General features: G+C 39.7%; 1 protein-coding gene, 1 long non-coding RNA gene and 1 pseudogene across 2 annotated transcripts; all 3 read right to left on the bottom strand.

Moving 5' to 3' along the window:
• Positions 1–34,895: 34,895 nt before the first annotated feature.
• Positions 34,896–36,004, bottom strand: LOC133831055 (uncharacterized). The gene is made up of 3 exons (XR_009892367.1): positions 35,747–36,004; positions 35,223–35,362; positions 34,896–35,143 (listed from the first exon to the last, which is right to left on the bottom strand). It is a non-coding gene; the product is annotated as an uncharacterized LOC133831055 (long non-coding RNA).
• A 472-nt stretch (positions 36,005–36,476) lies between these two features.
• LOC133832748 (SART-1 family protein DOT2-like) lies at positions 36,477–43,587 on the bottom strand (annotated as a pseudogene).
• A 10,435-nt stretch (positions 43,588–54,022) lies between these two features.
• Positions 54,023–54,556, bottom strand: LOC133832747 (uncharacterized). Its single transcript, XM_062263055.1, has one exon. It carries the CDS (start codon positions 54,554–54,556, stop codon positions 54,023–54,025), a length of 534 nt encoding a protein of 177 aa, XP_062119039.1.
• Between the last annotated feature and the right edge of the window lie 17,533 nt (positions 54,557–72,089).

Raw genomic sequence — 72,089 nt, 5'->3', positions numbered from 1 at the left:
GGAAAGTTACCTGAAGAGCGAAATGATGCAAGGCGGGTACTTTACCAGGCTCCAAGGTATGCAGTGATAGATGGGATATTATATCGGCGTGGACATTATCTACCTCTCCTATGGTGTGTTCTGCCAGGTGAAGCGAAGACCATTTTGCAGGAGGTGCACGAGGGTTTTTGCGGAGATCACACTGGGGGGCAAAGCTTGGCCCTGAAGATATTAAGGCAAGGATATTACTGGCCCACTCTATCAAAGGACTCGATTTCCTATGTCAAAAAATGTGACAAGTGCCAGCGATTTGCCACAGTTGCCCGAGCTCCCCCAGTCGAGTTGAAGATGATCTCGTCCCCGTGGCCATTCATGGTCTGGGTGATTGACTTGGTTGGCGCCCTCCCTACTGGAAAGGGAGGAGTTCATTACGCGGTGGTAGCTATCAACTACTTCACCAAGTGGGCAGAAGTAGAGCCCCTGGCAACAATCACTTCAAAAAGAGTCATTGACTTCGTGGTCAAGAGCATTATCTGCTGATTCGGGCTACCAAAGAAGATCGTATCGAATAATGGAAAGCAGTTCGACAGCGACCTCTTCACCGAATTTTGTGAGAGGCACGGAATTGTAAAAATCTTCTCCTCCGTGGCCTATCCCCAGGCAAATGGGCAGGTCAAGGCCGTCAATAAGAAGTTGAAGGAAAGCCTTAAGAAAAGACTGGACGAAGCCAAGGGAGTCTGGCCAGAACAGCTCCCCCAGGTACTGTGGGCATACCGGACCTCGCATCGAACGCCGACGGGCCATACTCCTTTCTCCCTGGCTTTCGAGAGTGAGGCAGTCCTTCCCGTCGAAGTAAAGGTAGCCTCGCATAGAGTCCAGGCATTTGACCAAGACCGTAATGACGAATTGCTCTGTGCGTCCCTCGACCTGATTGACGAAAGACGAGAAGATTCGCAGCTACAGCTCGCGCATTATCAGCAAAAGATCACTCGTTATTTCAACTCAAAGGTCAGGAAACGCGCCTTTAGCATTGGCGACTTGGTCCTCAGAAGAGTCTTCTTAGCCAGTAAGGATCCCAAGGACGGAGTATTGGGACCGAACTGGGAAGGGCCCTACCAAATAACCGAGGTCATTAAAGAAGGAACCTACAAGTTAGCTCGGCTAAATGGAGAAGCAGTCCCACGAACTTAGAACGCTATCCATTTGAAGAAATATTATCAATGATACCTTTGTAAGGCTTAATCAGAAAAGCCATCTTTTGTTTATTAAGTAATGAGAATTAAATCTTTTTACATTATTGTGTATATTTGTGGATGTAAAGTCAAGTAATCACGAAAGACCCTTTCCTAGTTACTTGGGGGGCATATGTCCTAGATACAACCAGGTCGTCCAAAAACTTAGAAGTTAATTCAAATTGATTGATCAATGTTTTTCTTAAAAAGCACGAGATATCGATAAAGGATTAACGCGAACTAAGTTGTATCCTGGATATATCCAGGTCATCCAAAAACTTAGAAGTTAGTTCAAATTGGTTGATCGATGTTTTTCTTAAAAAGCACAAGATATCGATAAAGGATTAACGCGAACTAAGTTTTCAAATTAATGTCCTGGATTCAACCAGGTCCTAAAAACTTAGAAGTTAGTTCAAATTGGTTGATCGATGTTTTTCTTAAAAAGCACGAGATATCGATAAAGATTAACACGAACTAAGTTTTCAAATTAATGTCCTGGATACAACCAGGTCCTAAAACTTAGAAGTTATTTCAAAATTGGTTGATCGATGTTTTTCTTAAAAAACACGAGATATCGATAAAGGATTAACACGAACTAAGTTTTTAAATTAATGTCCTGGATACAACCAGAACTTAAGTCTTAGAGGTTGGTTCAAGTTGATTAGCATATTTTTTTTAGAAAAGCATAAGATGCCAATCACAACACCAACAAAAACTAAGTTATCACCAAGTGCATAGAAGAGAAATAAAGTTGGAGCAAAAATATGTAAATCAAGTGAAATAAAGTTGAGGAAATCAATTGTCTCGAGGTTAAAAAACCTCATGATATAAAATTACAAAAAAAAAAAAATATATATAAATGATAAAAGGAAGGGAGAAAAAGTCCTAAGCCCCGCCAGGCCGCTCTGATGAGGTCGCCCCCTCGCCATCCTGCTCGGTGGCAGTGGAAGTCTCTCCAGTCTCGGAGGGCACCTCTTGTTGAAGGTGAGCTTTGAACTTCTCCAGAAAGGATTCCCACACATCCGGCCCCAGGAAGGAGAAGTCACCATCCGGGTTGAAGACCCAGCAGTGGTATAGCATAGCCTCCATGGAGTAGCTGGAAGCTGCCCTCTCCACCGCCAAAGCAGCCTTGGCCTCCTCGGCCTCGAACTTCGTGGCATCTAGTGTGGCCCGGGCAGCCTTGGCTTCCTCGAGCTCGATCTTCCTAGCGGCTAGGGTGGCCTTGGTGGCCTCGGCCTCCTACAGCTTTTCCGAGATGCCTCCAGCTCGGTTTGCGCAGCGACCGAAGCAGCCTACGTGACCCTCTCGTTTTCCCGGGCAGTTTCCAGGGCCGCCTTGGCGTCCCTTTCCTGTTGTTGAGCAGTCGTGAGGGCGACCTGAGCAGCTTGGTGCTAGCCCCTGATCTCCTCGATCCTAGCCTTGGACCAAGATATGCTCCGGTGGAGGGTCAGAGCCGCCTGCAAGACCAAAAGATAATAAGGCAAGTGCCTTAGAAAAAAAAATAATACAAACAAACAGGGAGTACCAGTGGCAAAGCCAACTTACCGTGAGGGTCATCCCCAATGAAGACTCCATCACGTTCTCGGGGCTCCTTGTCTCGATCTCCCGCAGATCCCTCAAGGTGGCATTGTAGCAATGATCCACCATGTAGGTCGCGGTTTCGTAGACCGTCCCCCTAAACACCTCGGGGACTTTCTCCAAGGCTTGGGGGTTGATCGGGACGCGAACTCCGGGGGTCGGAGCAGCCAAGGTCCTAGTGGACGCCTCCGGTTCTCGAATAGAGACAGGAGGTCACGGGGGAGGTGGAGCCATCATCTTCTCCGTTGCAGGAGGGGGTGGAGGCACCTTCTCCAGAGTAGCAGGGGCTTGGTTTTCCCCCTTTGCAGGAGACTTGGAGGTAGTCCCGATGGCTTTCTTCGCCATTCGAAGCCTCTTCACCATGGGTCCGGAAGACCCGGAGGAGGGGTTTCCTCCAAGGAACATAGCTCAAAGATCATTGCTCCCGGGCTGCGACATCTCCTCTGTTGAAACAAAGACAGCAAAGCATTAATATGCATGTAAAAATATTAGTGCAAAAAAAAAAAAAAGCAGAGCGTAAGTATGTATTAAAAGGGGTCCTACCCTCCGAGCTAGAGGAGGAATCTATGGTCACGACCTCCGGCCCCGGAGCTTCAGCGGGGGAGTCTAAGATAATGACTTCACGAGCTAGAGGAGGCTCTGGGTCCGGATCTGCCTCGGGACTGGACTCTTCTACGTATTGCCTAAGACCCGGAGCTACTACACCCTCCAGGAGGGAGGGCCACGACCTAAGATTGGTCCCGTCCTCCTCGAAAAAGGCCGAACTAAAGGCCGAGGTATTATCTACAACTATAGTACCACTAGGGCGGCTCATGTCATAACACAGCACGAGCTGGTCGACGCATTGGAGTAGGGTGATGTCGCGGTCTGGGTCATTTTGGTGGCGATGAACGGGTTGGCTGGGATTAAACCTAGTAAGCCGTAGGTCGGCAGTGGCCCTATCTAAGTCCCTAAATAAATAAGGGTTACCTTGGCCGGAGGGGCCGGCTGCTACCCCGGACTGGGCCCTCTCTGCATTGACTTCTTGGGCGACCTCCAGAGCCCGCTTCCGCCGCACGAGGGGCATCTCGTCTTCATCCTCATCCGCTGCCGCCTCCTCAGGGATGGGCGCCATCTCACGAGCAGCGGGGATGGTCCGTGGTCTCCTCAAGGCCAGAGTCTGGCCCGGCGATAATCCTTTTAACTTGGGGGGAGCCCCGCCAAGGTTTCATATTGACCCCCAAGGGTCACTGATTTGGCCATCCTCGCGAAAATAGTTGCATGATAGTTTCTAAGTCAAGAACGAATAAAAAGAGGCTAATCAGCAATCAACTTACGAGCTGAAGATAGAAGGAACTTACGAGGACGGTTGAAGTAGTGGTGTTCGTAGTTACGAAACCCCTTTGACATAAAGAACTGGTCCTTAAAGTCATTGGGGTGGCTGGGCAGCTCGATGACCGCAGCCGAATTTGGAAAACGGGTCAGGTAGTAGAACCCGTCACCTCACCCCCGTTGCTTCGGGTTGGCTTTGAGGCAGAAGAAGTACAAGATGTCTGCCGGCATGGGGACCTCCCATTCCTGCTTCAGGAATAAATACTTCAACCCCGCTAACAGACGGTAGGAGTTAGGGGGGAGTTGGAAGGGGACCAGCTTCATGCAATTTAAAAAATTCGCGAAGTACTGGTCCAATGGGAGGAAGGCCCCAGCCTTAAGATGCTCATCGCTCCAGGCGGCATACTCCTTGTCGAGCGGTGCGCAGCTCCGCTAGCCTTCAAGGGGAGGTCGGGCATCCAGGGCGCACCTCCCTATCTCAATGTTGTGGGAAAGAAAATTTTTGTTAACTTTCCATTGGGTGGTGACCTTTGAGGCGATCCTCTCGGCCTCGAAAAAGGCGTCGGGCCCCACCTTGTCCTCCTTCTCCATAGTGGGACCGAAGGTGGGGATCGGGGAGTCCGTGACCACCTCTTTCCCCTTGCTGGTTTGCTGGGAGGACGAGCTGCCAACATTTTTCTTGGGTGCGCTCTTCTTGGGTCCCATCTGGTCGCCTAGCGAACAAAGAAGAAAATTTAGAAAAGGCGACCTAAGCATAAGAAAGAATCTAGTACGAAGGGTTTCCTTTACACGGGCAGAGGTAATCTCAGCCCGCGGCGAGTGAGACCACGTGGTTCTATGAACACGCACTTGTGCTCCCAACGGGTCCCCGATTACTCGGAATCCGTGTGTCAGGAGGGTCAGAATAAAAGTTTTCCTTGGAAGGAAAGTTTCAGTAGGCAACAGTAGAGAAAACCGCCTGTGAAGCATGTCCCCTAAGCTACCCAGTTTTTGCACCCTAAGAGCTTGTTATTCCAAACAAGCATAAAAATTTTTACCCAGAAAATCACCCTAGAAATTGTATCCTATGAGTCATGCTCCTAAGTGGTTTTTCCTACGGTCGGTACCCCTTGGATAAAAGCCTACGCATAAAATACCAGCAAAAAAGAGCAGAAGACAAGCAACCTACTGCATGCAACTAAAGAGAAAGTTTACCTAAGCAACAATGAGGGAAAACATTTAAAACATGCACAAACGGAGAACTTACAGAAATGTTTTGCTGTGAAGAGACTAAAAGGAGCGTCTGGGTTGAAATCCTGTTGGAATCGCTGGTACTAGAGTCACGAAAGATCCCTCGTGTCTGAACCCCTGGAACGCTGGGAATAATGATCGGAAGAAAGAAAGGGTTTTGAGACTGAGAAGAAAGAAGAAGATGAGAAAATTTTCAAATGAAAGGGTGGCTCATGCGAAAGGTGGCTAGCCTTTTATATTCGTAAAAGGCCAAAGGATGAGGGCTGTTCGATCGTCTTGATGTAGGATACGAGGATCACTACTCGAAAGATGAAACGACGGCGGAAGATAGGCTAGGCCATTTAATGCGGTTCTCGGAAGACGGACCATCACCAACTATGATGCTCCACGTATTCGATACCAGCGTAATGGGCAGAATGTGAAGAGTCCACAAAGAAGCCTAAAAGACCCCACTGCGGCCCCAGGTGACGTCATATGCCACGAGTAGGGGCTTGGGGGGCATATGTACGCCCTAAATATCCATGGGTTATTAGCGAGCTAAGAAAGGGCATGATTATATCAACCACGTGGAAGCCCTTTACCCGAAGCTGCTGTTGAAAGGTTCTACCTCTTTAGCTCGAGGTAACCAAAGGTTTATTGCGATTATTAAGGCATCGAGTCAGCAGTGTGGATATCACGGGCTGGGACTACATCAAGCTCGGAGTGCTCACTTGAGTTGGCACCTCTGACCTTTTATAAAGTCAACCACGCAATGTAAACGTGCATATATTAGACATCACGTGTCTACTCCATTCCTGAATTCTCAGACACGCAGCCTAAACGTGCGTGTTCAGGCGCCCACGACTGGGTTGGGTCGTTCGGCCCATTATCCCCCTTACCTATTGATTAGACCACACTTCATTGTCAAGTTTTAGGAATTAATCATGAATGTCACTGAAGTGACATGATGGGTAAGAAGGTCACGGGATGACCTCCTTTGCCAACACCCAGGTGCCCTCTCCCTATAAATATGGAGACCCTGGGAGTTGCAAAGGGTTGGCTTCTAATTTGTAAAGAAATACCCTGTAAAGAATACTAGAGAGATATCAATAATATTGGCTGGTGGACTAGAAGGATTTTAACCTTTGAACCACCTAAAAAAGTATTCATGTTATCATTTTACTTTGAGATCATTCATCTATTACGGTTCATTATTTAGCACTAATCCCTCTCCTTATTCTTATAATTATCTGTTGCCAAAGAATCGCGTCAACGGTCTCAATTAATTGATTTAATTATCAATTAGAATTATCAAAGTTGGCCAGGTCAATTTTGGATAGTTTCACAGAGTTGTGTAATTTTGAGAAGAAAAGAGAAATTATGGCAGATTTATTAATTAAGATAAATTGGTATCTAAATTAATAAATAAGTTTAAATCAAGGTTCATATTATAAATAATTAATTTGATAAAGGATTGAATAATTATTTAATTAATTAAATCAATAGAAAATAATGCAAGCCTTGATTTTAAGTCCAATGGGCTTATAATCAAATGGGAAATTTCACGGGCCTAAAGCCCATGATAATTTCGACCTAGGGCTTTAAAATGACTATTATTTTATTGATTTTTAATTAAATTAAATGGCCTAATTGAGTCTATAAATGGAGTGCTTAGAGAGAAGTCAGAAGTTAAGATTTCTGAGACGACAGATAAGTTTAATCACTAGTTTTCTGATAGTTTTATATTCTCTTTAAACACAAGTCCTTTTCTAAGCCTCTTTGATTATTTTCTCTTCTTCTTCTCTGTATCTATCTCATGTGTTGAGAATTTCCCACACTAGTCTAGGTGATTCTAAGGATACATTGGAAGATTGTGAAGAAAATAGAAGACTGGTTCAGTGTCTTGATAATACTCTACGACAGTGAGGATACAAGAGTTAGAGAAACTGAAGGAAGGACTCTTTAATTCCGTTGCGTATACTGTAAGTATTCTATTCATTGTTTCTCTTTGAATTCAATTTTAGAAACATATTTTAGGCTATCTCGTATTAATTTGTTTAATATTAGATATACATGAAAATAAATAAAGATCATGTATAAGTTTTCCTAACACCCAGGGTAGTTGTTTAACTCTACACAGATATCAAGAGAGCTGGCAGAAGAGATGACTAGAGCGAAGATATAATTGGTTATGGGCTAGTTGGCCAATATTACTTTACAGTTGACCCTCTTGGAGAGGAAAAAAGAGGGTCAGCTGGTAGATGCACAGTTACAGGAGGTTAGAGGGAATGTCCTAGCTGGAGTGGCTAAGGACTATTCCATTTCAGAGACTAGGTTATTGCGATATAAGGGTCGGATCTGTGTCCCAACTGATGTAGAGATTAGACGAGAGATACTCGATGAATCCCATACTACACCATACTCACTCCATCAAGGTACCACGAAGATGTATCAGGATCTGTGGACTTTGTATTGGTTGCCTGGAATGAAGAAGGATGTGGTGGAGTACGTGGCCAGGTGTTTGACCTATCAACAGGTGAAGGCTGAGCATCAACGACCAGTGGGGTTGCTATAGCCTTTGGGTATTCCCGAGTGGAAATGAGAGGACATTATGATGGATTGTGTGGGAGGTTTACCCAGGACATTGGGGCTGCATGACTTGGTGTGGGTGATAATGGGCAGATACACCAAGTCAGCTCACTTTCTGCCAGTGAAGACGACTTATACTGTGGATCAGTATGCGGAGCTGTATGTGAGGGAGGTTGTACATCTCCATGGGGTTCCCAAGTCTATAGTATCAGATCGAGATCCTACCTTTACCTCCAAGTTTTGGGGTGGATTGCAGAAGGCTATGGGGACTCAGTTGAAGTTCAGCACGATCTTTCATCCTCAGACTGATGGACAGTCTGAGAGAATGATTCAGGTATTTGAAGACATTCTCAGAGCGTGTGTGATAGACTTCGAGGGGTGTTGGAGTAAGTATCTCCTGTTGATTGAGTTTTTGTACAAAAATAGTTATCAATCAATGATTGGAGTAGCTCTATACGAGATGTTATATGGGAGGGGGTGTAGATTGCACATTCATTGGGATGAGATGGGTGAGAGGAAGTATTTGGGACCGGACATGGTTCAAAAGACTAATGAGGCTATCGAGAAGATTCGAGCTCGAATGCTCGCTTCACAGAGCAGACAGAAGAGCTATGCTGATCCTAAGCATAGGGACGTGGAGTTCCAGGTAGGGGATCACGTGTTTTTGCAAGTTTCACCATTGCGAGGGGTGAGATAGTTTGGGAGAAAGGGCAAGCTGAGCCCTAGATTTATTGGACCTTTTGAGATCCTGGAGAGGATCTGGCATGTGGCCTATAGATTGGCACTGCCACCGTCGTTGTCGGGAGTTCATGATGTATTCCACATTTCTATGCTTCGGAAGTACGTCTCAGATACGACTCATGTGTTGAAGTATGAGGACTTATAACTGCAAACAGATTTGTCTTATGAGGAGCGATCGGTTCAGGTCTTAGATAGGAAAGACAAGGTTCTACGGAACAAGACGAATCCTCTAGTTAAAGTATTGTGGAGGAATAGCAGGGTTGAGGAAGCGACTTGGGAGCTTGATTCAGCGATGCGGGATCAGTATCTCGAGTTATTCAGTTAAATTTCGAGGACGAAATTCTCAGTAGGAGGGGATAGTTGTAACGACCCAAAATTGCTAATAAGGCTTGAGGGCCTTGATTAGCGTGTCGGGAGGGCATAATTGGTATATGTGTGATTTAATGGTTTAATGCATGATTATGTGGCATGCATGATTAACATGATTATATGACTATATGACATGCATGTTTGTGAGAATTAGATATGCATGTGGGCCCTTTATAGCTTATAAGGGTATACTTGTAATTTTGGCCCATTGAGGGCTTAAATGTGATAAATTTTTGAGACCACATTATTATGTGGATATATTTGCAGCATATGGCTCGAGACGGTCCTAGTGAGTGGATTAGCGAAATAGTCACAGCGGGGATTAATACCCGGCTCGGGGAAAGCCTGGGAGTATTTTTGGGAATTTAGAGAATGTCTTGGGAATTATTAGATACTGAATAAATAAATGATAATTAATTGGATGAATGGATTAAGTGGTAAATATTAGGAACACTTGAGGAATTAGTGGGAACTGGGGGAAAATGACTATTTTACCCTTGGATGATTAGTAAGTTTAGGAGGGTAACAAGGTCTTTTGCTTAGAACTAAGGGATATACTCAGAAACTTACGAAATAGAGGTAATTAGAAACTAAAGGAAGGTTCAGCTCTCTCACTCATCTCTCTCTCTCATGATTTATCTCTTTATCTCTCCCTTGTGAAACCTAGTGAAGCTTGAAGATTGAGGATATGTCAAGCTGGGTGTTTTGCTGAGTTTTAGCTAAGAAACTTTGGGGAACCAAACTCTGAAATTGAGGGCTTGAAGCTAAGGGAAAAACAGAAGGAAATTCGAGTGATCAAGCTGGGAATACTTAGAGAAATTGTGAAGAAATTTGGTGGCCACATAAGGTAAGGATTCTGGTTAGAATCTCTGGATTATGCTGAAACTATGTTGAGGATTAATCTTGCTTAAGGTGTAATGACCCACTACTCTAGACTTTTGGACCATTAACGAAACTATACATACAAAACCTTAATAGAACTTACATTTGCGAAAATACCATAATTTTATTAAGTAACTTGTAAAAATAAGAGTTACTTACAAAATATCAAGAAGGATATGGGTACTCATTGTCTTTAAAACAAAACATAACTTAAAGTAAAAAGGAGTTACATAGAAAATGCGGAAAAATACATGTAAAACCATAAAAAGTAAAACAAGACTACATCCTCGAGAAATCGAACTCTCGACTCCTTGACTCCATTCATCATCGATACACATTCTCTAAGCGTCCACGAATCTTACCGCCTCTAAAGCTATTTTCCTGCACATAAAACAAAAAGGAATGAGCCTAATGCCCAGCAAGGAAAATCTAACACATAGTCATAAACATAAAATTTCATAATAAACATAAAGACATATCATAACACTTACTACATACACTTATTATAATGGCCATTATTACTTGGGGTCCCATAGACTAAACAAGTCATATGCCCATGAGATTAGTGGGGTCCTACTAGCTAAGTAGGTCATATGCCCATAATCTTTTTGGGGTCTTGCTAGTCATATGGGTCATATGCCCAAGCCTACAAACATACACATTTCATAACATATTTATAACATATTTCATAACATATCACATAAGATAACACAAGCATAAAACATATAGATTCTAGCCTATTTTCCTTACCAAAGTTACCGGGATAAGAGGACAACTTTGGGACTTTTTGGAACACTCCTAAAACCATATATAACAGGGTGAGTCTAATGAAGAAAAAGAGATGAAATGTAAGGAATGCAAAGACTAAACCATTGAAAGTCACACTTACCAAAACTTATGTGCTCAAGAACTTAGATTCCCTAACCAAAATAAGAATGAGGTTAGAAAACTGAGTAGAAGACTAAGAGAAGGGAAACATAACATAAAACCAATGAACTAGAGTGTGTTGAATACCTTGAGGACTTGTAGATCAATCTAACCCTCGAACCTAAATACTATGAAATCTTACTTCCCAAAGTGTTTGATAAGCTTATAATGATCAAGCTTATGATTCCCAAACCCAGGTGTTTATACTCTCACACTCACTTAGCACATGCAGCCTCTGAACTTAGAGCAAAAGATGAATAATGTCTGGGTACTAGGTCCTATTTATAGAGTTTAGGAATGAAAAGATCTTGATTTTACTTGAATAAAAATAATAGCTTTTTAGGTGAAAAATATTTGAATAATTGTTCAGCAGAGGCTGAAGACTCGTTCAAAAGATGCTGGACTTATGAAGAAGTTGAATGGCTGAAAGGAAAAAGAATTCAAAAACATTTGAATTATGCTGAGGGAGGCGATATATCGCCCCCTGTAGGCGATATATCGCCTGGGCCAGTATGCCCGAGGCGACCGTGCATCGTTTCGTATTTTCCGTATCTACGTGCTGCGATATATCGGCACACGCTGAATATTTAAACACGAAATTACACATTTTTAGCTAAGTTTGAATGGAGTAAACAGCCTTGACTAAGCCCTCAACGTATTCAAAGCTACTGACTGACCTTAAAGCATTCAAACTTTACTCCTTATTAAATTTAATCCTCAAAATACTTAATCCTTAATCACCCATTCATAACATGTGCTTAAAATCCTATTGGTTGATATCTAAACCTTATAGTATAATTTATATTATTCTTAATATCAGGTATATAATCAAACCTTAGGTTAAACTTAATATTCTTAAACTATAGGTTAAACTTAGAAAATCTATAAGTACTACTATGAGTGTCCAAATAAATTCCCGGTCTGAACCAAAAATCCACAGTTACAAAGATAATACTATAAATACTATAATACTACTATCTATCTAACTAAGTAAAGTTCTTGGACTCTACATAAGGTCTGGTTTTGTTAGTTGGTTCTGAGTTGAATTTGGGTGCTAGTGAGAGTGTGAATTTCTACTGAATTGGGATATTGATTCTAGTATGATTGTTAGGAATTTTATGTTTAAAGTATGTGATTTAATCTTGAACTCGTGGTTATGTTTGGTTATAATGGGGAGGCTTATTGGATTTGAGTTTTGAGTGAAAAATGCTGGAAAAGGTTGGAGAGAACCTAGAATTTCTGGGTTCGAAGAGGGTGCGCCGCAACCTAGCTTTGGGGCGCCGCGGCGCGTGTGCCCAGAAGGACCTGGGTTGGCCTCTGACTTGGGGGCGCGTTGCGACCCTAGGGGTAAGTCGTGGCCTACCTCCCCTCTGGCTTGGGCTTCTCCTCTTTGACTTGGGGGCAAATCACGACCCACTAAGCCAGGTCGCGACCTTCCTAGGGATTTTAGCCTTAGAATGGTTTCTAGAATTGGTAAGGCTCGGGGATTCGAACCTAGGCGCTCGAGACAATTTCTACTATCCGGTTTAGTAGAAATTGAGCTCCTGGAGGCTTGTTTCTGTCTCCTAAGTATTTATTTGGATTGGAAGTTAACAATTACCCATTGGAAACTGTGACTAGGTTTATCGCCAAGGCTTAGGAGTGGGGATCGTGCTCGGGACCATTGCATTATCTCCGTTCGGAATTAAAGGTAAGAAAACTGCACCCTTGAGTGGTTGTAACGGGACTGAGTTTCCAATACTTGAACATGTTTATTGTATGGCTAAATGAATGATTTAGCATATGAAAATGAACGGCCTAAGAGAGCCGGGGGCTGATAATTTGCGCACAGGATGCGGCTCGGCCACTGTGAGTCGGGGTCAGCTAGATAAACACTGGACTCTACCTAAGCGAGCCGGAGTGAGTGGGTTAAACAGAGGGTGCGGCCTAAGGGCGTCCACCCTGAGTATTGCGTATTAATTGAGATAAACTGTTGAATATAAATGTTTACTATTGTTAGCTTGATGCTATGGCTTGTTGAATATCTGGTTAACTGTCTTGTGAATGAATTGATTATGTATCATTGCTATGGTTTTGTTGCTGGGCCTTGGCTCACGGGTGCTACGTGGTGCAGGTAAAGGCAAGGGTAAGCTGGACCAACCATGAGTTGGAGAGCTCTAGGGGTGAGGTGTACATTTTCAGCTGCTCGTCCACCACGGCCGAGGGAAAGTACAGGGATAGAAGCCTAAAACTTGTATTTTTCCATTAGAGTGGCCACTGATTGTATATAATTTTTGAGAGTTTGTAAATTGTCTTTTAAACCTTGTTTTTGGGATCCCATGTACTAAACATCTATTATAATGAGAATTAAACATTTATGATCAAAATATTTTAACCCTAACCTGATTATGAATTTAGGATCACATTTTTTATTCAAATGATTTGAATAGCAAGTCTTGCACTATTTCAAATACACATTTTAACGGTCTTGGTTATCGAGGGTGTTACAAAAATGCAGTATCCTTGAAAAAGGGAATACTGCTACACGCATGACACAGTCCAGGGACTGTGCCATGCGTGTAAGACAATGCAGATAAAGTATCTGTGTTTTTTTTATGTTATTTTATTTATTTAATCAATTAATAATTTGAAAATAGATTTTTTCAAATTTGGTAGTTAGATATTTACCTAAATCATTTCTTACCATCATTATGATATTATTAATTTATTACTATTATTATTAGAAATAATAAGGTAATATATAATCTCTATATATATATAAATTATGTAATAACAAGAAGAAAACAAAAGAGTGAGAATTCAGAAAAAATTTCAGAATTTGTCAGACAAGAAATTGTCATCTTCTTCTTTTATTCTAACATTTCTCAAACCATAATCCAAGTTCTCATGTGTTGAGATATATTTGTGATTTCTAAATTACAAACACTTGTTCTCTACGTGCCCACACACATCTTGAGGTGTGAACAATACTCCGAAAGATCGTGGTTTGAGTACTCTAAGCATTTGATAGGAAGATCGTTATATATACAAAAATACTCAAGGACACTTGATAGACTTCAAGAGGTAAATATTTTTGTTCTTGAATATTTGTATAAATGTGCATATGATATATATATATAAGTATGTGTAATATATATATGTTGCATGATTAATGATATTGCATATTAATGTTTCTTTTTGGATGTTTTCTTGAACATATAAAATGTTTATATGAGAGATGAATTTTTTTTTGTGTTAATAAAACTGGGCCCACCACGCCATTTTTGCTGTGCACTCTGATTGTTTTTCCAACATTTAGAGATACGATTTCCTCAAGAAGGATGCTGGAAGAGCTTCAGGCGATGTGGAAGCACGTACAAGATAGAGCTTTGGAAGGTGCTAAGTACAAGTGTACACTTAAGGCCCTCGTAAGACAACAAGGGCTCGAAATGTTTAATGAATCATATGATCAAGGAATTTTTGTAGAACTGTTGGTTAAGTTCAAAAGTTCTTTTTCTATGCATAGAATGTGGTTGTAGACGTTTCGTTGTATACATATTGGTTTTAGTTGATTTATTCTTATTTTGGTTTGTGGGCTTTTGTGAATGATGGATGTATCAAGATATTTTTGGCTTTATGAATAATTTAAGATTAGTTGTTTGATGGATTAAAATGTATGTTTTGGTTCCTGATTTGGAAGAGTTACACTAAGATACATTGTTGGTTTCAGGAACGAACTGAAATCATGCCTCCTAGAAGATTAGTATGAAGAAACAATGGGGTTAACCACAACCTCAAAAATTCGCATGTTGTGCGACCCAATATGCGAGCTAACCACAATGGCAACTCTCCACCAGCTGATGGGGGAAGTAGGTGCGAAGAAGATCTTCATACTTCCTACCAAAGGTTGGAGGCACAGTTTATGGCCATACAAGAAGACATGAGGAAACAGGCTGAGGAATTGAGGGAACTGAGACAGCTGAGGCAGCAACAAGCGCAGCCATCACCGTTAATCAGAGATATTCAATAACCTATAGCAACGATTGTAGCTATTCTTGAAGCTGACAATCACCTGGAGCTATTGTATGAAAGGTTTAGGAAGCAACATCCTCCAGTGTTAAAGGGAAGCGCTAATCCATGGAAGACAAAGCAATGGATGAGCATGATGGGATCAATTCTGGACTTCATGTGAGTTGAAGGAAATGACAGGGTAGCCTGTGCAACTCACATGCTGAGGGACGACACAAGAATTTGGTGGGAAGTTATCTCCCAGGCAAGAGATGTTACTGCAATGACTTGGGCAGAGTTTTAGCAAGAATTTAATGATAAGTACTACACTGTTCCAGTATGGGCATCAAAGGTGGATGAATTTGCTACCTTGACCCAAGGGAATATTATGGTGACGGAGTATGCGTTAAAGTTTGACAGACTTGCCTAGTTCGCAGCAGACTTAGTGCCAACCAATGCAACCAAAGTAGACCGGTTCATTCGAGGCTTGAAACCCATGATAGTCAGAGACGTGGAGATTATATCAGTAGGGGGCAACATTACATATGCTCAGGTTTTGGAAAGGGCCCTCATTGCTGAGAGAATGGAAGACAGGATCTGGAAGGAAGGTGCTGCTAAGAGAGAGGCAAGAAATAATGCCTCCTAAGGTCATAAATCTAATGATCAGAAGAGGAAAGGAAATGACCATGCGGGGCAATCAAGCTAAGATAAAAGGGCCAGAGATAATAAAGGAAACAATCTCACTGGGAACAAGGAATGGGTACGGTACCCAGAGTGCAAGAAGTGTAAGAAGTTCCATCAAGGTGAATATCGGGCAAACACATGCTATGGTTGTGGTAAGGAAGGACACATTAAGAGGAACTACCCACAGAAGAGTCAGGAAGGGGTCAAAGAACAACATAGGAAGGATGATAATTTGGTTCCAGCATGTGTGTTCATTCGCACCAAGCCTCAGGTAGAAGCAAGCACTTCAGTGGTCTCAGGTCAGATTTTTATCACTGGAATTGATTGTCATGTTTTAATTGATTCTAGTGCCACTCATTCATTTGTTGCTAAGAGAATAGTGGATAGATTTAATAGACCTTATGAGATGCATGCTAAGGGGTTTGGGACCATGTTACCAACCGGGGAGGTGGTAATATCTACAAAGTGGTTTAGAGCCTTGCCTTTGAGGGTAGATGGTAGGGAGCTATTTGTAGATCTGATTGAGCTGGATATGACTAATTTTGATGTAATTGTCGGGATGGATTGGCTAACAAAGTACAATGCTACCATCGATTGTAAGAAGAAAATGGTGGTATTTAAGCCTGACAGAGAGGAGCCTTTTGCGTTTGTGGGGATAGCAACAGGACTACGAATTCCAATCATTTCAACATTAGAAGCTGGGAAGATGTTACAGCATGGGTGCATGGGATTCTTGGCTTGCGTGATTCACACAACAGAAACGGGAACGTAGAGACCGGAAGACATAAGGATAGTACGTGATTACTTGGATGTATTTCCAGAGGATTTACCAAGATTGCCACCACAACGAGAAATTGAGTTCACGATTGAGCTAGCACCGGAAACAACGCCAATCTCAAAAGCACCATATAGAATGGCGCCCGCTGAATTAAAGGAGTTAAAGGTTCAGCTACAGGAATTACTTGACCTAGGTTTTATTAGGCCAAGTTACTCACCATGGGGAGCACCAATGTTATTCATAAAGAAGAAGGACAGGTCAATGGGGGCGTGCATTGATTATAGGGAACTTAACAAGGTCACCATCAAGAAAAAATACCATTTTCCAAGGATAGACGATATTTTTTATCAACTCCAAGGAAAGGCAGTGTTCTCAAAGATAGACCTGAGGTCAGGTTACCACCAGTTAAGGTTGAAGGAAGGGGACATTCTAAAGACAACCTTTCGTACTAGGTACGACCATTATGAATTTTTGGTGATGTCTTTTGGACTTACTGTTAACCCTTGATTTGGCCAACGATACGGAGTCAAGAATACAACAAGAAATGTGATAATAATAAAAAATGTAATATAATGCTAAAGAATAGACACAAACGATTTATAGTGGTTCGGCCCCAATGAATGGTAATGACCTACGTCCACTTAGTGCTATTATTAATATTGAATCCCAATGTCGTGATCAAAGAACTCAGGTTCTTGAGTTTCACAAGACTTAGGGGAAATACAACTATCTGGAGGATAATCCCACTGTATGCTCCCTCTCTCAGTATTCAGGAAAAAGATTAAAAGGTCAAAAGTCCCTTCCTTGGGCTCTTTCATGCATATTTATAGGCTCAAGGGGGGATACATGGGCCAATGGCCCTTAACTATCCTTAATATCTGTGTATCAGGGCAATAAAGAGGAAATAATCAACGTAGTTATTACAAGATTACAATCTTTTAAGGAAATAAACCGAATCATACGACTAGCCTGGTCGTATCTAATCGTGAGGTTTGACGAAGCAATGTGTAGTTGGTCAATAATCGAACAACATCTCCTTATTTCGACTCTGCCACGTGTCAACCACGTGTGAGAAATCCTTGCCACGTCATCAGCAGCCATTTTTGGGTAAACACTTACCAATGCTCCTGCGACATTTATAGACCTCATGAACAGAGTCTCCAAGGACTACTTGGATGAGTTCATGATAGTATTTATAGATGATATTCTAATCTATTCACGAACTCTTGGCCAACATGACTAATGTAGAGAAGAGCGTCAAGCATCTGGTCACAGAGGCTAACCCGAGGCTGGTCGGGCTTTTGGCACCTCACCAGGATGTGAGGCAGTCAACAATGGGGAGTGCCACCGGCGAGGAGATTCCCGAGCAGCACCCAGACGTGTCGCAACCTCAAAGGAGGAGGACGACTGGAGTGACAATCAGGGAACCCTCCAGCACCCCGCGAGCTGCTGCTCCCTCAGCTCCACTGGGAAAGGGAAAAAAGAAAGCTACCGAACCCTCTGCCCCCATCAACGAGTCCTCGGATGAGAACGGTATTGTTTTCTCATTCTTAGATAGTTTGCCAATTCCCTGTCACTTATTTGACGGGGACAGCAACTTTAAGTATACTCCAAACTTAAATTCAGATTTCTTCCAAGCAGTAAGTAATGTAGCGACCAGTAGTTGTAGCATATTGTCTCACTGCTTACTTATAATCTTCTTACTTTCTTTTTTAGTTCCATCTATATATATTGTCTCACTACTCGTATTGTTTCCTTTTGTGCAGATATGTCGTTTGAAGACGTATTCAAACATTACAAGGCCGCTGCTGCTTTCTCAGGTAGGAAGACAACAAGAGGACTCAGGGAGAGAGCAACAAAACTGCCTCAAAGAAGGTCCGAACCGAGGGTCCTTCAGAAGCTGTTCCTTCGAAGGAAAACACGCCACCTCCATCTCCACTCGAGCAGCCGGCCTCAATGCCTCCAGCCGACCAATATTCCACTCCTTCGGCGCCTACTAGCCAGACACACCGCACTCAACCCAAGGGCTCCCTGTCCAGCTCCGTGGTCAGTTCAGCCAGGGATAGAATATACAAGCTCTCCAAACATAAACGCAGTCAAGAGGCCATCGACGGCACCATCTCCATGGAGACCGACCGAATACTAAATCGAGGGCTGAATGAGATAGTCAGTGTAAGTTGCTTTTTGTTGCTGAGTAATTTACTTTTGATTTTCTGCCCTCGCCTTATTATTTTCGTCTAGTTGCAAGGATTGCTGACCATGACTGCTGGCTGACACCGTGCGGGTGCAATGGTGTTCCAGAACAAAAACTTTGACACCAGACTCGCTGAGGCCATGAAAACGCTCGAGGGTAAAAATGTTGACCTACTCGAGAAGAACACTGAGCTGACCAAGAAGAATGGTGAACTGCTCGAGAAAAACGCAGAGCTGACCAAGCTGAATGATGAACTACTCGAGCAAAAGGCCACGCTAACCGAGGAGCTGTTGGAAAGCCGGGATGCCTTGAAGAAATCTAATGAAGATAAAGAAAAATTCAAGGAGAGTGCCAAGCTCAATTACCAACAATCTAAACAGCTTGAGCTTGATCTGATTGCGAGCAGGCAGGAGACGGAGGAGTTGGAAAGGCGTGTGAAGGAGCTCGAGGAAACTGAAGCCAAAAACTTGGAGAAGTGCAAGGAAGCCACCCACCTTTGCTTCTATGAGTTTTGGAAGCACAACCGGAAGGCAAACTTCAGCTACCTGTCTGAGCGCTTGAGACAGACTCTAATGTCTCAGTGCACCATTCGCCTGGAGGAAGAAGAAAGAGCTAGAATTCCTGCTTCCCCAGAGATTTCCTTGGCAACGGGGATAGATGGCGCAGACAATGAAGCTGGCGTTGCTGTCGCTAGGACGCTCCTCAAGACCCTCCAGCCTCGTAGTCTTTTTCCTTTTTTTCTTTCTATCTTTTGACTACACGACCTACGGGTCGTGATGTAAAGACAATTACTTTTTTAATTATAAAATTTTATTGCTGCATAGGCAGCTTTTACTTGTAACAAACAATTACATTCGAGCAGGGACTGCTCGTGGTGTAAATGAATTCCTCTAGATATTATAATATTTGCATTTTATCATAACATTTGTTCGCATGACTGAACCTAGCATAGTACTTTGGTTTGATTTAACAAAATACAAATTTTGAAAAATACTCTAAGTACCTTAGCATGCTTTCACTTATTTTGCTCCTGTGTTTACATACCTTTTGATATGCTTTGCTTACTAGATGCCTTATATGCCCCCCAAGTGATTAAGGAACTTTAGGTCCTTGGTCACTTGACTTGACCATAACCTGTTTGAACATTACTGCTCGGAACAAAGGAATTTAAACGATAATATAGCAAAACAACACACGTAATGAGAAATAATAAATACAATAATTGGCAAGAATGACTGGCTGCGCACAGTCCCTTATATTTCTCGTAATAAATGGAAAAAACGTGTCTATACGAGTGATCAATAAGATCTTACACTTATAAGCGATTAGTCACATAAAATGACCAACCCTTTTTCACAACTTGTAAAAAATAAAATTAATACAATCCAATTCTTTAAGAAGAACTGTTTATTGATAGTACTTGCGCAGGTGTTCTCCATTCCAATAGCAAGGAATGAGATCTCCATTTAAGCGAGCAAGTTTGTAGGTGCCTGGATGAAGGATTTCTTCAATCTAGTACGGTCCTTCCCAATTAGGCCCGAGTACTCCAGCAGCCTGGTCACAGGTGTTTAAGAAAAATCTTCGCAGTACTAGATCTCTGACATTGAATTTCCTTTCACGCACTTTAGAATTGAAATACCGGGCGACTTTTTGCTGGTAAGCAGCTACTCGGAGTTGGGCTTGCTCACGCTTCTCATCGATTAAGTCCAGGGATTCCATCAATAGTTGGCTATTAGAGCCTTGATCGTACGTTATTCTACGATGCGAAGGCGGATCTAACTCAACAGGCAACATAGCCTCATACCCATAAGCCAAGGAAAATGGGGTATGGCGTGTTGCTGTTCGGTGGGAAGTTCTGTACGACCAAAGGACTTCAGGCAATTGTTCTGGCCATGCCCCCTTAGCTTCTTCAAGTCTTTTCTTCAAAGTATCCTTTAGCGTTTTATTGATTGTTTCGACTTGTCCATTTACTTGGGGATGAGCGACTGAGGAAAAGCTCTTGATAATTCCATGTCGTTTGCAAAAATTCGTGAACAGATCACTATCAAACTGCGTGTCGTTATTTGAGATGACTTTCCTCGAAAATCCGTAGCAACATATTATGTTTTTGATCACAAAATCCAGCACTTACTTGGTCATTATGGTAGCGAGTGGCTCGGCTTCGGCCCATTTAGTGAAGTAATCGACAGCAACCACATCATACTTGACGCTGCCCTTTCCTGTGGGTAGAGATCCAATCAAGTCTATACCCCAGATTGCGAACGGCCACGGACTTTGCATCTGTTTCAGCTCCTTAGGGGATGCTCGTGGGATTTTGGAGAACCTCTGGCACTTGTCGCACCTCAACACAAATTCCATTGAGTCTTCATTCATTGTTGGCCAGAAGTACCCTTGCCGCAAGATCTTTTTTGATAAGCTTTGCCCCTAGCGTGGTCCCCACAAAAGCCTTCGTATACCTCTTTCATCAATTCTCTGGCGTTCTCTTTCGAAATACATCTAAGGAGTGGCATCGAGTATCCCCTTCGGTACAAGATTCCATCGACCAGGATATACCTAGCGGCCTGCCGCTGAAGAGTCCTAGCTTTGTTTCTGTCCGTTGGTAACACGCCCTGTGTCAGATACTCTATGTACGGTGCCATCCATGTATCTGCCATCTGGATCACCAAAGTAATCTTCTCTGTTTTGATGCTCGGCACAGACAGCCGTTCAACTGGCACTATGTTTAGAGTATCAGCATCCTTTGCACTTGCTAATTTGGCCAAAGCATCAGTGTTTGAATTCTGGTCGCGAGGTACTTGCTGAAGGGTGTACTTGTCAAACTGTGCTAATAGATCCTTCGTTTTGTTTAAGTAAGCAACCATCTTTAAACCTTGGGCCTGGTATTCTCCCATGATCTGATTTACTACCAGTTGAAAGTCACTGTAGATGTCAAGTGCCTTTATGTTCATGTCCCTGGCCAATCGTAACCCATCGAGCAATGCTTCATACTCGACTTCGTTGTTAGAAGCAGTAAAGTCAAACCTGATTGCGTAGTGAAATCGATGTCCTTCAGGCATTATCAAAATCACTCCTTCTCCTGCGTGGCACTCGTTAGAAGAACCATTTGTAAATAACTTCCACGAGGGAGCTCGGTTTTGAGGCTCAGGCTCTTCAGGTTCTTCAGGTGTTTCTGACTGCTCGTTATCTGGGAGCCCAGTGAACTCTGCGATGAAGTCAGCTAGGGCTTGCCCTTTTATTGCTGCTCATGGCAAGTAAGAGATATCGAACTACCCAAGTTCGACCGCCCATTTCAATAATCTTCCTGCAGCTTCTGGATTTTGAAGAACTTGCCATAGAGGCTGGTCGGTCAGAACCGTGCTTGGGTGAGGTTGAAAGTAAGGTCGCAGCTTCCTAGAGGCTAAAATTAAGCAATAGGCTAACTTTTCTATAGGTGGATACCGCAGCTCCGCTCCAATTAGCCTTCTGCTTACATAATAAACAGGCTTCTGCACGCCTTCTTCTTCTATTACTAAGACAGCACTAGCAGCGTATTCTGTGATCGTCAAGACGAACAAAGTTTCCTTATTGTCCGGCTTCGAGAGAATGGGTGGTTGCACCATGTGAGTCTTCAATGCTTGGAAAGCCTGCTCGCACTCCTCCGTCCATTCAAATTTCTTGTTGCCTCTAAGTAGATTAAAAAATGGGATGCACTTGTCCGCTGATTTGGAAATAAATCTACTGAGAGCAACAATTCTTCCGGTCAAAATTTGAACATCCTTGATCTTTGCTGGCGATTTCATATCGACCAGGGCTTTGATCTTCTTGGGATTGGCCTCAATTCCTCTCGAGTTTACTATAAATCCCAAGAACTTCCTTGATCCTACCCCGAAGGAGCACTTGAAGGGATTCAGCTTCATCTGATATTTGTTCAAGATGTTGAAGCACTCTTGCAAATCCTCTATATGCCATTCTGCCTTCTTCGACTTAATGAGCATGTCGTCAACATAGACCTCCATGTTTGTGCCGATCAGCCCTCTAAACATGTGGTTGACCAGTCGCTGGTAAGTCGCACCAGCGTTTTTCAAACCGAAGGGCATTACTTTGTAACAGTAAAGCCCTGTGTCAGTCCGAAAGCTAGTGTGATCCTCATCAGGAGGATGCATGCTAATCTGATTATACCCGGAGTATGCATCCATGAATGAGAGAATCTCATGCCGTGCAGTGGCATCGACCAGTTGGTTGATCCTGGGGAGTGGGAAATAATCCTTAGGGCAGGCTTTATTAAGGTCTATGAAATCCACGCATGTTCACCATTTGCCATTCGGCTTAGGAACTAGCACGAGATTAGAGACCCATGATGGATAAAATGCTACCCTGATGAATCCATTTTCCTTAAGCTTCTCGACTTCTTCTTTCAAGGCCTTTGATTTATCTTTATTGAGCAGTCTCCTTTTTTGTTGTTCCGGTGGAAAACTTTTGTCTATATTAAGGACATGGCTAATAACTTCAGGGTCTATTCCAACCATGTCTTTATGCGACCAGGCAAAGACCTCTTGGTTTTCCTTCAAAAATTCCACCAGTGCTTGTTTTGTTGTTGTCTCTAAGTTTTTACCGACTTTCACAACCCTGGTTAGATTTTCTTCATCGAGTTGGACCTCTTGAAGGTCCTCGATGGGTCCTATCTCTTCCTCAAAATCCCCAAAGCGAGGATCTAAGTCTCTATCCTCACTTTGGGCAATGTCCTATTTGGTGACATTATCACCTGATTGGGCTTGTACATCAACTATCATTTGTAACTCTTTTCCGGGAACCTCCCTCGATACACATTTCTTCGCCTTAGTTATCGAGGCGTTGTAGCACTCCCTTGCTTCCCGCTGATTTCCCAACATGCATCCTACCCCTGCGTCTGTTGGGAATTTCATGGCAAGGTGCCACATTGAAGTGATGGCTCGCAGGTCGACTAGAATTGGCCTCCCAATTACAGCATTATATGCTAAAGGATAATCAACTACTATGAAAGTAGTGAGTAACGTCCTGTTAGCAGGCGCAGTTCCTGCGGTAACTGGAAGCCTAATCGACCCAGTTGGGGCGAGCCCTTCGCCGGAAAAACCATAGATGGTTTGGTTGCATGGCTCCGGGTCCTTGACGGACAGTTTCATTCTCTCCAGTGAAGACTTGTATAGGATGTTGACTGAGCTTCCTGTGTCAACCAACACCCTCTTCACCATCATGTTGGCAATTTTCACTTCCACAACCAGTGGATCGGAGTGTGGGAATCGTACGTGCTGGGCATCGTCTTCAGAGAAGGTTATTAATTCCTCCTCTGTTTGAGCCTTCTTTGGTGCTCGATCCTCCACACTCATCATCTCGATGTCCTGGTCGTGGCGTAGGGTTCAAGCGTATCGTTCCCTTGCCTTCCCACTGTCCCCTGCAAGGTGTGGGCCACCGCAGATGGTGAGTGAAGTGCCTACCACAGGAGCTGGCTGCAAGCGCTAGCGTGTAGGCGCCTACTCGTTGCCACCTTAAGCCTCTCGCTGAGACCCTTCTGCGGCTCGTACATATCTCCTTAGATGTCCCTGCCTAATCAGGAACTTAATCTCGTCTTTCAACTGGTTGCATTCGTTAGTGTCGTGCTCGTAGTCATTGTGAAAACGACAGAATTTCGTCGTATCTCTCTTAGAGATATCCTTCCTTATAGGCGCAGGTCGCTTATAAGGCACGTTAGAGCTGGCCGCCTGGTAGACTTCCGCTCGACTTTCGACAAGGGTCGTGTAGTTGGTGAATCTCGGTTCGTATCGATTGCCTTTGGGGCGCTTATTGTCAGAGGTTGGCGGCTCATTGTTTGCCCATTTTCCACCATTCCTACCATTGCCATTCCCGTTGCCCTTGCCATTGCCATTGGGTTTCTCCGACTTGTTGGCGGCCTTGGTGGGTTCTTCCTTTGGCCCCTTGTCCTTTGTTGGCGATTTCCCCTAATTGGCAATCGCGTCCTCGAGCTCGATATATCGATCAGCTCGTTCCAAAAACTCTTGGGTACTTCTTACCCCATTCTTTCTTAGGCTACTCCAGAGGGGGGAGTGGCACCTAACCCCAGCAGTTAGGGCCATCATCTTGCCTTCGTCACCCACTGTCTTGGCTCCAGCCGCTGCTTGCATAAAGCACTGGACATACTCCTTCAAGGGCTCTCCCTCCTTCTGGCGTATCTCGACCAGCTGGTTGGCCTCTGTGGGGTGTACGGGACGTACATAGAATTGTCTGTAAAATTCATTCACAAACATCTCCCAGGATACTATACTAGCAGGAGGGAACTTAAAGAACCACTCCTGGGCAGTGTCAGATAGTGTTGCGGGGAAGATCCTGCAGCGGGCATCTTCTGACACTTTCTGTATATCCATTTGTATCTCAAATTTGTTGACGTGAGATACTGGGTCTCCGCACCCATCAAATTTTGGCAGTGTCGTTATCTTGAATTTACTGGGGGTTTTAGTCACAGCAATCCTTTGCACAAATGGAGTGCCCCTCCTCCGATCATACTCTATGTGGGGTGTTCGTCCCCCGACGAGCTATTATACTGCCTGGTTCAGAGCATCAATATGAGCCTGAACCGCTTCCGGGATCGCTGGGGCGACCGATGCCGAGGGAGCGTACTCATCGTGCCTCTCACGATGGTCGTTGAGCACGTCCCTTAAATCATCATCCCTGCGTCTCTGCTCGCTAACCCCTAGCCAATCAAAGACATTATGCTGCTTGGGTTTCCCCCCAACGTTATGGCTAGCTGGCCTATTCTCTCTAGGTGGGGGGCTTTTGTCTCCACCTCTTTCCTCATTCCTCTAACCAGCATTCCCTCTGCCAGAATCAGCTTCATTATAATCGTAGCCGTCTCGAAAGGGGGGCCGACTACGGCATGACCGGTTGTTCACACTATTTCCTGTTAGAGAATATATATATTATTGCTCAATGGAAATATGGAAAAACCAATTACAACTCTATGCAAAAATACAATGGACAAGATAATATTGATTAAATAAGTATTACAACTCAATTGCTCAAAATACAAGTAAATATAAAGATGTAGAAGAAGAATATTACAAACTCAATACTATAACAATACAAGTAAATAAGAAGAACAAAAGAATAAGAACACAAACTAACTCTCACACAACCAAAGTGTAGAGTAGTGGGGATCACCAACTTGAACAAGGTTCAAGACCTTTGTCCAAAAGCTTATTTCCCCCTATTCTCTAAGCACTAAGGGATCTCTCTAGGAAATAGCTCTCTGGAATTATCCAGCCTTTTGGTGTATTTTTCAGCCAAGTGCTTTGTGGATGAAAAATGGTGTGTCTTACAAGTGAGCATTAGGCTCCTATTTATAGAGTTTGAGATACCCCTTTGAATTTCAAATTCCACCAACCCCATGGCTGTTACCAATGTTTAATTGGATGTTTTATGGAATTAAAATAGAGATTTGGGAGTTACTTGGCTGTTGGGAACGTTCAAAATTGGATAAAAACCGACTTAGTATGAATCTGTCAGCCACTAGCGTCGCGGCGCTTGTTTCAAGCGTCGCGGCCCTTGGTCAGTTTCAGCAACTAATTTTTTAAGTTTTTTCCAAAACGTTCCAATTTATTCCCACTTGATTTTGTAACTTCCATACACAATATGGGAGTTAAAATCACATCTCTATCAACCATTTCTCATATGGCTTTATGAAATCCAATCTCAAATGTGTAACATATAATATACACATTATTGGGTAATATTTGGGAGTTACAAATTTGTAACTGATTTTGTAACTCCAAAATATGTCACATTTGGACACACACATGTGCCCAATTTTGTGACTCTCAATAATATGTTACAAGGTGTGACAAATCACATTTTGTCACATTATTTAATCTAATATTATATTATATGAAATAATATAACATTCCCCCACTAGATTAAATAATCACTTTTTGTAACACTTATTTAATCAATCAAACATTATATTAAAATATAATATTCCCCCACTTGATTAAATAATCACTCTCTATAGAAACCTTTGCATTGGTACATAAAGTAAAATGTCTTTCGACTTGAATTTTACCTTAGTGTAATTATCACAAAGTTTGTTGAAATTTTGGTTGCCGAAGCATTGAACCACTATCCCTTGATAACAATCCGGTGATAACACACACACCTTTGCTGTGTTCACTTGAGACCTCAATGTCTCGCTTTTGCACCGTTAATGGCCATGTGCACATTCCATTCTTAGACTTTTCTTGAGAATGACTCCCAATTCTCATGAGGGGCGGCACCACCCCTAGGTCTATATAGGTAGAACTCTTACAGTATTTTGTTACCCTAAAATACTTGTCTTTTCAAGACTGAGTTCTATTAAAAAACCTTTCGGTTTTAACCCTCATTTTGGTAACACACTAGTACTCATATCTCAGATGGGACAAAGTTTGAGTACTACTACTATTCACTTGATTGACTTGTTATTACCTATTGAACCTAATACTAGTTTGGTTACTAGTATCAAGATAGGTTACCATCAACCGTGAATCTTTTTAGGGAGTCTTAGTCCCATCTCTTGAGATGTAATTTTGATTCCATTTGAATCATTTCTTTTCTCATGTATGCATACTTAGACACTCTCATTATTTTATTCAAACTTTGTTGCTAGCCATAGTTTGATTAAAATAGTTACCCCTTTAAAATGGTGATTTTGACCATAGTCAACACCCCCACTATTTTTATAGTTTTATATCCAAGATAAACATTTTCCTTGAATATTAATTCTAGAAACCTCTTTGTTTCTAAAATTCTCCTTTATGTTTAAATTGATTCCTTCTTGAATCAAAATATTACAAACAATGACTTTAGACACCAAACATGTCTAGATTTGTTCATTATATACACATATAGCCAATGTGATTTAGAATGTGGAATTCCAAATCACATATTTGATAGGATGACCAAATTAATCAATTGATTAACAACAAAATAAATTGATTAACTTTGGAGCATCACCCCCACATTTCTCACATAATGATAATAAAACATCACTTTAAAATAGAAATCTCTTCATTTCTAATAAGTCATTTATCCTCCAAGATAAATCTAGACCTATGATTCTCAAAGTTCATCATGAGTCCTTAAGCTTCATGATAAACACTCAATAGATCAAGATAAAAAATCTCAATATTTATCTTGATTCATTTATTTGCTAAAGCAAGGCACACTTATTTGAAAGTAACTTTCACTTGGTTGCTTTCTTTTATATATTTCACAAAATAAAAATGTGAACACAAATGTAATGTGAGAATTTCTCAAACAAATAATCACAAATTTTCAATTTTAGTTGTCTAAATAATCTCAAAATCACTTAAACAACTTTTGGGTATTTCTTAAGAGTCTTTGAGATTCTTTTGAAAACACCAATTTGACATCCATTGTTTTTCTCATCAAAATCAAAATGAAGATGTCAATTTTAAAACACTTTAAATCAAAGAAAATAAACCCTTATTGATTTATTTAAACACTTTGATTTCTTTTGTTTAAAATTATCTCCTCATTGAGATTAATTTAAACATATCACCATCTTTTACCAAAATGAATAAAGTTCTCTTGAATTCATCATTGGTGTAAAGATTCAAAATTGCTTCTCCAATTTTGAAAATGTCTCCTCATTGAATATTTAAGAATTATTATCACTAAATAATTCTCAAATATATTTTATTTGACCACACTATAGATTATAACTCTATTGAGTCAATATGTCATCCCACAATTTTTGAATCCACTTTGATTCATTTTCCTTGCAATGGCAAGACACAACTATTAAAAAATGTAACCCCTTTAGGTTCATCTTTTCTTATCTCATAAAAATGAGATGGTCAACACTTAAATGAGAAGTTTAATTTCTAAAATAATTCTCTTTATTTACCAAATAAATGGTAACTCATCACATTGCAATGATAATCATATTTACATTATTATCACCTTAATAATCATATTATATGGCATATCATAATAATCATGATAATTCTCATGTATGTATCAATATACATTTATATATTAACATAATTATGTCTCAAAGAAATTTCACACAATTTGTCAACATATATCCATCATATTAGCATGCATTGTTAATCTCATAATGATATTGTAAATATATCACAAATATCATACAATATGGCTCTTTATTAATATGAAAACATGAGTTACAAATATCATACACATATGATTTCACATTTCTATTGATTCACAAAATCAATATATAGGCATGTCATATAAAACTCATAAATTATCATCTCAATAATTTATCATTATCTCATAATAAGACAATTCTATAACATGCTTATCATATTACCCAATAATCTACTATATTATTTACATATTAATCACATATAACAAAAACTCAACATATTGAATTATCTTCTAATCTAACCATTATAAAACAAAGGAGATTAGAAAACAATGAATCTCATTTATAAACTTTTCTTCTTCTCATTTCTATCACTATATAAAAACCATTAGATCTTCTAAGAAAACCAAAAAAGAGCATTACCTTATCTTACCATCTTTTCAAAGTTGGATCCTCACAAAATCTCTATGGCTTCTCCTTCCATTGAAAAGGAATATAAGCTTTTGATTGTTAGAGAATATATATATTATTGCTCAATGGAAATATGGAAAAACCAATTACAACTCTATGCAAAAATACAATGGACAAGATAATATTGATTAAATAAGTATTACAACTCAATTGCTCAAAATACAAGTAAATATAAAGATGTAGAAGAAGAATATTACAAACTCAATACTATAACAATACAAGTAAATAAGAAGAACAAAAGAATAAGAACACAAACTAACTCTCACACAACCAAAGTGTAGAGTAGTGGGGATCACCAACTTGAACAAGGTTCAAGACCTTTGTCCAAAAGCTTATTTCCCCCTATTCTCTAAGCACTAAGGGATCTCTCTAGGAAATAGCTCTCTGGAATTATCAAGCCTTTTGGTGTATTTTTCAGCCAAGTGCTTTGTGGATGAAAAATGGTGTGTCTTACAAGTGAGCATTAGGCTCCTATTTATAGAGTTTGAGATACCCCTTTGAATTTCAAATTCCACCAACCCCCATGGCTGTTACCAATGTTTAATTGGATGTTTTATGGAATTAAAATAGAGATTTGGGAGTTACTTGGCTGTTGGGAACGTTCAAAATTGGATAAAAACCGACTTAGTATGAATCTGTCAGCCACTAGCGCCGCGGCGCTTGTTTCAAGCGTCGCGGCCCTTGGTCAGTTTCAGCAACTAATTTTTTAAGTTTTTTCCAAAACGTTCCAATTTATTCCCACTTGATTTTGTAACTTCCATACACAATATGGGAGTTAAAATCACATCTCTATCAACCATTTCTCATATGGCTTTATGAAATCCAATCTCAAATGTGTAACATATAATATACACATTATTGGGTAATATTTGGGAGTTACAAATTTGTAACTGATTTTGTAACTCCAAAATATGTCACATTTGGACACACACATGTGCCCAATTTTGTGACTCTCAATAATATGTTACAAGGTGTGACAAATCACATTTTGTCACATTATTTAATCTAATATTATATTATATGAAATAATATAACATTTCCTCCTCGGGTTGGAATTTCCCGAGCGTCAGGGGGAGGCCTGCGCTGGTTGTTGGGTCCCCGTGCATTATTATGTCGGGGGGGGGGGGGGGCTGACCACAGAGCCTGACTCGTTGTTCCTTCTGTTGGCAGAAGGACGTTGTTCCCTGCTCGGTGGATTTGGCTCTTCGTCCCCTGGGCATCTAGGGCTGCGGGCGGTCGCCTGACCCTATTCTGCCTCTGGCGCTGGGGATTGCCTCGACCAGCTTGAGATGGAGGCTGCTGCTCAGGATCTTGAATTGGGACATCATCCTGAGCCACAGGTGGCTGCTCCGGCCTTTGGGGGCTTACTGGCTGGAGCTGAGGACTTGGATTGGGAGCCCGCTGCAGTGGCGCGCTCGGTGGCTGATCCGGTTGAGAGGCCGGTGCAGCCTGTCCTCGAGCCAATTGAATGGCTGCTTCGAGAGCGGCCATGGCATCCCTCTGCCGACGGCCCATGTCTGCATACTGCTCACTCAGCTCCTGACGCTAACGTTCAATTTCTCTTTGCTGCAGCGCCATTGTCTCCATTGCGTTCTCTTGATTGACCCTCAGATTGGCCAACTCATCCTCCAACACCCCCAGTGTTGCCCTCAGTGTTTCCGTATCCAACTCCTCCTCTTCAAACGCTAAATGTAGTTCATTCTCTGCCACATTTGGAGGAGGAGGTTGAGATGATGCAGCGCCAGCAATCGATCCAGTTTTCTTAGATGTCTTTGCCATTAGATTTTCTTACAGCTTCTTGAGTTCAACTCTCAATGAAAGCACCAGAATGTTGACCCTTGATTTGTCCAATGACACGGAGTCAAGAATACAACAAGAAATGTGATAATAATAAAAAATGTAATCTAATGGTAAAGAATAGACACAAATGATTTATAGTCGTTCAACCCCAATGAATGGTAATGACCTACGTCCACTTAGTGCTATTATTAATATTGAATCCCAATGCCGTGATCAAAGAACTCGGGTTCTTGAGTTTCACAAGCTTTAGGGGAAACACAACTATTTGGAGGATAATCCCACTGTATGCTCCATCTCTCAATATTCAGGAAAAAGATTAAAAGGTCAAAAGTCCATTCCTTGAGCTATTTCATGCATATTTATAGGCTCAAGGGGGGTTACATGGGCCAATGGGCCTTAACTATCCTTAATATCCGTGTATCAAGGCAATAAAGAGGAAATAATCAATGTAGTTATTACAAGATTACAATCTTTTAAGGAAATAAACCAAATCATACGACCAGCCTGGTCGTATCTAATCGTGAGGTTTGACGAAGCAATGTGTAGCTGGTCGATAATCGAACAACATCTCCTTATTTCGAATCTGCCACGTGTCAACCACGTGTGAGAAATCCTTGCCACGTCATCAGCAGCCGTTTTTGGGTAAACACTTACCAATGCTCCTGCGACATTTATGGACCTCATGAACAGAGTCTTCAAGGACTACTTGGATGAGTTCGTGATAGTATTTATAGATGATATTCTAATCTATTCGCGAATTGAAGAGGAACACGAAGAACATCTAAGGTTGACACTGAAAAGGGAAGCATCAATTGTACACAAAATTCAAGAAGTGTGAATTTTGGCTAACTCAAGTGGCGTTCTTAGGACACATTGTTAGTAAGGATGGTATTAAGGTGCACTCAGTAAAGATAAAAGTCATAAAATATTGGCCACAACCAATGAATGCTACAGAGGTGAGAAGTTTTCTTTGGTTGACAGGGTATTACCGGAAGTTCGCAGAAGGGTTTTCAAAGATTGCCACGCCATTGACAGAACTGTTGGGAAAACTTATACAAGATCTTTATTTATTTTCATGTACATCTAATATTAAACAAATTAATATTAGATAACCTAGAACATGATTCTAAAATTGAATTCAAAGAGAAACAATGATAAGAATACTTACAGTATACGCAACGGAATGAATGAGTCATTCCTTCAGTTTCTCTAACCCTTGTATCATTTCTGTCGCAAAGTATTATCAAGAAACTGAATCGATCTTTTATTTTCTTCACAGCCTTCCAAAGTATCCTTAGAATCACCTAGACTAGAGTGGGCAATTCTCAACACATGAGATAGATACAAAGAGAATAAGAGAAAATAACAAAGAGGCTTAGAAAATGACTTGTGTTTATAGAGAATATAAAACCTATCAGAAAATCTGACTTGTGACTTATCAAACTTGTGTTTTGACTTCTCTCTAAGCACTCCTTTTATAAAATCAATTAGGCCATTTAATTTAATTAAAAAATCAATAAAATAATAGCCAATTTGAAGCCCTAGGTCGAAATTATCATGGGCTTTAGGCCCGTGAAATTTCCCATTTGATTATAAGCCCATTGGACTTAAAATCAAGGCTTGTATTATTTTCTATTGATTTAATTAATTAAATAATCATTTAAATCATTTATCTAATTAATTATTTATAATTTGAACCTTGATTTAAACTTATTTATTAATTTAGATTCTAATTTATCTTAATTAATAAATCTGCCTTAATTTCTCTTTTCTTCTCTAAATTATATAACTCTGTGAAACTATCCAAAATTGACCTGGTCAACTTTGATAATTCTAATTGATAATTAAATCAATTAATTGAGACTATCTAGATGATTTTATCCAAGGTACAATGGGGACCATGGACCTATGAAATCAAGCTCCAATAAGTTATCATAAATCTAACAAATAAATTTACTAACTTATTAATTCCTTGTGACTCCACTATAGACTTGGAATTGCACTCTTGAATTCATAGAACGCCCTATAACAAATATATATACGCTACTAATTATCCATTGTTACAACCACAATTGTCACTCAATCATCTATAGACGATCTACAATGAGATGAGACTAAAATATCGTTTTACCTCTCATTGTATTTTATCCTTAAAACACTTAGTTCCTTATAAATGATATTTCAGTAAACTAATTTAATTACTGAAATGAGATCTCTATCATTTAACACCTTGAACCAAACTAAAAGGAAACCACCGTTTCACTTCTTCACCAGGAGCTATAGATATTCATATCTATGATTAACATTCCCACTCAATTATACTACCGAGCTCCCAAGATGTAAGTATGGGCTAGTCCGTAGGGTAAGTTGGTAACGAACAAGTCAAAGAACTCAAATAATACAATCAGTTAGAATACTAACCACTCAAAATTGAGATTGAATTGACCTATGGTCAACTATATGATATGACTAGAATAGATAATAACGGTATGTTTACTTATCTTATCAACTGTCAATATCGGTCATGTCCGATGTAACAAATACATCCGATCTTATCTACTTTGCTAATGTTCTGGAAAGAACATAACACTACAATGTGTAAGTAGATCATATCGTAGATTGACAAGTCAGTGTAAATCCTGTGCACTGACTAATCTTAAGACTAACTTATTTTGAACATATAATCATATTTATATTCCACTGTGATTACGTCACTATAAATACGATCAACTATATGCTCGGGATTTAATAGAAGTTTATATTAAACAAATAATCATGAAAATAAAACATGTGAGCAAAGTGATTGACCAAGTCAAAAAATGATTTTTATTCTTTTATTGATAATAAAATGATATTACAAAGAATTTGGGTTTTAATTAGGGCATAAAACCCTAACAAGAACTGACCAGAAAGGGCATCAAGTTTGTATGGACTAATGACTGTGAGCCGAGCTTTCAGGATTTGAAGAATAGACTTATTATGTTACTTGTATTAAGTCTACCTACAGATAATGAGAAATTTGTCGTATACTGTGATGAATCGAAGAAGGGACCAGGGTGCGTATTAATGCAAGCAGAGAAGGTGATAGCATATGCATCTAGGCAATTGAAAGAGTATGAACAACATTACCCGACACATGACTTAGAATTGGCAGTAGTAGTATTCGCACTGAAGATATGGCGACACTATCTTTATAGGGAGAAATGTGAAATTTATACGAACCATAAGAGCCTGAAATATTTCTTCACTCAAAAGGAGTTAAATATAAGGCGACGACTATGGTTAGAATTAGTCAAAGACTACGACTGTAAAGTATTGTATCATCCGGGGAAGGCGAATGTGGTAGCCGAGGCCCTAAGTCGTAGAAGCCAAGGGAAAGTAATGGCTATAAGAAAAATATGTGCCAAGTTGATGGAAGAAGTAGAACGAGCACGTATAGAGTTGATCATAGGGGGATTAGCAAACTCGACTCTACATTCAACTGTGTTAGACACAATTACATAAGGATAGAATAAGGATCTGCAAATACAAATGTATAAACAAGGAATCCAAGATGGAAATAGCAAAGATTTTACTCTCAGTAACCGTGGAACAATGAGATATAAGGAACGAATATGTGTGTCAAAAGATTTAGAAATTACAAACTACTACAAAATTGACATGGGACGATGGTTTTAGATCGTCGTATGGACTCTCATACGTCCGTCATCTCATGCAATGTCATGTCATATAAAGCATGAAACGATTTAAATAAAAGTGTCATCTCCCATCGTACATGAAACGATGGTTCCTATACAAACCTTGTCTCTTGTGGTACATGAGACAATAGTTTTTGTGCAAGCGTCATCCACTGCAGTAAATGAGACGACAGTTCCTACTCAAGTGTCATCCTCTTGCAGTACATGAGATGAAAATTTATGTGCAAGCATCATCCCCTGTAATACATAAGACAACAGTTTTGTGGAGATCGACGTCCCATGTAGAATATGAAATTTTTTTCATCTCTCTATTTTCAACAACTATATTCATTCATAATTTCTTGTGTAATTACAACATAGTTCAGACAAAATCAATAGGCAGACAAAATCAATAGAACTCAGTATGTTCCAAATCTAAAAATTACAAGATCAAAATGTACACTTTGAATAACTATGTAACTGCTAACTAAAAACTACAATTAGTATATTTTTTTAATTCTGATTTCAAAAGTTACTCTAGCTATGACTCATCCGCTCAAGAAGCTTGGCTTCATTTCGAGTTTCATTAATTTTTCCAAGTGTATATGTATTCTTCCCACCACACTACAAAACAGAAAATAAAAAATTAAGTCAGAAATTAAATTCAATCGAATTGTAGTTCAATAATAATAAATACACTTACATTACTAGTTAGCCATCGCATGAGTGTCTCATTCAAGAAATAGTCCTTCATCATCATTATAATATAAAAATCGCACTCCACTGAAGATGTTTGACGAGGGCAATTGACTACTTTCCACTTGTAATTTTTTTCATTCCTTCCTGTCTTTCGCATAATGTGTGAAGAGACGCATATACATCAATATGAACAGCATATTAATTTTTTATTTCCATATCAAATAACTATATTATATTCTAAAATGAGTTTCAAATGTATTACTTGTTCATAAGGTTCTTCAAATCATTTGGAGGAGATTTTCTAAGTGGATCAAGATAGTAACATGTATGGTCATCTAGATTAATGATCACTAACTTCCAGTGCACTGGATCACAAGCATATATGTTGATTCAAATTTAATAGCCTCACAGATTCACTATCTCAAGGCTCAAAGTGTTTTAAATATTTTGTTGAACTTCAGAAATTCTGCAATTAATATCCAACATTGTGAGAGAAAATAATTAAATAAACAAAAGAACAAAACATACTGGTTTGACATGACCACTAAGGAAAAGATATGGAGTCTTTAATTGAGCCTGAGCTTCTCTCATCCGCTCCACAGACAATGATGGCGTATCCGAACTCTTCATCTGCTTCAACTTCAACACTTCATGGAATTGCTTCATGCGCTGTTCTTGTTTCATTTTTCCAGGCCCCTTTCCATGGAACTTATGAGAAAGAATCTAAAAGGCTTCCTTTGGAGTCGGCTGTCAGAATCAAATAAAGCACTAGTGAGAAAAGAGATGCTTTTGCGTGATCATAAGAAAAAGCAAGAAAAAGAAGCATAATGTCAAAACATGTTGACAGGTTGTAACTCCAAATCAGTCTATAGTGAAAATTCAAGTTATCAGTATACATGCATAAGCAAGCAATCAAAGTATTTAATATAAAGTTGGTGGATGAGTGACTAAAAAAAATTCTTCTAATATAAAGTTAAAAAAATAAAATTATTCCTTTAATTTTGAGGAGTGCTTGCATGGACATAATTCACTCGTGCATTGTGAGTGTCCAACAACAGTTGAATGGCATGGATCCACCAAGGAAGCCTTTTGAGTCCTAGCTAATCAACAACAGAGCAAACACTATAGTCTCCGAACCTTCAGTTGAGTATTAATTTAAAATATATAGATCTGTGAGAGGTCTCTAACCCCCAAAGCCAAAGACTTTACATAAACATTTTACATCATATATAACAAAGCATATGAAAAGATCAAAAGGCTAAGAAAATGAAATGCTTACAATATCAGTCCTTTCAATGTGGATGTCCCTTTCATGATAGACTTTAGGTGGGTGAGTCTCCTTTGAATGGACCAAAGATGAAGTACGAGTCTCATCCTTATTTTGGCGAGGTGGTTGCATCCCCTTCTTTGGCTCATCATCATCATCCCCAACAATGCCAACAAGTTTGCTTTTTCTTTTTGTCCATATTTCAACCACCCCAATCAATACTTTCTTTCAGCGTTCCTCTCTCTTTAAGTAACTCAATCCTGTACCAACTGCAACTTCATGAATAATTTCATCTGGAACAATCTCCTCCTTATCCTCTTTACTGGGATCTTCATCTTTTTCAGTATCATTAACTTCAGTCCACCCACCAGGCTCAATTTTTACTTCCTCGTTAGAAATTTCCGGTTCCTCATCTTCTTCCATAAAAACATCTTCGCCATCAGGCTTATGGGCTTCTGAAAAATAAAAAAGAAACATACAAGTTATTTCTTTCCATTTACGAATCACATGTTTAAAATTTCTCTAAATCTAAAATATGAGAACAAGATTTATGGATAGGACACCAGACTCTCCAACCTGTTATTATTCCTTAAAACATAGCTTAGAAAATGAGAATATAGCACCATGCATGTACAGTACGCTAGATATTACTTTCATGAAATATAATAGATCCCTATTCTCAAAAAATTATTCTACATTATTATTTTGACTAAAAATAAACAGAAAATACCTTCTTCAAGCTGAAGACCCCATACAAATTCTTCCATCTCTGTAAAGACAACCTTGTTTTCATGAGGCTCTCCAGTTGTAGGATTTTGTTCATCAGCAGTCTGGTTGTTGGCAGTGCTGGCGGCAAGAAGTGCAAAAGCCTGAGGACCAGATGGTGCATCGTCTTTCTTTTTGAGAGCTAATGTCCTTGCTCTTGCCAGATATTTATAAAGATCTTCATCATCATCTGCGTAAACTGAATCTTCCTCTGGTTTGGAGGGAAGAGTTTGTTCCAGATAAAAGGTAATAAATTGCAGAGTAAAAAAGGCAACAGAGGACTAAACTTTCTCCTTCAATTAATTGTATTCAATTGGCTCAATTTACAAAATGGAAAGTAAGAGAATAAATAGACCAAAACGGTTATAAAATACATGCTGTGATTGGAGAGAAAATACAGCTCATCAAATATGGTACATCCATTCCTTATTTTGTGTACGAGAGGGAATCTCCAAGGACAATTGCACAGCTGTAGCAATGGTCACAATATTGCAGCTTTAATCGTGTGTTTCCTCATTTGATAGTGGAGGGTTTTCTAATTCCTCTGTTTCAACACGCCCCCTCAAGCTGTGCTGGGGTGATGAGACAACAGCCAGCTTGCCTTTTAAGTATTGGAAGCTTGCGATCGATAGAGACTTTGTGAGTATGTCTGCAGTTTGTTCACTGGAGGGGACATATCTGACCTCGACTTCTTTGCTTGAAACTTTGTCTCTGATAAAGTGGACATCTATTTCGATGTGCTTAGTTCTCGAGTGAAATACCGGATTTGAGGCCAATTGTCGAGCCCCTGAATTGTCACACCAAATGATGGCTGGAGTGTTGCTAGTAATTCCAATTTCTTTGAGTAAAGATTGAAGCCATACTATCTCGGTGCACGCTTGAGCAAGAGCTCTATATTCAGCTTCGGTGCTTGAACGAGCCACCGATTTTTGTTTTCGAGAGCTCCAGTTTATCAGATTACCACCGAGATAAACGCAGTACCCAGTTGTTGATTTCCGGTCATCCAACGAGCTAGCCCAGTCTGAGTCGCAGAAGCTTTCAATTGAGAGATTTGTTGCTGGTGTAAATTTAATTCCTTCTCCAACTGTCCCTGCCAGATACCGAAGAATTTTCTTGCATGCTTGCCAATGGTTTTGAGTGGGAGCTTGTAGGAATTGACTCAATTTGTTGACTGTGAATGCAATGTCGGGCCTGCTAAGCGTGAGGTATTGGAGCGCCCCAATTGTGCTTCGATAGAGTGTGACATGCTCAAAAGGTTGACTGTCCTGTAGGTGAAGAGAATTGTTCTGGTTTATGGGAGTGGGGCATGGTTTGGCATGTATCATGTTGGTTCGAGTGAGAAGATCAATTGTGTATTTGGTTTGGGACAAATGAATGCCATCAGCCCCCCTAGTTGTCTCAAAACCAAGAAAGTAATGAACTGAGCCTAAGGATTTGAGGGCAAAAGAGACATTGAGTTGAGAGATAATGGAGGTAACCTGTTGTGATTTAGTGCCAGTAAGTAGGATATCGTCAACATATACGAGGACAAACATGAGAGCATCACCTTGATGGAAATAGAACATGGAGGTGTCGGAGACCGAATTGTGGAAACCAAGTTGAAGAAGGGTGTTGCGCAAGCGGTCAAACCAGGCGCGAGGAGCCTGTTTGAGCCCATAGAGAGCCCGATTGAGTTTGCAGACATGGTTTGGATAGGTAGAGTCAATGTAACCTTCGGGTTGAGACATGTAAATTTCTTCATCAATAGTGCCATTGAGAAAGGCATTGTTGATGTCAATTTGCTGAATGTCCCAATCGTATGTGACGGCCAAAGTGAGAACAAGTCGAATGGTAGGTGGCTTGACGACGGGACTGAACGTTTCAAAGAAATCAACACCTGGTTGTTGTTGGAATCCTTTGGCAACAAGGCGTGCTTTATGGCGTTGAACGGAGCCATCGGAGTTGTGTTTGATGCGTAAAATCCACTTGTTGTCGACAACATTCATTGTATGGTGGAAGGGAACCAGCGTCCAAGTTTTATTTTTGATTAAGGCAAAGAATTCCTCATCCATGGCATGTTTCCAGGCGGGTATGGCAATGGCTTCAGCGATGGTGGCAGGAATGGAAGTGAGAAGGGCAGAGGCAGTTTTAGCGGATAGAGAGGCAAGAAAAGTTTTTGGTTTGAAGATGCCGGCTTTGGAGCGGGTGATCATGGGATGAGTGGGTAGGGGAGGTGGGGAAGATGTTGGTGGAGAGGACGATGATGTGGATGCTGAAATTGGAGAGTTGTTATTGAAAGGGAGATGAGTGCCAAGAGGTATGGAAGGGTAGGATGGAACTGACCTTGGAGTTTCATGCTGAATGTTGGAGGATTGAGGTGTGCCACGGGGAGGTGAAGATGCATCTGGGATTGCTGAACTCATGGATTCTTCAGCTGGTGCCGAATTTACACAATCATTTTCCTGTTGAAAAGTACAGAGAGAAGGTAACCATTGACTGTATTGGATAGTTGGGGAAGAGGAAGACTGAACTGTGGAGTCAAGAACGTGAAAATCAGTGGAGAAAGGAAATTCATGTTCATTGAAAGTGACACTTTGAGCTATATAAATACGGCCAGTTGGATGTAAGCATTTATAACCTTTGTGGTGTAGACTATATCCTAAAAAGACACATTTGGTGGACCTAAAGTCTAATTTGTGTTTGTTGTAAGCTCTAAGATGGGGAAAGCATGCACAGCCAAAGACTTTGAGAAAGTGTAATTTTGGTTTGACTTGAAAGAGGACTTCGATTGGTGATTTGTGATCTAAGGTGGGAGTTGACAGATGATTTATAAGAAATGTGGCTGTACTAAAGGATTCCCACCAGTAGTGCAAGGGCAGTGAGGCTTGGGACAGTAGTGTGAGGCCCATTTCGACAATGTGACGGTGTTTTCTTTCCGATTTTCCATTTTGAGGGTGAGTGTGTGGACAAGGATGTTGAAAATGGACACCTATGGATTTGAGAAATGGTGCAAGACTTCTGTATTCACCTCCCCAATCAGATTGGAGAGTTTTAATTTTTGTATCAAACTTTCTTTCAACAAACTTTTGAAAGTTAATAAAAATGTCTTTGACTTCAGATTTCAGTTTGAGTGGGAAAATCCAAGTAAAATTGCTAAAATCATCAATGAAATGGACATAATATCTATATCCATCTTTAGAGAGAATGGGGGCAGCACCCCAAACATCAGAGTGAATCAACTCTAGAGGTTTGCTGGAGCTGTTTTGGGAAATGGCATAATGTTTATGTTTTGATTTTCCTATATGACAGGCATCACAAAAGGGAATTTCATATTTAAAAGCAACTTTTTCATTAGCCAACATGACTTTCATTACATTGAGATTAGGATGACCAAGACGTTGATGCCATACACTAACATCAGATTTTGATTAAGCAAGTAAAGACTCTCCACCATGGACAGTGGTGGTTTTGACAGACTCGATAGAACTTGAAGTGTTTGAGAGACTGGTGGACTTGAGCAGAACATGTGGAGAAGATGACTGTGTAAACTGCAGTTGATATAATCCATGGTTAAGCATTCCCCGAAGCAGCTCCTTCCCCGTGATTCGATCCTTCACAAGACAACAGTCAGCATGGAACTCAACAAAAACATGATTATCTTTTGTAAGTTGAGAAATAGAGAGCAAATTTTTGGTTATGGCAGGGACACATAAAATATTTTTGAGATGCAAATAATTTGGTGAATGTGATAGAGTGAGTTTGCTGTTACCAGTTTGAGTGATTGAGAGAGATTGGCCGTTTCCAATAACAAGATGAGTTATACCTTTTTGGTCCATTTTTTGCTGCAAGTTGGATGCATCTGCTGTGATGTGATTTGTGGCTCCGCTGTCTATATACCAGGCATTTTCATCAGGGTTGATAGTTGAGGTGAGGAAGGCTTGTTGATGGTTACCTGAGGCATTTTGGTTGTTGAAAGGATAGCCAGAGTGGTTTTGCTGGTTTGGTGAGGAGAAGTTGGAACTGGCAGGTGCCTGGAAGGAGATATCAAACCTGTGATAGCATTTTGAGGCGATGTGACCAGGACGAGTGCAGAGTTGGCACACTATACGATTTCCTCGACCACCTCGACCACGTCCGCGGCCACGATTGGGAAAACCACGACCAGAGAAAGATTGGGATTGAGGTTGAAACTGAAAGTTTGAAGGCCTTCTAGATTGAGAGGCAAAGTTGGCACTTGGAGGAGTCTGGTCCGTGGGAGTATTGATTTGGTCCAGACGCATTTCTTGGCTTTGAAGCATATACTGAACTTCTTGAAAGGTGAGTTGGTCATGGCGAGAAGTGAGGTTAATGACCACGGCTTCATAATCATGACCGAGACCGCCAAGGATGTAGAGAATAAGTTCTTCATCAGGAATTAGTTGGCCAGCAGCAGAGAGATTGTCTGCCAAATTTCGCATTTTGAGCATATAGTCGTGAATGGAGAGGTTTCCTTTCTTCATTGATTGAAGTTGAAATCATAGTTGAAGTGTCCTGGCTTTAGAGCTGGTGACAAAAAGAAGTTCAAGGGTATTCCACAGTTCCATGGAGGTTTGACATCGAACTATGTGACCAAACATTGATTCAGAGATAGAGTTCATGAGCCAACTTAGGATAGCTTGATCATGGCGTATCCAGATAGTGTATCCGATATTGACTTGGCGAGATTCACCAGGGACAGTTCCTCCGATTGTGCTGTCAACAAACTGTGGTGGACACGGTTTAGTGCCGAGAATGAACCCATCGAGTTCTTGAGCTCGAAGTGCAGGTAGGACTTGTGATTTCCAAAACGAATAGTTTGTTCTGTCGAGTTTTATTGTGAGTGGAGCCAAATGGGAAGAAGGGAAGAAGCCTGGGGCTTGACTGAGGGTTGATGACCCAAGAGAGTAAGCTGCATGTGGTGTTGGAATGGGAAGAGAAATGGAAGGTGAAGGAGTCTCGACTCCAGGAAGGGTGGTGGCGACTGTGGTGGGCAGAGCAGCACTCTGGTTTGTTGCAGAGGAGTTTGTGTCTGATTCTTGTGGGGTAGCCATGGACGTGAGAACCTGGGCTCTGATACCAAGATAAAAGGTAATAAATTGCAGAGTAAAAAAGGCAACAGAGGACTAAACTTTCTCCTTCAATTAATTGTATTCAATTGGCTCAATTTACAAAATGGAAAGTAAGAGAATAAATAGACCAAAACGGTTATAAAATACATGCTGTGATTGGAGAGAAAATACAGCTCATCAAATATGGTACATCCATTCCTTATTTTGTGTACGAGAGGGAATCTCCAAGGACAATTGCACAGCTGTAGCAACGGTCACAATATTGCAGCTTTAATCGTGTGTTTCCTCATTTGATAGTGGAGGGTTTTCTAATTCCTCTGTTTCAACAGTTCCATTTGTAATTATTTAGATGCCTCATCTGCTTTAGCCAATGCTGTCTGGTATGCAATATTCCTCCTTTCAGCCTCAGCTCTCTCTTGCTCTTGTTTAACAGACTGCCACTTCCCATCCTTACGGAAACCAAGATCACCAATACCTACAGAAACTGCTTCTGCTTCAAGGGCATCTAAGTCTAGCTTATCCTTTTTTTCGCAATGATTTCTTTTTCTTGGGCTTTTTAAACTGAACCATTTCTTCAGAAGTACAGAAATCTGATGCTGTTTTTCCAGGCAAGTTGAGATCTTCAAAGCGATTGGTTGTAGAAGAACCTTGTAACCTTCTACCAAGCTATAACAAGAGGAAGGGGAGAAAAATCTCATGAGAAAACATACTTTTACATATGAAAACACATAATAATATAAACAATAAACATTCGGGCACAAGGAAGAATAAAAGAGACATTCAGGCACATGAAGAGAAAACCCAAAACGATATTCACATACACCCGAACACTGTTATGTTTCATCTTTTTTTTCCTTTTATAATATGATGCATAAAGTTTTATTAACAAAATGAGCAGAAAAAGAAGGAGCAGAATAATTTAATAAATAGAAAGAAAAAAAATAAAAAAACAGACCCCTCAACTATAAATTACATCTATTTTGTTATTGCGAGTAAAAATTACAAGGGAAGAAAATAATACCTCTTCAAGTCTCTTCTCTTCTTCATTAGTAACAAGTCCTCGTTCATCTAGAGTTACGCCCTGCATAGAAGTATCAATACAATACATCAACATTTCTTATGCATTTTGAATTTGAAAATATAATATAAAGTAATAAATGAGAACAAGGAGAAAAGAAACTGACAGGCCTCCCATCACTTATGTCTACACTAGAAGGGGAAAGGGAAGGAATTGGACAAGTCAGCACAGAGGGAGGGGGGAGGGGGCACATCATGAATTAGTTATAGGAGAGCAACTTGTGTGTGAGTAGGGTATACGGTATTGTGGCTTACTCGAGTGGTTTAGAATAAGAGAGTATTGGTTAGTTTGTTTGGGTGAGAAGATTGTGGTAATCTGTAAAACTTTTGGAGAGAACTCAGGCTCTCAAATTCGTGATAATTTAATACAAATATCCATTTCCATTGCCATTGTTTCCCTGGATTTCACTGGTTTATTCTAACCTAAGCAGGAATCGCATATCAATTGGCATCAGAGCCAGTAAGATTCAATATGGGACCGAAGAAGGACTCTCAGCTAGAAGCCTTGGAAGAGAAGTTCGAAGCTCTTCAGACAGAGCTACAATGAAAGGTGACGGAGGTCCATTCAGACCTGCAGCAGTTTCCGAAAGAGCTCGAGTTGTTTCCTTCTATTCCCGAATTAAAATTTTCTAAAATGCTTTAAAGAAATACAAATATAACCCAAGTATATAAATATCTGTAAAACAATTTTTAAGCCAAGTATATAAATATTTAATAATTATATTAATATAAATTAAAATACTATTATTAATAATAATATTTAAAATATAATACTAATTTATTATTTTTTAGTTTGTATAAGTTAAATTTAATATATATAAATAAGTACAAATTTAAATTTGATCATTTTAAAAAAAAAAATATCTAATTGATTTTATCTAATAAAAATTTGATTACTTAGTAAAATTTTGATTATAAATGGATTAAGGTCATCTCCAACGTGCCGCAAATATGGTGATGCAGTGGTAGCTACAATGCACTACAAGATTTTTTTTATTATTATATTATATTTTATAATGTTTAAATCTATTTTTTTATTCCTTGTTCTTTTCCATCACCAGTTTTTCCGTCTAGATGCAAAGAATTTTCTATGATACTTGGGTTCAGAATATAGCAACCCTTCCTAAAGACATGATAATTTGTTATCCCCATCCTGTGACTAAAATTTTGAAAATTTGTGACATTACAATGTGGTGCCTGGAAAACTCCAAGAGGTAAATGTAAATGTTCCGTAAGAGTAATTTTCCAAAACAGTTTTTTTTTGAAAGAGGATGCAGACAATTTCACATGGTTATTAACTTATGAGGGGATATGACTCAGCCTCAGACATCATAGTTCCACCTAGGAGAAATGACATGATTAGATTTCACAAACATGACAAATCAGAGCATAGCAAATACTAATTAAGAGAAGCGAATGCAACAACTTATCTACTTATAGGCATATAAAATCAACATTCAATGAGTTCCCCTACATGTTATCCAACAATATACTCAAACCAAGCAGCCAAAATAGTAATTCTAAATTAACTCAACATACATGCTATGCTACGGGAACAACACTGTACGCCCTAATCAATCCAATCAGTGACATGATCATCATTTTCCCCTGAGAAAGAAAAGAAGTTACCAATGAGGGAGAGGGAAATATTTAAATAGCATATACATACAAATATAAGCTGTTTTTATGGCATACTTTCGAATTCTTCATCAGAGTTATGTTGTCTCCTTTCAAAATTATCCTCCTTGAGGAACAAGGAAAAAAAATCAGACCTAAGTATATCGACAAGCACAAGAGAATGGGACGAGAAATTAAAGACACATACCCAGTGTCTTGCTGCTCTTCTTCTTGACATTGACTTCTTCAGCATCATCAAGAACCAAATTCATGTATTCATCAAAACCCTATAAAACCACAAATGAAAGCCCTTAAGAAAACAATTTAAGAGTTTTGCGCAAAGGTACTACATATATTTACAAGAGGTGTTAAAAAAGACATGAGATATACATGAGCCAAATTATACTTGAGTTGAGACCTACTGAGTTAGTCACTTATTTAGACATCTATAGGAGTCTGTTAAGAAAAAGTAAGGTACATGATGAATGACTAGGGAAAAAAACATTTTAATTCTTGCTTGACGATCCACCTTGTCATGATTTCAAAAATAATTACTAGAGGGATATTACGCATATGCTGGTAAACAATGAAAAATGCATTATTTCAATTTCAATATTAGTTACGGTCTTGCAGAATATGAAGCATATGATGTCTTCAATAATGCAAATAATAGTCGTAGTTACAATCAAGAATTTAAAGTTTAATACGAAGCTCCATTGTTATAGGAAGAGCACAAAAAGTCATAACCAATTCTTTGCATTGCTCATGGTGCATTATTAATCAAACAATGAAAATTAATAATCCACAAAGTAATGACTAATAGCTCAGTGAATCCAACAAGTACTGTTAGCATTATTGAAATCCAAAACTATTCAAAAATCAAATAGATTCTTAACAAATTAAGAAATACCCAACAAGTATACCACATTGAAATGGTAGATCGATGAATCTTGCAAAGTAACTAAAGAAGAGGCCTTTAACTTCCAAAGATAGCAGGACTTGAAAGCCAATCAATCAACTTAAACTAGGACTGCAACATGAACAAGAAGCAAAAAAAGAATCAAACAAAATGTAGCTCTTCTACAATACAAGACAGTTTCTATAGACTCTACAAAAGACCCAATTCGGCATTCTAAATCTTCAATCCCAGAAATCAGAAGAAAGAAAGTTGAGAAGAATTTTTGGGAGTTTGAACTTTGAGAGGAAAAAAAATAAAGAAAAAGGAAATATGAGAGAGGGCGGAGGTCATACCTGGGGAATCCGTAGTGCACCTGAGGTGTTGTCGCCTGAGAAGGAGGAAACCAGTCACCTGAGGTGTTGCTGTCCTGGGGTCGAACGGTGGTTGGGCTATTGTCTTGGGGTGCTGTCCGGGTTGTCGAACGGAGGTGAGGGGTGCCGTCACGGAGGAGGTGTTGCACGCGGGGTTGTCGAACAGAGGTGGAGGGGGTCACGATTAACCTAGAAATAAGTCATTCTTTAAAAAAAATAAAGAAGAGAAAAATGAGGAATTTGCCAAAATGCCTTTATCAGATATTGATATTTGCAAAATGACTTTTTTATTTTAATTAATTTTTATAGTTATTACATTTTTTAAAATCTGATGATGTGGCAGGATTTTTAAACAAAATAAGTTTAATACATATAACAAAACCCTAAACAATAGTCCATCGTGTTCCTCCCTTCTCTTTCACATACCTCTCCCTCTCCTTCTCCATTGAAGACAACAACCTCATTCTACCATGAAAAGTTCGCTGGCGACGAGCTCCGGCCACCCTCAACAGCGACAAGATTTTTCCTGGTATTTATTTTCTTCTACTTATTTCCACAATAGTTTCACTTTCACTCATTCCCTTTCTCTCTTATGCTCTTTATTTTGAAGAAAATATAATGGAAGCAACAATGGAAGAATCAACTACATTTTTTCCGTTGTCATCAAATGAACAAGTAAGATTATGATTATAGTTTAATGAATTAGAATGATTAAGATTATGAGTTTAATGGATTAGAATAATTTTGATTTTGAGTAAATTGATGTACAATTTGAAAAAAGTGAAAATTCTATAATTTTAAGTTTATTTTCATTGTTAGAGTTCATCATTGTTCTGAAAATTATATGAATATTGAGTTGAAAATTACACTAAAAGACCATATGTAACTTATAGAGTCGCCTAGTGCAATTAAGGGTCTTTTAGGGTATCTCGGTGTAATTTTCTTCTTAATGTTAAAATACACTAAGCAACCTTCTGTGACATAAAGAATAAAATTGAACTAGGTCGCTTATGGTCGCTTAGTGTATTTTAACATAAAGAATAAAATTGAACTAAGAGACCCTCATCGCTTATGGTCGCTTAGTGTATTTTAACATAAAGAATAAAATTGAACTAGGCGACCCTCATCGCTTATGGTCGCTTGGTGTATTTTAACATAAAGAATAAAATTGAACTAAGCAACCCTCAGGGTCGCTTATGGTCGCTTTGGGTCACTTAGTTCAATTTTATTTTTTATGTTAAAAGACACTAAGCGACCACAGGGTCGCTTAGTTCAATTTTTTTCTTTATGTTAAAATACACTAAACGACCCTAAGCGACCCTGGGGTCGCTTAGTTCAATTTTATTCTTTATGTTAAAATACACTAAGCGACCCTAAGCGAGGGTCGCTTAGTTCAATTTTCTTCTTAATTGTTAAATACACTAAGTGACATTTGAGACCCTCTGGGTCTCTTAGGGTCGCTCAGTTTAATTTTGTTCTTGATGTTAAAATACAATAAGCGACCTTTGCGACTCAGAGGGTCGCTTAGTTCAATTTTCTTCTTAGATGTTAAAATACACTAAGCGACCTTTGCGACCCTTTGGGTCTCTTAGGGTCGCTTATTTCAATTTTCTTGTTGATGTAAATATACACTAAGAGACCTAACCCAACTTAGGGTCGCTTATTTCAATTTTGTAATAAATATTTGCACTTATTATTTACATTGTATTTTGTTTGTTTGGTAAATTTCAGATTTCTAGAACTATTTTGACAACAGAGCTTTCTTGTGTCTCGAGTGTTATTATGAATGAAAATGTTCAAACGAAATCTAAAGTTACCATTAGGTCTTCGATGCAAATATTTGAAAAAATAAATTCTTGGTTATCAAAAACTGACAAGATTGTTTTTAGAAAATATGGTCAGTTGGGTCATTTGTTGGACCTCCCTTGGAAATGGAAGTTTTGGGGGGCCTTATCGCACCAGATAATTGCAAGGAGGATAAATTGTAAAAAAAAAGCATGAGTTGTGGTTTTTGATAAATGACAAACTTGTGAGATTCTTTATCCAAGAGTTTGCAATAGTATCTGGATTATACACTGGTGGCGAATTAACACCAGAAGAACTAAATGTGGTTTCATCAAACAACAATTTAAAGAATAAGTACTCCAAGGATAGGTCTATAAAAATAGAGGATGTAGCAAATGTGCTAGATAATATACCAAAAGAGGAGAGAACGAAAGACAGAGTGAAGTTGTGCTTTATCTACCTACTAATTGCATTTCTGTTAAATTCAAGTGCCGGTACTACAATAGATTTATCTTGGCTACGACTAGTGGACAATTTGGAAATATTTGATAAATATCCTTGGGGGAGGCTGGTATATGAGAAGATTATAGATCAAATCACTCGTGTAAAGTTCCGGAAAGATCATAATAAAGATATTATCAGGTGGAACTTCATATGTTGTCCTTGGATATTTCAGGTAAAAAAATCTAAAATTTTGTATCTAAATTTTGATAAGTATGGCTTATCATATGTTTTTCATGCCTATAATTTATGTTTTGATTCTTATAGATATGGATCTGTGAAGCAATGCCAAAATTGGGAGAAATGATTGGACAAAGAATTCCAGGAAATCATATTCCACAGTGGATTGGTTGGAAAATAAATGTTAAGGTCCAAAATATCACAGTTGCAAGAATATCCAAAGTAATAGAAGAAGATGATGAGGTATTTATCCACTTATAAAAATTGCTTATGAATTTTTTAAAACGCAAATATATTTGGTTATGTTAACTTATTTTACTTTTCTTTATTTGGTTTTTCAGTTCTTTGTGCGACCTACTCTAGTTCCAAGTGCGGAAGAGAAGGTACAACTGTTCTATGAAAGACTTCATAACTATGTAGACAATGCAGATGACACTATAGTTCAGATTTCTTCATTTTTAGGCGGCAATGTCATCTTGTGTAATAATCCTCGTATTATTGTGGGAGTAGAGGTAAGCTTTATCATTCAATTATTTCATAATAATTAGTTAATACTAGTTTTATTTTCCAACTTAACTAATATTGAATAGTTGATGCTTTTGGGCAGCATGTGGATGAAATAACCTATATATTTAGAAAACGAATGGAAAAATTTCAAGACATCTTTCCACAAGATAGATGCATTTTGACTGATGAGTTTGGGAAATATGTTTGTGAGTTATATTGCAAGTCTCGAAAGACTAGCACCACAGTATACAAAAAGTCTCCACAACTAATGTCATTTGTTGATGCAATCAGACCCATTAGAGGGAGAGCTTGGTCCAAAGTGAATTACTTCTATGTGCCATGGAACAATAATAACAAAAATTGGATGGCATTGGTAGTAGACATTAGAATGTGGACAATATGGATTTATAACTCCAATCCAGACTATTGGATCTCCATAGAAGTAATGGAAAGATCAGTGCAACCACTTGCATAATATTTTCTGCTATTACTTCATGATAGTGGTCATTTTAATGAATTTCGTGCTCAATGTATGTACTTCATGAAGATAGAAGTTGCCCCCGCAGATACTGTTCCTCAAAGCAATAGAATGTAAGTTTCATTTAAATTTACATGTATGAGTCAACTTTTAAAGATAATACTAATATAGTTAACCTTGTCTTTCATAGAGGAGATTGTGGTATATTCATGCTGAAGAACAATAGAAATGCACATTGCTGGTAAGTGCAACGAGTCAGCTAGAACGTTGCTAAACGATGACAACATAGATACTTTTAGACAGACATATGCAATTCAATTATATGAAGGTAGTGCAGATCCCTAGTTAGATATGTTTTTTTTTTGTTACGAACATCCACTTTTGGTGTTATGTATTTCTTACTATATTGAAGGACTTATGCATTTACACCTAATTTATAAGAGACCCTAAGGGTCACATTGAAGCATTTACACCTAATTTATAAGAGACCCTCAAATTGCACTAAGAGACCTTGAGGGTCGCATTGAAGCATTTAGACCTAATTTATAAGAGACCCTCAAATTGCACTAAGAGACCTTGAGGGTCGCATTGAAGCATTTACACCTAATTTATAAGAGACCCTCAAATTGCATTAAGAGCCCAATAGATACTAAGAGACCCTAAAGGTCGCATTGAAGCATTTACACCTAATTAGTAGTCCTAAAATTGGACTTTTATATTGCAATTCAATGATGAAAGTACTTATGGAGTGATACTAATTGGATTATTTATTGTTGATCCCAAAAGAGGGTGTTTTAATATTTAAACTTGCAAGTGCATGAATCGTTTCAGAATATAATGTTCATGTAAGTACGAGGTCGAACCCATGGGAGTTGACTAACATCAAAAGAAACTATTTCAAACAAAGCAAGAATATTCTAACCTAGCTCCAAATATTTGATGAGATTTTGTTTTAGAAAAATAAAAGACAAGTAATAAAAAGATTTAAGATTAAATAGAAAAATGGTTTTCAAATGAGATATGTAAAATAAAATTATTAAGAGATTAGAATCCACAAAATGCAAGTTCAATAGTATTTATAAGTATATTGATTCCCAAGTTTAGATATAGTTGAAATAAATCACACTGTACTTTTTTTCAAAATACATTTTCTATTCAAGCACAAGTTACTTTAAAAAATGTAGGATATTTCTTCACTTATATAAGATATAATTTCTAAGCATTAGTTGTGTTACAACCTAATGAAACTACAAAAAATCAAAGAGATCATGTTTAGGCAAAATATGATACTTATGCTCTAAGAATTAGATGTGAACAATTTAATGAAAAACATTTAATCAAAGAATATCATATTTTTGTACAATGAAGAGCTAAGTGTAATATGCTTTAAAAATCAATAATAGATGAAAAATGCATATCTTTGATAGAAAAATCGATAAACAATGTTGCACAAATGGGAAATCAACATACAACAAAAAATACTATCTAGTTACATTTTGCTTCATCATCATCTTAATAATCTTGAAAAAAGATTAGAAGCTCATAACTAGATTGAAATAAAAATTACAAAATAACATACTTGACATGCTCTTCAAAAGATGAAAATGGTAGAGAAAATAGTGAAAAGAAGAGAGAAAATATGAAGTGTAGGAGAGGTTGAAAAGATGAAGAAGAGCTCTCCCAAATGGTCTTACAAGACTCTATTTATAGGCAAAATATGGAGATTAAATTAATCAAATTAAAATAAATAAATTGATTAATTTAATTGTGTTGGGAAGTGGTAGGATAAATAGAGTAAGTGTAAGAGAATTGGAAATATGAAATGTTTGGTTGGGTAAAAGATTAGTGAAAAGCTAGGGTAAAAAAAATGAATTAGGAATGTTTATTTAGGTGAGAAAAATAGAGAAGAGTGAATTGATATTTGAGTGAAAAGAAAAATAAAACATTGGGAAAGAATATGATTTTTTAGCCTTTTTGGTGGCTGTGTTCGGTTGTGGTTGGCCCGTGAGGAGATGCTGTCTGGGGAGTGAACTGAAGAGGGCCCAGGTGTGCTTGGGTGGGTGCTTTGGAGGCTGGCTGTGAGGGTAGGTGGCAGGCGCTGAATGGCTGGTGGCATTTGACTTGGGGCTGGAGAGATGAATTGGGCCACGGTTGGGGAGAAGGAAATGGTCAGTTGGCTGAGTTGGTGGAGACAAACGGCTGGGAGCAGCTGGGCAAAAGAGGACAGCTGGCGTGGATTGGGGCTTGCTGGTCCGAAGGTGGCTTCGGTGGAGTGCTGATGCTGAGGTGGTTTCGGCGTGGGCCTGGGCTTCGAAAGCAACCGGGCCTTGGTGTGGGCCTGCTGAAGAAGATGGCCTTGTGCTAATTTTTTCTATTTCTTCTTCGCAAATGCCAATTTTCTTTCTTTCTCTTTATTCTTCAAACACAACAAAGATACAACATAATTCCTACACCATAAAAAATTAAATTAAATAACAATCAAATATTTTCAATTATAAATAAATCATATTAATTATTTGAAAATACTTAATTAGAACTTAATTTAATTTATCAATAAAGATCAACAAAATTGCACTTTTATTTTACTTCTAACTAAACTATATTAATTACACATAATTTAAACTACAACATATTATAATAAAATATCTATAAAAATATATAAAAATCTAGAAAATTACAATAAGACTAATAAATGTAAAATTACTTAAAAACTTAATAAATCAATTAAGAATTCAAGAACTAAGCAACAATTAACACATAAAAAGTGGTAAAATAACTCTATTTTGTAGAGTTATCATTTATCAACAATAAAATCGAATTCAATAAGTAAATCACTTATACAATATTATTAAACGATCAGACTATTATAATTTAGACATCACTTACAGGAGACCCTCAAATTTCACTAAGAGACCCTGAGGGTCGCTTTATATGCATTTACACCTAATTTATAAGAGACCCTAAGGGTCGCATTGAAGCATTTACACCTAATTTATAAGAGACCCTAAAATTGCACTAAGAGACCCTAAGGGTCGCATTGAAGCATTTACATCTAATTTATAAGAGACCCTAAAATTGCCCACGAGACCCTAAAATTGCACTAAGAGACCCTTAGGGTCGCATTGAAGCATTTACACCTAATTTATAAGAGGCCCAAAAATTGCACTAAGAGACCCTAAGGGTCGCATTTAAGCATTTACACCTAATTTATAAGAGACCCTAAAATTGCACTAAGAGACCCTAAGGGTCGCATTGAAGCATTTACACCTAATTTATAAGTGACCCTAAAATTGCACTAAGAGACCCTAAGGGTCGCATTAAAGCATTTACACCTAATTTATAAGTGCACTAAGAGACCCTAAAGGTCGCATTGAAGAATTTACACCTAATTTATAAGATACCCTAAAATTGCACTAAGAGACTTTTAGGGTCGCATTGAAGCATTTACACCTAATTTATAAGATACCCTAAAATTGCACTAAGAGACCTTTAGGGTCGCATTGAAGCATTTACACCTAATTTATAAGAGACCCTAAAATTGCACTAAGAGACCCTAAGGGTCGCATTTAAGCATTTACACCTAATTTATAAGAGACCCTAAAATTGCACTAAGAGACCCTAAGGGTCGCATTGAAGCATTTACACCTAAGTTATAAGAAACCGTAAAATTGCAGTAAGAGACCCTGAGGGTCGCATTGAAGAATTTACACCTAATTTATAAGAGACCCTAAAATTGCACTAAGAGATCCTTAGGGTCGCATTGAAGCATTTACACCTAATTTATAAGAGACCCTAAAATTGCACTAAAAGACCCCAAAATTGCACTAAGAGACCCTAAGGGTCGCATTGAAGAATTTACACCTAATCTATAAGAGACCCTAAAATTGCACTAAGAGACCCTAAGGGTCACATTGAAGCATTTACACCTAATTTATAAGAAGCCCTAAAATTGCACTAAGAGACCCTAAGGGTCGCATTGAAGCATTTACATCTAATTTATAAGAGACCCTCAAATTGCACCAAGAGACCCTAAGGGCCGCATTGGATTATATAGATTAAAAGAAAGATAAATCTCAACAGAGTTTACATAGATTAAAAGAAGAAACTGTGAACATAGTGCTTACAAAACTATACAATAATAAATCACATATTAGTTGTGCTTCTAACATCTGATGGCGCATGACGACTTGGACACTTCTGTGCATTATGTCCTGATTGCCCACATGCCCCACAATTATATTGTCTCTTAGAACTTCACCTTGGGAAGGTATGCGGTTGATTTTTGGTCGCCCTTAAGTCATGTCTTCAGGTGGTGCTATCACCTGTATTGCAATAACATCTTTAGGAATGTTGGTCCACTGCGAGTTTGGGGGAACAGGGTATATAGTTTCAACATATGCTAACAACCAATATTCTGAAGTGTAGAATTTTGAACACATTGAATATATAAGTTCCCCAATATTTTGAGGTTGGGACTTTCCTGCTGCTACTATGGCACGAACACATGGAAGCTTCTCGATATCAAAAATTTTGCACGTACAACTTTTTGACCTTAAATTCACTATTGCATCGAATTCCTCGCACATTACATTGTACTCATTCTCATTTAATTGGAGTGTTATCAATGAACCAACTTCATCCCATCTTTTTCTTAAGGTTTCCTCTTTCTTCAGTGTTAATGGAGTTGTCACAGCATATGCTTCTCGACGACGAGAAAGGAACCACTGTCCCATGGTGCTTATGATAAAATCGATCATAGCAATAATTGGATACTCTCTTGCCTTTCGCATCAAATTATTCACAGTCTCAACTATGTTAATTGTCATAACTTCATATCGATTACCACCAAAATGTGGTCTCGACCACTTTTTGAACTCGACAACTTCTCAAGATACTTAGCAACACGTGGATATATTTTGTGAATATGGTCAAAATGTTTATTAAACTCTTCGATACGGTATGCAATTGCAAATTTCTTGTACAATTTAGTCGAAGCAATGCTTTTGAAACGATGTTTTATATTCTGCTTTACGTGCCAATAACATGCCCCATGAGAAGCCATAACATAACCATGACGCACTACATGTTCGATACTTTGATGTCTATCAGAAATAAAACACAAGTCTGAGCTATTAGGTATCAACTCCTTCAACGTCTCTAAGAACCAAGTCCATGAAGCCTTATTCTCATTATCAACCAAACCCCATGCAATGGGGTAAGTATGATATTCACTATCTTGTGTAGTTGCTACTAATAATACACCCTTATGCTTAGTTTTGATCCAAGCCGCATCTATACCAATTACTTTCCTCATGTAGGTGAACCCTCTTATAGCCACTCCCAAAGCCATAAAAAAGTACTTGAACATATTTTCTGAATCAAGTTAAATGTGGGTAACTGTGCCTGGATTTACCTGCTTTAAAATATGACAATACGAAGGGAGCAAGGAAAAATTTCTTTTGCTGTTCCTCTAATCAAATTTTGAGCCCATTGTTTTCCTTTCCAAGCCTTCCAATAACTGACTTGAACTTTCATTTCCTCGCGCATGAATCCTGCGAGGCTTCTAGGGTTGAGTGGATCCTTACTGTTCTTAAAGTGTCCTTGTACACGAGTACCAATAACACGGCTGGATGCTTGTCTATGATTGGAATTTTGGTTCATCAATGGGCAAGTGTGTAGACCATGGTATTGTCGAATGACAAAGAATTCTGAATCTTTCATCTTTGTAGCACGTACTCGCCATAAGCAATTTTCACTAATACAACAAACTTTCTTCAATGATTTGTTTGATCTTATTGTTCTTATTTCAAATCTCCCATTAATGGCAATGACACTAAGATAATAACTCAATTCATCCTTACTTGCAGAGTGTCGACCCACATTTAAATCAGATCCATCGTGTCTCCCACTATTTTGACTTGCTTCTCTGGTAAATTCTCCAATATCAAAATTTTGATAAGGGATGATCTGACCACTCTCGACTACATTGTCACCTCCCTCAGTTACATTGTTATTTTCTTCAACTAATTTATCACATTCCTCGAGTACATTGTCACCTCCCTCGTGTACTATATCATTTGGTGTTGGATTGGAACCAATGATGTCTCCATTGTTCTGCACTAGATCTTCATTTGAAACTTGTTCGATTATATGAAAACCAAAATAGCTATCATAAAAGCTTCCACTATCAAAATCACTATCATCACAACCAAACTCATCATCATCACCATCACTGACAAGATTTGTCTTTCCTTTATCTTTATTCTTTTTAACGCACACATAAGATCCTCAACATCAGAATCATTACAAACCTGACTTGGTGCCATCTTACTAAATGTTTCACTAACTAACTTATGAGTAATTTCAATTTCATACAAATTTCGACCAACACCTATTTTTTGTAGACTTTATCCACTAATTGATGAAACTTTATACTTCTATCAACCAAAAGTCCCTTGTTGCAACCAGTACCAAACCATTCCCAAATGCGTTTATCTACAATCTTTCACTCACCATTATAGTCCATGCAAATAAAGGCATAATCCATATCTATCATAAAGTTAAATACTTAAATTAACAAGTATAAAATAAAAATAACATATCAATTAGCTTATAATTACTTTAAAGCCATACAAGTTCATTTTAAAACATACAAAATAACCCTAAGAGACCCTGTGAGACCCATATGGGTCGCACATGGTCGCTTAGTACAATTTTGGTCACTGCTGAAAATTGCACTAAGAGACTCTGTGAGACCCACATGCGTCGCATATTGCCAAGTCGTCTTCAACCTTGTGTTGGACCTATTTTTACACTAGAATTTCATTTTTTCAGTAGAAAAAGGTATATTTATGCTAAATATAGTTATATAACTTGAAATAATGAATACCCAATTGTAAAAACTGAGATTCAAGTAAAGTACTAACATTTACAGTAAATGAGGAAAGGAGAATCAGACCACTCACGTTCAAGAGTGCATGAGGATTTCTCTTTCCTAGGGTTTCTTTTTTATTTTCAATCTAATTCCGAGGATTCAGCCAAAAAATATACATTAATGTTAATTAAATGAGTTTTAATTAAGATTTTTTGTTAATTAAAAAGAAAGGCCATTTTGTTAATAAATTTTTTTGAAAAGCTATTTGCCTAATAAAAGTTTCCATTTAGGTCATTTTTACAAAACACTGAGAAAAAATTATTTCTTTTTTAGAAAATAGTTTTTATTAGTTTTAAAAGAAAAAAATAAAATTAATACTATAAAATTTTAATAAGTATGGTTGTGTTTAATTGGTAAAAAAATTATATTCTTTAGTAACACTTAAAAAAATAGTTTTTTATTTAATTATTTAAAAATTTAACAATTAAACATAAAATGTGTTTGGTAACTTTATTTTTATTTGTTATTTTTTAAAATTTATTAAATTTTGAAAATAGAATTTTTTCAATTTCAAATTTTTTTTAAACCGTTTTCAGCTTTTTGTTTCGTTTTTTTTTCTTCTCTTCTTCAAATAAACACCTCATATTGTTAAACAAAAAATAAAAATCAAAGTTATCAAATGCATTTATTACGCGTTTGATAACTTTTGTTTTTATTTTTTGTTTAACAATATGAGGTGTTTATTTGAAGAAGAGAAGAAACATAAAGTCAAAACGGTTTAAAAAAAATTAAAAGTGAAAAAATTATATTTTCAAACTTTAATGAATTTTAATTAAAATTTTTAAAAATAATAAATAAAAATAAAGTTACCAAGCACTGTTTTATGTTTAATTGTCAAATTTTTAATTAACTAAATAAAAAACTATTTTTTAAGTGTTACCAAATAACACCATCATTAATGAATTTTTAATAAAATAAATCTTCTTTTATTAAACATATAATAAGCAATTCAATTAGCAATTGATATTACAAAAAAGTATTAAAAATTTAAACAATTATTTGAATAACTCATTTAAAAACAAAACTAATTCTTTAACTAGTAGCTTTTGTGTGTTGCAAATGATTAATTAATACTTTTTTATTAATATATTTACATAAAATATATTAAATTATATTAAAAAAATACAAATTAAATTAGTACTTGATTAGAAAATTTGTATTGCATTATGTTATCCAAAAAACAGGCACCGATGACGTGGCAAGTGATTTCTGGACACGTGGCTGACACCTGGCAGAATTCTGTTAGAGTATCGACCAGTAAAATATTGCAAGCATAGGCAGTTGGGCTTTTCCTACGACCAGCATGGTCGTACATTCCGCGTATTTCAAGATAATTTTATAAAGATCTTAGTCAATCCTGAGATTGTCTGCAATAAATCCTGATTATCCGATTAATTAGGAAAGAATATCTGTAACAAATTAATGTAATCTTCCTTGAGCTTATAAATAGAGAAAGATAGCTCAGGGAAGGGACTTTTGGCTTTCTAATTATTTGAGATTAGATTTTTACAAGTGTATTAGAGCTATCACATTCGACATATTGCTTTGTTCTTCAGAGGTTTGTGAAACTCATTGAACCCTAGTTCTTTGATCACTCCTTTGATTCTTATATCAATAACAGTTCAAGTGGACGTAGGTTATTACCAGATTCTGGGGCCGAACCACTCTAAATTCCTGTGTGTTTTATTGTTTTTGTCATTATTCTCATTTCAACATATCTGTCCACATTAAGCATTTTTGACTCCGTGTCAGTTGACCAAAATCAGGGTCAACATTCTGGTGCTTTCATTGAGAGCTTGATATAATATTGTTGAATTTTCAATGGCGAAAACCACAAAGAAGACTGGACAGGCGGCTAGCGCTGCACCATCTCAACTGCCTCCTCCTCCGCCAAACGTGACCGAAGATGAGCAACATTTGGAATTCGATGAGGAAGAATTGGATTCCGAGACGCTGAGGAATACCCTGGGGGTATTGCAGGATGAACTGGCCAATCTGAGGGCCAGTCAAGAAAGTGCTGCCGAGATTATGGCACGGCACCAACAAGAGATTGAGCGACAGCGCCTGGAACTGAGTGAAAGGCAGGCGGAGATGGACCTCCATCAAAGGGAGGCCATGGCAGCCCTCGAAGCAGCCTTACAGCTGGCTAGGAATCAGGCTGCACCTGCTCCGTAGCCTAATCAACCTACAAATGGGCCACCTCAAAGGGGTCCTAATCCTAGCCCGCCTATCCAGCCCTCGAGCCCCCAAAGGCTCGAGCAGCCACTGATGCCTCAGGACGATGTCCCGCTTAGGGACCCTGAGGCATAGCCTCCATCCTAGGATGGTCGTGGCAATCCCCCGCAACCAAGGCAGAATAGGGCCGGGCAGCCGCCCCGCAGTCCTAGACGCCATAGGGGCAAAGAGCCAAACCCTCCGAGCAGAGGACAACATCCTTCTGGCAACAGAAGGAACTCAGAGACAGGCTCTGCGGTACGGGGCCCCCCACAGCACGAGGACCTACCGACCAACGCAGGCCACCCTCTAACGCTCGGGAGGTTCCAGCCCGGGAAGGCAACCGAGGGAACAGTCGATCCCATCATAGCCAATCAAGATTCAGAGATGGCCATGATTATAATGAGGCTGACTCAGGCAGAGGAAACGCCGGTCGGAGAAATGAAGAAAGAGGTGGGGGTAGAAGCTTACCACCTAGGGACGACCAACCCGAAAGACGTGACGCTGGGGGCAGCCCAAACAAAATAACGTCTTTAACCGTCTTAGAGCCAGTGAACAGCGGTGAAGGGACGAAGATTCAAGAGATGTACTCAACGATTGCAGGGAACGACATGATGAGTACATTCCCCCAGCAGCAGTGGAGGCCCCGGCGATTCCTGGCGCTGTGCAGGCCCAGATAGATCAACCAGGCAGTGCAACAGCTGGTCGGGGGAGGAACATCTTATATCGATCATGATAGGAGAAAGGGCACTCCTTTCGTTCAAAGGATAGCTATGGCAGAAACTCCTAGCAAGTTTAAGATGCCTACGCTTCCGAACTTTGACGGGTATGGTGACCCGGTATCTCACATCAACAAATTTGAGATACAAATGGACATTCAGAAAGTGTCCGAAGACGCTAGGTGCAGGATCTTCCCTGCAACACTTTCTGATGCTGCACAGGAGTGATTTTTCAAATTCCCTCCTGCAAGTATAGTTTCCTGGGAGATGTTCGTGAAGGAATTTTACGGACAATTCTATGCGGGTCGTGTGCACCCAACTGAGGCAAATCAGCTGGTCAAAATACGCCAGCAAGACGGAGAACCACTGAAAGATTATGTCCAGCGTTTTATGCGAGCAGCTGCTGGAGCGAAAACAGTGGGAGACGAAGGCAAGATGATGGCCATAACTGCACGCCTCTCTGGAACAGCCTCAAAAAGCATGGGGTCAGGACTACCCAGGAATTTTTGGATCGAGCTGATCGATACATCAAGCTCGAGGACGCCATAGCCAATGAAGGAAAGCCCCCAGCCAAGGATAAGGGGACTGCCGAGCCCGCCAAAGCCGCCAATGGATCCAAACCCAATGGCAACGACAAAGGCAACAGAAACGACAATGGCAATGGCAAGAATGGGGGGAAGCAGCCGCACAATTAGCCTTCCACCTCTTACAATAAACGAGCCAAGGGTAATTATTATGAACCTGAGTTCACTAACTACACTGCCCTTATTGAGTCTCGGGGAGAGGTGTATCAGGCCACGAGTTCCAGTGTGCCTTATAAAATGCTCCCATTCGAAAAGATATTTCGAAGAGAGACACTACCAAGTTCTGTCGTTATCATAACGACTTCGGACATGATACAAATGAATGCAACCAGTTGAAGGATGAAATCGAGTTCCTTATTAGACAAGGACACTTGAGAAGATATATACGAGCCTCGGGAAATTCCCAACGAGAAGCTCCAGGTGGCAACGAGCATGCACCCACACGCCAACGCTCACCACCTTTGCAGCCTGACCCCATAGTTGGCACTTTACTCACCATCTATGGAGGCCCATACCTCGCGGGAAGCAGTGGAAAGGCAAGGGAATGATATGCTCAGACCCTACGCCACGACCAGGACATCGAGATGATGACCGTGGAGGACAGGGCATCAAAGAAGGCTCGGTCAGAGGAAGGTGAGATAACCTTCTCTGATAGCGACGCCCAGCATGTCCGGTTCCCACATTCCGATTCGCTGGTCGTGGACGTTCAAATCGCCAACATGATGGTGAAAAGAGTACTAGTTAATACAGGAAGTTCAGTGAACATCCTGTACAAATCTTCGTTGGAACGCATGAAGTTGTCCGTTAAGGAATTGGAGCCCTGCAACCAAACAATTTACGGCTTCTCTGGTGAGGGACTCGCCCCAGCGGGGTCAATCAGACTTCTAGTGACAGCAGGTACAGCGCCTGCTACCAGGACATTACTCACTACTTTTATAGTAGTCGATTGTCCTTCGGCGTACAATGCCGTCATTAGAAGGCCCATATTGGTTGATCTTCGGGCCGTCACCTCAGTATGGCACTTGGCCATGAAATTCCCGACAGACGCAGGGGTAGGACGCGTGTTGGGAAATCAGAGAGAAGCAAGGGAGTGCTACAATGCCTCAGTTACAAAGGCGAAGAAGGGAACGTCAAAGAGCACTCCCCCAGATAGGTCGCAGATGGCTATTGATACACAAGCCCAATCTGGTGATGGAGTCACCAAATAGGGTGTTGCCCAAAGTGAGGATAGGGATTTAGATCCTTGCTTTGGGGATTTTGAGGAAAATGTTGGACTTGTCGAGGACCTGGAAGAGGTCCAACTTGACGAAAAAGACCTGGCCAGAGTCGTAAAGGTCGGGAAAAACTTAGAAGCAACCACGAAGCATGCACTGGTGGAATTTTTACGAAAGAACCAGGAAGTCTTTGCCTGGTCACACAAAGACATGGCTGGGATAGATCCTGCAGTTATCAGCCATGTCCTGAACGTTAACAAGAGTTTTCCACCTGTGCAACAAAAAAGAAGGCTGCTTGATAAAGATAGATCGAAAGCCTTAAAGGAGGAAGTCGAAAGGCTAAAGGAGAATGGGTTCATCAGGGTGGCGTTTTATCCGTCATGGGTCTCTAATCCAGTACTGGTTCCCAAGCCTAATGGCAAATGGCGAACCTATGTGGATTTCACAGACCTTAATAAAGCCTGCCCAAAGGATTGCTTCCCACTCCCAAGGATCGACCAGCTGGTCGATGCAACTGCAGGACATGAGATCCTCTCCTTCATGGATGCATACTCAGGATACAATCAGATTAGTATGCATCCCCCTGACGAGGATCACACCAGCTTTCGGACCGATACGGGGTTATACTGTTACAAAGTAATGCCCTTCGGACTGAAAAACGCAGGTGCGACTTACCAGCGATTGGTTAACCACATGTTTAAGAAGTTGGTAAGAGTGAACATGAAGGTGTATGTAGACGACATGCTGGTAAAGTCGAAAAAAGTAGAATGACATGTGAAGGATTTACAAGAGTGTTTCGATGTGTTGAACAAGTATCAAATGAGATTAAATCCTCTCAAATGTTCCTTCGGAGTTGGATCAGGGAAATTCTTGGGGTTCATTGTCAATTCAAGAGGAATCGAGGCCAACCCCGACAAGATAAAAGCCCTAATCGACATGAAATCGCCAGAGAAGATCAAGGATGTGCAAAGTTTAACTGGAAGAATTGCCTCACTAAGTAGATTCATTTCTAAGTCGACGGATAAATGCGTCCCTTTCTTTAATCTACTTAGAGGCAACAAGAAGTTTGAATGGACAGGAGACTGCCAGCAGGCTTTCCAAGCCCTAAAGGCACATATGGCACAACCTCCCATTTTATCAAAGCCTATCGAAGGAGAAACTTTGTTCATCTACCTGGCGATCACCGAATTTGCTGCCAGTGCGGTGCTAGTGCGAGAGGAAGAAGGCGTACAAAAGGCGGTTTACTATGTAATCAAGAGGTTAATCGGGGCTGAATTGAGGTATCCTCCAATTGAAAGGCTAGCCTATTGCTTGATCTTGGCCTCAATGAAGTTACGTCCTTACTTCCAAGCCCATCCTATCACAGTCTTAACTGACCAGCCCCTTCGGCAAGTTCTGCAAAAGCCTGAGGTGGCTAGACGCTTATTAAAATGGGCAGTCAAACTCAGGCAGTTCGATATTACATATTCACCGCGAGCAGTAGTAAAAGGACAAGTCTTGTCTGATCTTATCTCCGAGTTCACTGAGCTCCCAGACAATGAGCAGTACGAAGAGCCTAGAGCACCTGAGCCCCAAGCTGAAGCTCCTTCGTGGAATTTATTCACGGATGGATCATCCAACGAATCTCATGCGGGAGCAGGAGTGATATTGATAACGACAAAAGGGCATCGATTTCACTGCGCTATTAGGTTTGACTTCACTGCGTCAAATAATGAAGCTGAATAAGAAGCACTCCTTGCTGGGTTAAGATTGGCAAAAGACATGAGTATAAAGTTGCTGGATATTTACAGTGATTCATAGCTGGTAGTGAATCAAGTCCTAGGGGAATATCAAGCATGAGGCCTCAAAATGGTGGCCTACTTAAACAAAACTAGAGATCTGTTGGCTCAGTTCAAGAAGTATACCCTCCAGCAAATACCTCGAGATCAGAATTTGAACGCAGATGCCTTAGCCAAACTCGCAAGCGCAAAAGACACTGGCACTTTGAATATTGTGCTAGTAGAAAGATTGTGCGAGCCGAGCATACGAGCAGACGAAACCAATATGGAAATCCGGATGGAGAATACATGGATGGCACCATACTTGGAGTATCTCACGAATGGTGTATTACTGGCAGATAGAAACAAAGCCAGAACTCTTCAACGACAGGCTGCTAGGTACATACTGGTCGATGGTGTTCTGTATCGAAGAGGATACTCCATGCCACTACTCAGATGTATTACACCGGAAAAGGCTAAAGAACTGATGAGGGAAGTGCATGAAGGCTTCTGCGGGGATCACGCTGGGGGGCAAAGTCTGGCAAAAAGATTCTAAGGCAGGGCTATTTCTGGCCGACTATGAACGAAGACTCAATGGAATTTGTGCGAAAATGCGATAAGTGTAAAAGATTTTCCAAGATCCCACGCGTAGCTCCCAATGGGTTAAAGCAGATGCAGAGTCCTTGGCCTTTCGCAGTATGGGGTATAAACTTGATTGGATCCCTGCCAACAGGGAAAGGTGGAGTAAAATATGCAGTTGTAGCAGTCGACTACTTCACCAAATGGGCCGAAGCTGAGCCGCTCGCTACCATAACGACCAAGAAAGTTCTTGACTTTTTCATCACGAATATTGTTTGCTGGTATGGTTTGCCTAGAAAAATTTTCTCAGACAACGGCACCCAGTTTGACAGTGACTTATTCACAGACTTCTGCGAGAGACATGGAATCGTCGAAAGCTTTTCTTCAGTTGCACATCTACAAACAAATGGGCAAGTTGAAGCAGTGAATAAAACGCTTAAGGACACCCTGAAGAAAAGACTTGAAGACGCTAAAGGAGCATGGCCAGAACAGCTGCCTAAAGTACTCTGGTCGTATAGAATGTCCCATCGAACATCGACAGGTCATACCTCATTTTCCTTAGCATACGGGTATGAAGCTATGTTGCCCGTCGAGTTAGATCCGCCTTCACATCGACGAATTACATACGACCAAGACCAGAATAGCGAAATGATGATGGAGTCCCTAGACTCACTTGAAGAGAAGCGAGAAAGAGCCCAACTCCGAGTAGCTGCGTACCAGCAAAAGGTTGCCCGGTATTTTAACTCGAAAGTGAAAGAAAGAAAATTCAACGTCGGAGACCTAGTACTACGACGAGTTTTCTTAAACACCCGCGACCCAACTGCTGGAGTGCTCGGACCAAACTGGGAAGGAACTTACCAGATTGAGGAAGTCCTTCATCCAGGCACATACAAGCTTGCACGCTTAAATGGAAATCTCGTTCCACGCTATTGGAACGGAGAACACCTGCGCAAGTATTATCAATAAACAGTCCTTTTTAAAGGACTGGCTTGTATTAATTTTTACTTTTTACAAGTTTTGAAAAAGGGTTAGCCACGTTGTATGGCTAATTGCTTATAAGTGTAAGATCTTTTTAAGATCACTCGTAAAGACATGTTTAGTCCATTTTAATACGAGAATTATAAGGGACTATGCGCAGCCAGTCATTCTTGCCAACCTTTGTAAATTTATTTTTACAAGTATTTGTTCATTACGTGTGTTGTTTTGTTGTATTATAAGTGTTACGTTTCCTACCGAGCAGTAATGTTCGCACAGGTCGTGGTCAAGGCAAGTGACCAAGGACCTAAAGCTCCTTGATCACTTGGGGGGCATATAAGGTACATCGATAGCAAAGCATACCAATAGGTATGTAAACACATGAAAAAAATGAGTGAAAGCATGCTACGGTACTTAGAGTAATTTTCAAAATTCATATTTTGTTAAATCAAGCCAAAGTACTATGCTAAGTTCGGTCATGCGAACATATGTTATAATAGACAAAAATATTATAATATCAAAAGGCATTCTTTTACACCGCGAGCAGTACTGCTTGGATGTAATTGTTTAAAGTAAAAGGAAAGTTTGCTGCCCATGCAGCAAATTTAAAAATAAAAATTTAGTCTTTACATCACGACCCGTGGGTTGTGAAATTAAAGAAAAGAAAAAGAATAAAATTTTTAAGGAGCATTAGGAGCAGGAGGGTCTTGCTCAGCATTCTGGTTAGCCGCATCCTCGACAACTCCTCCTTCCTCCGCGCCAGCAGCTGGCTGGATACTTGGGGAAGCAGGAACTCTGGCTCTTTCTTTTTCTGCAGCCAGCCGAGTAATGCAGCGGGCTAACTCAGCGTTCCTGACATCCTCTGGAAGGTAGTTGAAGTTGGCACTCTGGTTGTGTTTCCAAAAGTCGTAGAAACACCGAAGTGTCGCATTCTTGTACCTCTCCAGATCTTTAGCATTGGTGAGCTTCAGCTGCTCCACCTGGCTCTCAAGAACAGCTATGGTCTTGTCCTTAGCAAGGTGCTCCTCCTTAAGTCTCTTGACTTCACGATATTGGATTCGACTGGACTCCTGTAAATCATCCTTCTGCTTCTTCAAAGCTGCCTGAGAAGCTTCATTCTCCGCCAGCTTTGCCACCAAAGCATCCTTCTGCTGAGTGACCACCTCTAACTCCCCAGCATGCCTGGCCTCTGCAGCCTGAAGCTCCTCGATGGCCTTTGCCCTAGCCTGCTCAATACTAGCACTAGCGCGAGTACGGGCGGCAGTTATTTTCAGCATGGCCTGCAGTCAAGGAATAAAAGTTAGACTATATTATAAGAAGGAAAGGTAAAGACCAAGAGGAAGAATACTTACACTGGCCACTTCATTAAGAGCCCTGTTAAGGATCTGATCGACCCCCATGCTCTCAGCTTCAGCCATTGCCTCCCTGCAACGGTCATGCTTCAAGATATGAGCAAGGCGATCTTTAGCTGATCGCAGGGAGCAGTTAGAGAGTTTGGTCCCAGGAAGTTTTGCTTGCGGGGCCTGTTCCCTTCGGGCCGCAGGCGGAGGGTTGGCAGCAGGGGCAGTCTCCTTTTCAGCAGGAGCAGAAGGCTGGGCAGAAGGTTGGCCAGTAGGTCCGTCCTTGGAAGGATCATTTGTTCGACCCTTCTTGGCTTCGGGTGCTTGGCTTGATTCGCCATTATGCCTCCTAGCTGATTTTCGGTGAACTAGGGGGACCTCCTCTTCCTCCTGGGTCTGATACAGATCAAAAACGTTGGGGGAAGCCATCTCTGCAGATAAAGAAAAACATGCAGACAGTAAGACAAAGGCGGATAAAAAATCATGGCAAATCAGAAAAGAGGTCACAAAGTTTAATACCCGAGCTACAACTACTGGTCGCTATACTACTGACTCTATTAGTCATACACTCACTATCTGGCACGAAGGAGTCTGGCCCTAGATTTGGAGTATACGTAAAATTTCCGTCCCCGTCAAACAAGTGACAGGGAATTGGCAAGCTATTTAAAAGAAAGATAACAATACCGTTTTCATCTGAGGATTCATCTAGGTTTATGACAGACTTTGTTGCCTTTTGTTTCCCCTTGCCTTGGGGCACATAAGGCCTCTCTGCTGAAGGGACGCCAGTGGGTTCCCTGATCGTAACCCCCATTGGCCTCCTTCGGGGATGAGACGGCGGAGGTTGCTGCTCGGGATCCCCCTCGGCTGTGGCATCAGCCACCACGGGTCCTCTTGTTTCATGGCGAGGAGCCAGGAGGCCAGATAACCTCAGATTTTCATCAGTGACCAGGGACTTAACGCTTTTTTCAGCGTCTGCCATCTTGGCCAGTGCGTTGGACCTCAACACCATGTCTGGTATTGGGTTTGGATTTAACCATGGTCCTGAAAGGCACAATATAATTTAGAGAAGTGTAGAAGAGTTTGATAAGGAAAAGTATCGACCAGTGAAAGTAGCATTTACCTCCTCGAGCGAAGGCTAGGTTGTTCGTAGTCATGTCTGGCGTGAGGAAGTACTCTCTATTGTACTGCCCCATGTTGGAAATATGAGTAGTGTCACTCAGGAACGTTCGGCTTGTTTCCTGGTGACAGAGATGAAAAAAGCCCGTCCCGTATTGTTGAGGGTTGGACTTAAGGTCAAAGAGGAAGTTGATCTCATGAGGAGTGGGTTCTAGCCATTTTTTGAGTTTATAAAGGATATAGAGTGCGACCAGCATTCTATATCCGTTTGGGGTAATTTGAAAGGGGGCAACACCAAAGTAGTTGGCCACCCCCTGGTAGAATGGATGTAGAGGGAGGATAGCCCCTGCCTCTATATGATATCTGGACCAAGCGCTATAGACGCCCCCAGGCAGGTTAGCTCTTTGGTCAGCAACAGGGATTGTGAGATTAACCCCGGTAAGAGGATACTTCCTACGATAATTGGCAAGCATCCGGGGAGTCACCTGGCTGGTAGGAGAGAGATACCACTCGACATCAGGAAGGTTTTGATGCCGAGGGCGAGCCCTGACTTGAATATGAGGGTCTGGGGCAACATTTTCTTGACTACTAGTCGAGGGAACCCTAGCCTGCGAATCAGGCTGGGTAGGAGAATTTGGATTGTTTTCAGGGTTTGGTTTTTTTTGGCCTGGAGACTTAGAACGGGCCATTTAAGGTGGTGATGGTTGAGGTCTAGAAGAAACTCTGGAAAATGGAATCTTGTGAACTCGGTCGATTAGTTGTTCTTTGCCTTCGAGCAGCTGTGCAAGAAGATCGTCGTCGATGGGCCACTCACCTCCCCACAAATCTGGCATTAAAATCTGCGAACAGAAGAATGGGGAGGTGAGGATGAAGAATTTTGAAAGTTTTTTAGAATAACGCTGGTCGAGTATAAAAGTTAAGCTTTTACACAACAGCATTCTAACAAAAAACTAATTTTTCCGCACAAACAGTTTGAGAAACAGATCAAAAAGTGAAAGCAAAAAGTTTTTTGAAAAAGATTTTTCAACTCCTTTTAGGGCGGGAAAAACTTAGTTTTTCAACTGGCATAAAAATCGAATTTTTACTTCGGTTTTACGTCCTAAAGCAGTGATCTCAACTATCAAACTAACTCGTGACTCCTTAATGGCAGAAGAAATATCATCCTATACAGTATCACCCACAAAACCCCCTACTGTCATGCATCTCAACCCAGAAACAAATGAACTCAACAGTCAATCCACAGAAGCATGCATGGCAAAAATATAGAGCATAAAAGTTCTGAGACTTACCAGAAAAAAGATCGTGGAGATTTGAGAGAGTTTTCGAGGGTCGGAGAACTCATGGACTGAATCCTGAAACATTGAAAGACAGTCTCCAGAAGAAAATGGAAGCTCTGATTTTAGGGTATCTTGAAAGAGTAATAACTTGCGTAAAAAGAAAAAGAAAACTTTGGGGAGACTATATATATTTTTGTCCGTGACATCAAAAGGGAGTAATCATCAGTTTCCTCTTTTTCGAAGCATTGGGAAGGGTGATAGCCGTCGAAAGGTTACTTGGGAGCCGAAAAGCCGTGATTAGACAATGGTAGGTTACTTTTCCCAAGATTGCACGAATTATTCTGACAGGTCTGGTGGGGTAACCGAAGGGTCGTTTCCTTAAAAGTTTATTTATTGCTCGTAATAAATAAACTTGGGGGGCAAATGTTATAAAAAAAAAAAGGCACGGATGACGTGGTAAGTGATTTCTGGACACGTGGCTGGCACCTGGCAGAATTATGTTAGAGTATCGACCAGTAAAATATTGCAAGCATAGGCAGTTGGGCTTTTCCTACGACCAGCATGGTCGTACATTCCGCGTATTTCAAGATAATTTTATAAAGATCTTATTCAATCCCGAGATTGTCTCCAATAAATCCTGATTATCCGATTAATTAGGAAAGAATATCTGTAACAAATTAATGTAATCTTCCTTGAGCTTATAAATAGAGAAAGATAGCTCAGGGAAGGGACTTTTGGCTTTCTAATTATTTGAGATTAGATTTTTACAAGTGTATTAGAGCTATCACATTCCATATATTGCTTTGTTCTTCAGAGGTTTGTGAAACTCATTGAATCCTAGTTCTTTGATCACTCCTTTGAATCTTATATCAATAACAACTCAAGTGGACGTAGATTATTACCAGATTCTGGGGCCGAAACACTCTAAATTCCTGTGTGTTTTATTGTTTTTGTCATTATTCTCATTTCAACATATCTGTCCACATCAAGCATTTTTGACTCCGTGTCAGTTGACCAAAATCAGGGTCAACACATTAGACAATAGTTTAAGTAGAAATGTTGTCTCATGTTAAAAATAGGCATGTTACAACAGTCTCATTAGAACTGTCGTTTCATGTGAGTTTTAATTTGCATGGCACAAAAATTTGTGAGCGACTGTTGTGTCATGTATATTTTTAACATGACACAACAGTTCTACTACAAACGTCATCTCATGCATGTCGTCTAAGTACAATTTTGTAGTAGTTCTTGATGAGGTGTATACTACTCCATATTCTTTACATCCAGGGAATACGAAGATGTATCAAGATTTGAAGATGCTATATTGGTGGCTTGGGATGAAGAAGGACGTATTAGAATATGTCACAAGGTGCCTCACATGCCAACAAGTCAAAGCGGAGCACCAAAGACCGTCTGGTTTGTTACAACCATTAAACATTCCAAAATGGAAATGGGAAGAGATTAATATGGACTTTGTGGTGGGGTTACCTAAGACCACAAAGCAACATGATTCAATATGGGTGATCATTGATAGATTTACGAAATCGGCACACCTTATACCTGTTAGAACAGTGTTCACAGCAAAAATAATATGCAGAGCTTTATGTGCAAGAAATTGTGAGACTTCATGGAGTATCGAAGTCAATTGTTTCAGATAGAGACCTGAAATTCACATGTAAATTCTGGAAGACATGCTTAGAGCGTGCGTGTTTGATTTTGGTGGATCATGGAGCAAGTACCTCCCATTGACAGAGTTCTGGTATAATAATAGTTATCGGTAGACTATTGGAGTAGCACCATACGAGATTCTATACTGAAGGAAATGTAGATCGTCGATTCATTGGGATGAGACAGGCGAAAGTAAGTATTTAGGACCAGAGGCGGTATGAGAAACGAACGAAGCTATTGCCAAGATAAAAGCTCGCATGGTTGCCTCACAAGATTGACAAAAGAGCTATGTTGATCCTAAGCGTAAGCATGTTGAGTTCAAAGTGGGAAATCATGCATTCCTTTGTGTTTCGCCTATGAAAGGAATTAAAAGATTTGTTAAGAAAGGAAAGTTAAGTCCTCGATTTATTGGACCATTCGAGGCTTTAGAGATAATTGGGGAAGTAGCTTATAGGTTAGCCATGCCTCCAGCTTTGTCAGGAGTGCACAACATTTTTCATGTGTCCATGCTACGCAAGTATGTTTTAGACCCGTCTTACATTCTTAGTTATGAGGCGTTGGATATGCAACCAAACTTATCATATGAAGAAAAGCCAATAAAGATTATTGATAAGAAAGATAAAGCATTACGAAATAAGACGATCAAGTTAGTCAAGGTCCTTTGGACAACGGCTCTATTGAAGATGCAACGTGGGAATTGGAAATAGACATGATGGAGCAATACCCAGTTGTTCAGGTAAATTTTGAGGACGAAATTTCTTTTTAGGAGGGGATAGTTGTAATATTTGTTTCTACTAGTAAGGGTATTTTGGTAATCTGGCTTGGGTCGGTGTATTATGGTAAATTGTATGTTCTTATGTGTTTAATTATATGAACTATGATATGTATGATTTATGGTGTATGTTTATTTTATGTGTACCGTCAGGCAATCCACACACATTAGTTTCTTCAAGCATTAGGGGCCAAAGTGTAAATGAAGTTGAGTATTAGGGTCAAAGTAGAATTATGGTTTAATGATAGCGAGTGTAATTATGAGAAGTTAAAACTATTAGTTTTGGGTGGAAATTACAATAAAGGGCTTAAGTGATTATTAAGGATAAATTAGAGGTTGGGGACAATACTTTAATTTGGTTTTATACGATTAAAATCAGATTAAATAATTAATTAATAAGTAAAATAGGTTTAGATGTCGTACAATTTTTCAGACTCTAGTTTTGCGATAGACAAAAGGGGAAAAAGACCAAGAACAATCTCTCATTCTTCATCACTTGAGGATTTGGAAGAGATCACCAATCTTGGTTATTGAAGGGTTATGAGATCTCATAGACGGCAAGGATTTAAGTTTTGTGGCTAGATCTTGATCTGTAAGTTTTCAAAACTTTACTGTTTAAGTGTTTTGTCAGATCTAAGTTTTTTTTTTTTGAAGTTGTGGGACTATTTTTTATTATTTATTGGATTATCAATGTTTAATTTAGGTTTATGATTCATAATATCTGGGTTCCAAGGGTTAGAAACAAGTTAGAATAGCTTAATTGATGGTCTAGGGTCAAAATTTTGCGATTAGGGTCGATTCCTTGATTTAAAAATTGCATTTGCGATTTCCAAAAAAAGGGTCTACTGTGCCCAGCCGTGGCGTGACCGCGCTACGTGTCTGGTTCGGTCTGGCGCTCTGTGAGCGCGAACGCGCTAGTTGCCCAGAAACATAATATTTTGGGATTTTTATGTACCTTTTTTATATAAGTTTGTAATTTTTGGAACTTTATGCAGATGGGTGATAAGACTTTCTTAAGGATAATATGGGGATGAATTAGTCTTAAAAAGAATATTAGTGGGTCTAATTACGGTTTTGTTTGGTTGAGGTTTTTAAAACTTTGATGTTATGTGTTATGTATAGGTTTGCCAAGGATACTTGAAGAGACACATTAGAGTGTGTGGATCGTTGTTGCTTTTAAGGTAAGAAGATTGGACACTTGCACACAGGG

Source organism: Humulus lupulus, chromosome 4 (assembly GCF_963169125.1).
Source record: "Humulus lupulus chromosome 4, drHumLupu1.1, whole genome shotgun sequence".
Classification (NCBI taxonomy): Eukaryota; Viridiplantae; Streptophyta; class Magnoliopsida; order Rosales; family Cannabaceae; genus Humulus; species Humulus lupulus.
Note: the sequence above shows the minus strand (reverse complement) of the source record. Positions and strands in the feature narration are given on the sequence as shown.

Bases quoted from the DNA above. Each gene is read 5' to 3' on its own strand.
- LOC133832747 (XM_062263055.1), bottom strand. From the start codon at position 54,556: ATGACAATTAACATAGTTGAGACTGTGAATAATTTGATGCGAAAGGCA.